The 70584-nt window shown below is 34.7% G+C and overlaps 7 protein-coding genes and 1 pseudogene across 9 annotated transcripts in view; 6 read left to right on the top strand and 2 right to left on the bottom strand.

Moving 5' to 3' along the window:
• The first annotated feature begins 631 nt into the window (after positions 1–631).
• On the top strand, positions 632–3310 carry LOC105123881 (ras-related protein Rab7-like). The gene is made up of 7 exons (XM_011023646.1): positions 632–874; positions 1013–1039; positions 1289–1388; positions 1488–1634; positions 2201–2281; positions 2377–2546; positions 2984–3310. The coding sequence occupies exons 1-7, from the start codon at positions 828–830 to the stop codon at positions 3045–3047; spliced, it is 636 nt and encodes a 211-aa protein (XP_011021948.1). The 5' UTR covers positions 632–827; the 3' UTR covers positions 3048–3310.
• Positions 3311–4989: 1679 nt separating this feature from the next.
• LOC105123882 (iron-sulfur assembly protein IscA, chloroplastic-like) lies at positions 4990–7055 on the top strand. Its single transcript, XM_011023647.1, has 3 exons — positions 4990–5291; positions 5378–5596; positions 6799–7055. The coding sequence occupies exons 1-3, from the start codon at positions 5111–5113 to the stop codon at positions 6933–6935; spliced, it is 537 nt and encodes a 178-aa protein (XP_011021949.1). The 5' UTR covers positions 4990–5110; the 3' UTR covers positions 6936–7055.
• Positions 7056–9911: 2856 nt separating this feature from the next.
• LOC105123883 (probable ATP synthase 24 kDa subunit, mitochondrial) lies at positions 9912–15185 on the top strand. Its single transcript, XM_011023648.1, has 7 exons — positions 9912–10130; positions 10583–10676; positions 11671–11815; positions 12013–12123; positions 12443–12589; positions 13876–13998; positions 14886–15185. Exons 1-7 carry the CDS (start codon positions 10092–10094, stop codon positions 14947–14949), a joined length of 723 nt encoding a protein of 240 aa, XP_011021950.1. The 5' UTR covers positions 9912–10091; the 3' UTR covers positions 14950–15185.
• A 1299-nt stretch (positions 15186–16484) lies between these two features.
• LOC105123884 (UPF0202 protein At1g10490-like) lies at positions 16485–26590 on the bottom strand. The gene is given in 26 exon segments (XM_011023649.1): positions 16485–16891; positions 16995–17060; positions 17433–17558; positions 17824–17952; positions 18843–18996; positions 19066–19138; positions 19227–19335; positions 19430–19609; positions 19969–20062; positions 21248–21285; positions 21377–21553; positions 22165–22217; positions 22295–22394; positions 22477–22564; positions 22652–22775; positions 23269–23366; positions 23573–23709; positions 23844–23942; positions 24490–24583; positions 24692–24825; positions 24909–25019; positions 25233–25406; positions 25680–25802; positions 25889–26060; positions 26140–26231; positions 26313–26590. Coding segments are annotated over 26 exon segments (3087 nt in total). The 5' UTR covers positions 26418–26590; the 3' UTR covers positions 16485–16654.
• Positions 26591–27584: 994 nt separating this feature from the next.
• On the top strand, positions 27585–31297 carry LOC105123885 (uncharacterized; annotated as a pseudogene).
• A 4033-nt stretch (positions 31298–35330) lies between these two features.
• Positions 35331–37935, top strand: LOC105123886 (violaxanthin de-epoxidase, chloroplastic-like). Its single transcript, XM_011023650.1, has 2 exons — positions 35331–35715; positions 36389–37935. The coding sequence occupies exons 1-2, from the start codon at positions 35404–35406 to the stop codon at positions 37694–37696; spliced, it is 1620 nt and encodes a 539-aa protein (XP_011021952.1). The 5' UTR covers positions 35331–35403; the 3' UTR covers positions 37697–37935.
• A 2702-nt stretch (positions 37936–40637) lies between these two features.
• Positions 40638–45695, top strand: SAMC1 (S-adenosylmethionine carrier 1). Its single transcript, XM_011023651.1, has 12 exons — positions 40638–40893; positions 40974–41066; positions 41164–41246; positions 41464–41540; positions 42395–42485; positions 42960–43013; positions 43092–43187; positions 43419–43508; positions 44233–44284; positions 44758–44819; positions 44903–44983; positions 45191–45695. Exons 1-12 carry the CDS (start codon positions 40839–40841, stop codon positions 45320–45322), a joined length of 966 nt encoding a protein of 321 aa, XP_011021953.1. The 5' UTR covers positions 40638–40838; the 3' UTR covers positions 45323–45695.
• A 551-nt stretch (positions 45696–46246) lies between these two features.
• LOC105123888 (spatacsin carboxy-terminus protein) overlaps positions 46247–70584 on the bottom strand; it is a 27498-nt gene continuing 3160 nt past the window's right edge. For 2 of the 3 annotated variants that reach the window (XM_011023655.1, XM_011023652.1), the window contains exons 4-26: positions 67847–67922; positions 65883–66005; positions 64281–64536; positions 63704–64195; positions 63441–63626; positions 63045–63341; positions 61523–62170; positions 58462–58864; positions 58209–58336; positions 57809–57979; positions 56769–56969; positions 54770–55330; positions 54542–54601; positions 54111–54439; positions 53502–53928; positions 52183–52650; positions 50913–51029; positions 50699–50820; positions 49884–50616; positions 49411–49665; positions 48884–49066; positions 48255–48596; positions 46247–47420 (exon numbers count right to left, since the gene is read on the bottom strand). In XM_011023655.1, coding sequence (XP_011021957.1) covers positions 46671–47420; positions 48255–48596; positions 48884–49066; positions 49411–49665; positions 49884–50616; positions 50699–50820; positions 50913–51029; positions 52183–52650; positions 53502–53928; positions 54111–54439; positions 54542–54601; positions 54770–55330; positions 56769–56969; positions 57809–57979; positions 58209–58336; positions 58462–58864; positions 61523–62170; positions 63045–63341; positions 63441–63626; positions 63704–64195; positions 64281–64536; positions 65883–66005; positions 67847–67922 — 7328 coding nt within the window. In that variant the 3' untranslated portion in view covers positions 46247–46670. The remainder of the gene's footprint in view (positions 47421–48254; positions 48597–48883; positions 49067–49410; positions 49666–49883; positions 50617–50698; positions 50821–50912; positions 51030–52182; positions 52651–53501; positions 53929–54110; positions 54440–54541; positions 54602–54769; positions 55331–56768; positions 56970–57808; positions 57980–58208; positions 58337–58461; positions 58865–61522; positions 62171–63044; positions 63342–63440; positions 63627–63703; positions 64196–64280; positions 64537–65882; positions 66006–67846; positions 67923–70584) is intronic. The other variant, XM_011023654.1, reaches the window with a different exon arrangement.

The raw sequence follows: 70584 nt of genomic DNA on the forward strand, positions 1-70584 counted from the left end.
TAAGAATTTGCTTTGCTAGCTATTAGTAATTATCTATCCAATTTTTTAATCTTTTCTTTTTTTGTCTGTAATTGAATCCAAGATCTTAGTATCAAGGTCATAGTAACAGTATGCCAGCTGAGATTATAGGCATGAAATGGAATCACAACAATTAACGGTAAATTTGGCCCATCTCTTTCAATTTCAATCGTTGATGGAAGGGTCAGATCATTACAAAATAGAGATTTCGAGGATTATATTAGACAAAATTGAAAGTTGAGGGACCAAATGCACCATTGAACCAACAGCAATAACTATAGCTACTGATATCCTCAAGATCCAACCCGTGAAAACTAAAAAGAAGAGGCAAGCACGATCGCACAGGTGCATGATAAAATGGTCAACGAGAATAATGAGTATAATTCAATCAAGAATAAATTAGTAAATTCTTAAATAATCTTATTTATCATAACCTGACATGGCCTCTAAGTCTAGTCTTTTAAGGAGCCCTTTAATTTTATTGTTATTATTTATTAGTAGTATTTGAAAAATCAGCTTCGCTGGCGCCTAACCTTTTATGCTTTCACGTTGGCAAGGGCTCACATGGCTCTCACTTGTATCATTCAAAACACAGGAAATTTTTTTTTTAAATAAAATAAAGGCCAAGGTAGATACCCATTAAAAAGAAGAAGAATCAAGAACCACCTTAAAGATGTCTTTTCCCTTTCACTATTGTTAGTGTTTGTGGTGTCTTTCTTTTCCATACTTTCCTGAACTAACTTTCTCTCGTTGAGAAAGGCATTACATAGCTGCTGACATTTTTATAAGAATTCTTGATCGTGATAGACATGTCTCGAAGAGCATTACTGAAGGTTATCGTTCTGGGCGATAGCGGGTATGCAGCTTCTTTGTTTTTTTCCTTGCTGAAGTTAGCTAATGTTCATGTTGATTTGTTATTTATCATTGAATGGTTTTTCTATTCAATTCTGATGAAATTCGTTTTCTTTCCTTTTACTTTCTTGTGACTTTCCAGGGTGGGAAAGACTTCTTTGATGAATCAGTATCCGTTACATGATGATAATTATAATTTTCTTCTCTTTTTTTCAATGATTATGGGAACTTCCATTTAAGCGTCCCTTTTTCATTCTTGTGACCTTTACTTTGGTATGCAATGCCATGTTTTGTCAACTGCCAAGGACAACAGTACTAAAAAATTAAATGTTTCTTCAGTGCAAGTATCTGTGGTGCATTGCATTTGTGTTTTTGCTGCCTTCAGACACCATTTGTTGGGCTGTTAACAGCTTTTCAGATATGTATATAAGAAGTACAGCCAGCAGTATAAAGCTACAATTGGTGCTGATTTTGTCACCAAGGAACTACAGATTGATGACAAACTGGTGACTTTGCAAGTGAGTAAAGAATTATCATTCAATTCTATTTGAAATAGAAAGGAAAATCTTTTGCAAGCTACAATTGCTGATATTATGTATGTTATGTGTTAATGCCAGATATGGGACACGGCGGGGCAGGAGAGGTTTCAGAGTTTAGGAACAGCGTTTTACAGAGGGGCAGATTGCTGTGTTCTTGTATATGATGTAAATATACAGAAATCATTTGAAACACTTAATAATTGGCATGAAGAATTTGTCAAACAGGTATCGAAAAGTGCATTACCTTTCTGTGCTCCGTTTTTTCTTTCACTGTATTGGGCATTCCTGAACAGTTCATTAGTATAGAATTATAGGTTTGCGTCCTTAGCGCAGTACCAGATAATTAAGCAACGGATTTATTATTATGACAACGGCACACTAATTTTAATGTTTTTCCTTACACTTTTTTTATGTTGTGGTTACGTATTAAACGGCATTTACAGCTTATAATTTGATCATGGATATGAAAAGGTTTGCAAATCATCTTCAGTTTCAGGTGTCTAAAGGTATACAATGTTGGAAATTGCAGTGTCCGTAGGGATGGCAATGGAAATGTGATTACTGTACTAAAACAACTTATATAATATTCCTGAAGTTCAACAATTATATTTATAGAAATTAAACCCGATGAGATTTGCTGGGAAACCTCTTGAATTGTTTGAAAATCTGCGGTTTTGTATTTACATCAGTAAAAAAAATGCTTACATGCTGTAACATAATCCTCTCTTCTTCTTTTTTATGCACGGGTGACAATTTTCAGTCCTTTTACCTATTTTGTATCTCAATGGCAGGCAGATCCAGTCGATCCTGAGGCATTCCCTTTTATATTATTTGGGAACAAAATCGACGTAGATGGTGGAAGTAGCCGAGTGGTATAGATGCATGCTAACTGCTAAATTCTGAAGTGCAATATCAGTGTCATCAGTTGAGTTTTTCTTTTCCCCTTAAAAAATCCATTAACGTGCAGGTTTCGGAGAAAAAGGCCAGAGAATGGTGTGCTTCCAGAGGAGATATACCATACTTTGAGACCTCAGCAAAAGAGGGTTACAATGTTCATGAAGCATTTCTTTGTGTTGCAAAAATGGCACTAGAAGGTGAACATGAACAGGAACAGGAACAGGAACATGAACATGACATGTAAGTATACCAGTAGACTTGTTGATTATCTAGATCAATTCTTGCTACCCTTTCTGTTAAATATTAACATCAACTTCATGTCCTGATCAATGCATTAAGCTGGCTATATTTTCAGAGGAGCTTTTGTGCAGACCTTTTTACCAAGACATGTGAATGGTCATAGAGTCCCTTATCATTACCTCATCTTTAAGCAGACTTCCATAAATTTGAGAAATCATCAGCAATTTGCGTTCCAAAACATTCAATCAACTCACGTTTTGTGAGTCCCTGTCACATCTAAAGCTCACGTTCTTGATCCTTTTTTTTTAAAAAAAATATTTGATTGATTGGGCCACACCGAAGCAGATAGATTTTCACCTTCCAGTGCTTAATTTCCCTGATTGCTAAATTTCTGCAAACGATGAAGATTTGCCTCATACCCAAGGAACTTTTTGCAGTTACTTTCAGGGTATATCAGAAACTGTTTCAGAAGTCGAGCAAAGGGGGGGCTGTGCGTGTTGAAGTTGGCTTCCAAAGGATTGGATGTCTGGAAATTCAACCTTCTCATATGTTTCATTCTTTATTATTTATGTATTATGATGCTGTTCATTTGGGATTCAGAGGTGTTTTTATTGTTTGTATTTTATGTGTATCTATAGCTAATTAACTAGCACACTCACCATTAGACTGAGATTATTTATTTTGTAACTCTAATTTACAAAAAGAGACGCTAAACCATTGCCAAAACTTTATTTACTGAATTAATATACCTGCTAATTCATGGATGTCTTAGCTTTGGAAAGAACTGGTAGATCTTTGACGGTGTTGATACACGTGATAGCTCATTTTCATTATTGTTAAAATATTCTTATTTTTTCTTAATTGAATGCATAAAAATACAAATATAAGTAATCTAACTACTTCATTTATCACGGACAAATCATATCTGCATTTAAGGAATAACAAGGATTAAATTATAAATAACTCTTAAATCCGCATTAATTTAAAGAATAACAAGAATTAAATTATTAATAAATTTTGATAAAAGTTTATCACGTTGATCCCTTTTTTTTTTTTTTACTTTAATCATATTCAAAATACTGATACTTTGTTTTAATAGTTTTTTTTTAATATATTTTTGTTTAAAAAGTAATGCTAACAACTTATAAAATATCTTGATATTGAGTTAGTTGTTGATTTTGTGAGTATTTATTAAACTAAATTGAGTTCATGATCTAATTTGTGAGCTTAATGATTTAACTAGAATTTTTAAAATTGATGGGGTCTATGACATTAGTTATAAGTTTGGCGAGTTAATTCAAATTATTTTTAAATTGATTTTTTTTTAATTTTATCAATCAACATTAGGTTGATTAAAAATTAAATTTTATAATTTATTTTAATTTACTTTCAATAAAATTACCACCATCTCAAAAAAAAATCATGGTACTAGGTTAATACTCGATTTTATAAGCGTATTTTTTTGCTACTTCTATCATATAATTAAAATAAAAAATTTTTAATTTTTTTTTATTAAATTAAGTGGAGCCAAGTGCAAGTTTGGAGGATTAAGTCAGGTTAACACAAGTCTATCTAATATCTCATCGTTTTAATATTTAAAAAAATATATATCATTTTTAATTTTATTTTAAAGTCAAAAACATGTTTTTATGTGTTATCTATATTACTTTTAGACTTGTCAAATTAACTAAGTTATATAAAGATAATTTTTACATGATTTAATTTAAAATATGAGTTAAATAAAAAATTAGGCCAAGAATTTTAAGATTGATATACCTAGCAAAATTTAATGATATTATCAAAAAAAAAATCAAGGCATTAATGTTTTTTTTTTTAAAATATCCTATAGTATTTGGCTATCCAATGACATAATTTTTTAAAATTAATATAGATATTTAAACTAACTTGCTTATATCTCAGTTAATTTTACAGGGTTAAAGTTAATAATTATATAATTTTTTAGTAGTTTTAAAATTTATAAAAATTAAATGAAAAACCTGTGGAGTTAAATTATCTTCGATTTCATAATTAATCTCGAAGTGGGTGGTAAATGATATACTTTTACCTTATCATTCACTTTTCAAATTAAAAGAGAAGTCGTGAAAAATACCTCCTCGATGCACCAGCATGTAAATGGATGGTCTGCTTTCCATTGATTAGAAAAGGAATCTAATTCTCAGCACTCTAAAGATAATCTAAGAATAATATCATGATTATCATCACATAAAAGACGAAAAACATCCTATTATTGTACACTCACATATACGACAGGAGAAGTTTTTTTCAATGGCAAACAGCCAAACACACCATGGAAAGAAAATCTTCTTCCACTCGCATAACAGCCTTAAAATTTCCGTCCAAATAAAAATAAAAAGAAAACCCAAAAAATTACATTACCATGTATTTATTATTAAAAACAAAAAAGAATGAAGAAAACGTGAAGTAATATTTGACCACCTAGCCGTTCAACTTACAAAGACCAGTAATCAAATTTTGAACGGCTACGATCTTCTAATCAAACCTTCATCAATCCGTCCCCGTAGCAGGCAAGGAGAAGTCCACAGATGGCGTTTTTCTCTTCGACAGCTGCACCACCGCACTCTCCTCTTCTTCTATCGCCAAATTACACTAGTACAAAAACTCTCCCTTTCTCTTCACCTCCAAATTCTCTCTCTTTCCGATTCTCGAATTCAAATCTCAGCCGTCGAAACCATCCTCTCTCCCTTCGATCAACTTCATCTCCAGGTAATTCATTTTGATTCAATGCAGCTCTCTTGTGAATTATTATAACAGCATGTGACTGTAATTGTTATTATGGTCGATGATTACAGCTGCGCCGCCGTCGGAGGGGGTGGAGCCGGCGATATCCGTGACGGAGAATGCGTTGAAGCATTTGAATAGGATTAAAAATGATAGAGATGAGGATCTGTGCTTAAGAATTGGGGTCAAACAGGGTGGATGCTCTGGCATGTCTTACACCATGGATCTTGAAAATCGAGCCAATGCTAGACCTGATGATTCCATCATTGAATACAATGGATTTGCAATTGGTATGCGTTTCTGTTAGCAGCCTCCTTTTTTTTTTTTTCCTGTTTTTGTAAATGTTGGCGCGTATAGACTGGACTAGACTAGAGGGATCGTGGGACAAGTGTTTGTTCATTTCTAGCTGGGCACCAAATTCTAGTCAAAATTAGGTTGTTCCGCACAGTCACATTTAGCCAGCCACACTCTCGGTATGTTGTTCCTTCACTTGCATAAAAGCGGGAGTCAGCGTGATTGTCAGTGAGTCATTCTTACGTGAGTGGGGTTGGGAGTACCCCATAGTCTCTCTCTCTCTCTCTCTCTCTCTCTTGTTATAGTATTTTGCGAATAGGGTTTGTCGATGGGTGAGAAATTGTGCTTAGGGAGTATTTGAGACATATGATTGGATAAAAATGGGTTTTGTAAGCTAGATGTCACGGAAGATCATGGGTTTTGTAAGTCAGATGGTACTGAAGATCATGCGTTTAACGTAGTGGTTGATTTAGGAGGATTTTGATATAAGGCCGTTAAGTTGATGTGGTGAGTGGTTATTATTCAAGTCAGAATGCATTGATTATAGGGTAATGAAAATATGAATGAGTGTCATGGATATAGATGTATTGGGTGAGTTGGATTGAAGAGGAAAACGTTCATGTAGGATGTAATGGGATTTTCTCTTCCATGAATGATAAGTGTAAGTTGATTCATCTATTCTCTTTGGTGAAACATGATGTCTTTGATCCTATAAATGTAATAAAAAAAATGTTGGTTGGCTGTCCTCTACGGTAAACAAACTATCTCTTTCATTAGTTGTAATAACCTTAACCTTAATAAAAGGCATCATACATGGAATAAAGGCAAGTTCAGTTTCTATCAAAATAACCAGTGTTTCTAGGAGGTTTATCTGCAGGTTCCCTTCCAAGTAAACCCTAACTTGGTTCTGATTGTTTTCTCAAGAAGGCCTCTCTTACTTCCTCGTTCTAGATAGGGAAGGACAACACATGCAGAGCCAAACCTGATCTGACTTCCACGAACAGACTGACTAGGTCCCAATCTGTAGTCAAACCATATAAGGCTGCCTAGCCTTCCAATGTGGTGATGTTTTGATTGAAAATGGGTACCATCTGTTTGCTTGCATACCCTCCTCTGCATATGGGAAACAAGATTATGCCTGTGGAAATTATAGGTTATTTTTTTACAATAAATTTACTTTTTTCTGTTTGTTTTGCAGTTTGTGATCCAAAGAGCCTCCTCTTCCTATTTGGGATGCAATTGGATTATAGCGATGCTCTTATTGGTGGAGGTTTCTCTTTCAAGAACCCAAATGCAACAAAGACATGTGGTTGTGGTAAATCCTTTGCAGCATAGATGTGAAGTGATGTGTACAAAATATTTAACAGAGAACATGCACAACTCTGAAATTGTTACCGACTTTATGTTGAAGATGTGTACATGAGAAAATAATTTATAGTTTATGTAGTCTTATGGAGTGTGGAGGATGGTAATCATAGAGGTTTGGATGAACTTTTCAGCTGCAAAAATACCCACCAACTTTTACCTTGTTGATGAGGGTTGGTTACCCTATAACAATTTGGACAATCAAATTTGCCGTTCATTGATTCAACATTTCAATGTGTATTGGTTTTAAGCCATGCCACCCTCAGCGATACTTATTTTAGAAATCGATCCCATGTTGTTCTTGCTATAATACAAGCAATGGTCAACTCTATTGTATTTCTCAGCTCCAACCCCAGAGGGACTCCCCCCAGGCTTTTTTAGCGTTATGAGCGTCATTGTCTTTCACCTTCCTATTTATTCCTTCCCCCAAAAATAAAAAATCCCTTTCCACGAGGAGAGGTTGCGCTTCTGCTCAACATGATTTTAATTACTATGCCAAGGAAAAACCTTTGATTGATTAATGAAGTATGCTTTAATTATTATTTTTCTCTTGAATTTCTCAGGTTACATCAATTTACTACGAAGGCGGGTCCTTGAAATCGTTTAGAAAGAACAATTAATTTTATTTGGTGCACGAATTAATCAACCAGGAGTACCTCTCTCAACAGAACAAAAATAGAATTTTTATATACCGAGAATGAATGATGAAACTAGGTGGAGTTTGCCTGCACATTTGGAAGCCCAGCTTTGCACTCTTCTAGAGGAACAAACAATTAGCTAGGGAAAACTTTCCCTGCTTCCAGTAATTAGCGGTTACACCAAGATATTTCGAAGGAAGGTTGGCTCTTTTGAAAATGCCCTTCAACTATACGATAACATAGGTTTGATTTTTGGAAAAAAAGATTAAAATTCTTATTTCTTGAAATTTAAATATTTCGGTGCTTAAGTGATATTGAGATTTTGTTATTTAAAAAAAAAATATTTGAACAATTCTGAGCAATTTTTATATTATATATTTATATAATTTAAGAGCAGTTTTAACTTGAAAAAAACATCATTATTCGATTAAAAAAGACCTTGACACAGTATAGCCTATTAAAGAATTAGATCATAATTAAAAAAAAATAAATGGTAATTTCAAAATTATGTCAAAACATTCATTTTTATCCTTTTACTTGTCACATTATAAAATTAATAGATGCCTTGATCTTCTAAAAAATTAATTTTAATTTTAATATTTTAATTTTAATTTTTATTCTTTAATTTAAAAGAAAATAGAAAAAGTAGATAGATTTTAACGTTAGAGAAAGAAAATCATTCTTGTGTTAAAAAAAAAAATCTTGATTAACACCATTTGTAGTTATAAAAAAAATAGATTTTGGTGCTAATAAGTTTCATTTAATGAGAAGACTTTATCCTGGATGTTATTTGTTTTTTTTCTTGAAAAATCATATTTAAACTTGGAAAAGTTTTTGGTTTGAAGTTGATTTTGGGTTTTTAAAATGATTTATTTTTTGTTTTTAAAGATTATATTTGAATTTATTAAGATATTTAGGTGTTTTATATGTATTTTAAGTTAAAAATAAATTTATATACTAAAAAATCTAATCACTTATAGTAAGGATACAAGGAATGCAGACAAAATATTAATTATTTTTTTTTATTTTTTTTGAAAATATCCAAAACTAGCTAAATGCATGGATTTGGTAGGCTAAACAACACATCACTTTTTTTTTATAATTTTGTTTTTCTTGACTTGATTTTTTAATATGTATTTTTTAAAATAATTTTTATGGTTGCATCATTGTAAGGAAAAATTAAAGTTTAATTGCTTCAAAATTATTGACTAAAAAAAATTAAAAAGCACATGTAGCAAAAAGATAAAGAAAATAAATAGCAATTTCAAAATTATGTCAAAACATTCATTTTTATCCTTTTACTTGTAAAATTATAAATTATTAGATGCCTTGATTTTCTAAAAAATCAATTTTAATTTAAAACTTTATTTTTTATTTTTATTCCCTAATTTAAAAAAAAATAGAGAAAGTAGATGGATTTTAATGTCAGAGAAAAAAAATCATTCTTGTGTTAAAAAGAGAAAATCTTGATTAATATCGTTTGTAGTTATAAAAAAATTGATTTTGATGCTAATAAGTTTCATTTAATGATAAGACTTCATCCTGAATGTTATTTGTCTTTTTTCTTGAAATATTATATCTAAACTTGAAAAATTTCTTGGTTTCAAGTTAATTTTAGGTTTTTGAGATGATTTGTTTTTTTTAAAAGGTTATATTTGAATTTATTAAGATATTTAGGTGTTTTATATGTATTTTAAGTTAAAAGTAAGTTTTTATACCAAAAAATCTAGTCACTGTTGTAACAAGGATGCAAGGGATGCAGATAGAATATTAATTATTTTGTTTTATTTTTTAAAAAATATCCAAAACCAGCTAAGTGCATGGATTTGGTAGGCTCAACAACACATCACTTTTTCTTCTTATAATTTTGTTTTTCTTGACTTTATTTTTTAATTTTTAATATGTATTTTTTAAAATAATTTTTATTTATATTTAAATTAATACCTCTTTCTCTTTTATTTCTTAGATTATTTATTTAGCCTTTTCTTTTAAATAGTGATTGTTTTTAATTATTTTATATGTATTTAATATTTTAAAGAAATTATTCTAAATTATCTCTTTTTTAATATTTTATATAAATAAAATTTATTTTAAAAAAATACATATTATTTTTAGATAATATTTTTAATATGTGTAACCTTATATAATATTTTTTTTAATAAATTTTATATTTGTATGTATTTTTATTATCATTTAATTAAATTAAAAATTAATTTTAACAGTCAAATTCTTGGTTAAATGGCTAGTATTATAAGATTAAATATATATCTATCTTTTGTTTTTTTTCAAATACAACCCTCTCAAACTAGATCCAACGGTACGAAAACAAGGGCTGCCCTACTCCTCAAAAACACTCTCTCTCTCCCTCCGTGTCTCTCTTCCGCTCAGGTCGGATTTCATCGGTCATAAAAAACGAAGAGCCAAACAACCCTACTCCTTCGATTTGACAAAAAAAAAAAACAAAAAGGAAGAAGGAGAAGAAGAAATCATGGCTTTCAGTTATCGCCTCTTATCCAGATCCAAACAGGTTTTGCTTTTCTTCTCTCTATTCCAGATCATTTACCTCCTATCCAATCATCCATTATTTTCTTGACGCTGGATTCTGATTCCTCTTTGATGTCCGACATTTTATCGAGCAAAATTTAATCAAATTCTGAATCCATCTACTCTGATTTTTTTTCCATTATTTTTTGCTTTAGTGGACAGGAAGAAATATTAGGGATTTCTTTGGGTCAATGTGATGCCTTTTCTTTTCCTATAATTATTTTTCCGATGAAAATGGAATTATATGTTGGTTGGGATTATTTTTATGGGAAATTCCAAATATCATGTGGGTTTCTTTAGGGATATAATTTTGGAACTATTATCAATTTTTATAAAGAGAGGTGCGGGGGTACTTCGCTCGATTATTGGGATTTTGTATTCATTAATAATGATTTTGTGGTTTATAATTTTTTTGTGAATTTTGGGTTTATGCAGTTGTTTGGAAGTCAAGCCATTTTGAATCAGCAACTTGCTTTTCCAGTTCGTTATTATGCAAAAGAGGCGGCTCCCGACGGGTTTAAGGGAGATGGTCAGTAACCCTGTAAACTTATCTTATTAAATGGGTTTTTGTCACACTTGTGTTCTTTGATGATATTGTGCAAAATGTAGCTTTGTCACTTGCAAAGCACGATGCTTTGGGGAGATAAGTGCTGGACCTAAAAGTTGAATGTTATTGGCTATTATAACTCTTCACATTGTGCTATGAGCTTGAAAAAATATTTTACGAAGCTTGGGAAATATTAAACAATGTCACCGACCTACTCACTAGCAGTGGCTTCTGTTTGTTTATATTTGGATTTTGTAAATTTTAACAGCAAAATAAAGCGTTAACAACATTACTACTTTTCCACTCACATCTTTTGTCAACCAGCCAACCACAACTAGTTTTGGATTGATGCTTTGTTTTTGATGTTGTTGTTAGGTTTTTCTTTTCTTATAGCATGTTTTGAGCATTGCTCTTGGGGAAAAAAAGAATCCTTTGTGTTGTACAATTGATTTTACTTCACTTTGGTTGGTGGTTGCTCACTTTACTATTGATACCTTGGATCTAATAGATTCAATTGCAATATTATGCCTTGCAACAACACTGCTATCACATACATGCTTGTGCATCTGTTTTGTTCACTTGTCTGAATGTGAATCATGTCATCATAACTTGTTTATGTATCATGCCTCTTTTACTGCTGAAACTTGTGGCAAATATAGAAGCAAATTAACAAGTTTGAATTCTGTATGTATTGTGGGGGAACCTTCAGACTTTTGTTTCTTCCACAACACCGAGCTGGATGTCTTATTGTTCCTGTAGATGGTGATCACAATGATTTATGTTGTTGTCCTATATTCTTATTAGGATACTTTTACAGTTCAGTTCAAAGTAAAATATGTGGTAATCATCATTGTTTGTTCCCAAATTGATGATTAATAATAACATTTTTCACTCTAGGTAGAAGCAGTTTCATTTGCAGTGAACACCTTGATGATTTGGTAACTTGATGCAAATTGTGTTGCTTTGAACTAAACAGAGATGTTGAAGGACATCTTTCGGGACCTCAAGAAAAAATTTGATACAGCCATTGGGGTTTTTCGGAAGGAAAAGATCATCATTGATCCCGAGGATCCAGCTGCTGTGTCTCATTATGCGAAGGTCATGAAGACAGCTAGAGAGAAGTAAGCCATTTCTATTCTGATAGTTTCTCAACTTTCTTCAGAGGTGTTTCAGTATTTAGCATTGTTCTTTGTTTTGGGTGAGCATTTGGTTTGATGCTGATGAATCTTTCATCGAGTGGAGTTATATGCATTGTTTGTGCTGAATTTGGTACACTTGCATTTTAATGATCTATGATGTATTTACTGTGTCTTTGCAGGGCTGGCTTGTTATCGGAATCACAAAGGATCCAGTATACTATCGAAGAAGAAACAAAAGACATTCCAGATGCTCGAACATATTTTTTGCAATTGCAGGAAATAAGAATCAAGTATTTGTTCTTTTCTTTTCTTTTCCAAGGTCTTGTTTAAACTGGATATTATTGCTGCAGCAATTGAAGCTTCATGTCATTCATGTCTATGTGTTTATTATGAATTATCATTTTACTAGGATGTAGAAGAAACTGCTATTTTTTCTTCCTCTCCATTGTGCCAAACACTTGTCCCTGTGGACCTGAAATTAAACCTCACATCTGTAGTAACTGACGTGCAATTCATTTTGTTATAATTCCTTAAAATTATATTTCTCAACATCTCTTTGTCGCATTTCTTATTTGTAATGTAATGATGGATGTGGGTTTTCCTCTGTAGGAGAGATCTCCCTGATGAGCTTGGTGTAGAGGCTATGATGATGGATGCGTTGGAAAAGGTTGAAAAGGAAATTAAGAAACCTCTGATGAGGAACGATAAGAAAGGAATGGCACTTCTTATGGCTGAATTTGATAAGATTAATACAAAGTAAGTTTTGTTCTATCAACTGAATCCAAATCCTTAGAGCATGTTTGGTATTGCAGTAGCTGTTATGGTTGTGATATGAAAAAAGTTTTAGAAAAAGTACTTTTAGTTGAAGTTGGGTTGGAAAAATATATATTTGGTGAAAACTGTGGTTGAAATTGATATTGAACAAAAAATAGTTTAATGTGTTTGGTTAAGAATGCTTTTGAAATTAAGGTTATAAAATAATTTTAAAAAATATATATTAATATTTATGGTTTTTAATTTAAATATTGTAGATTTAACTATTGCTATTACATCATGAAATAAATCATACTTTATATAATTTTTTTAATTGTTCCATTAAACTATTTACAGTTCCATTACGTACAAAATTCATCTGACAAGAACTACAAAATTAGATAAAACATTATCAGAAATAAAATTGAGATTACAGTATGAGTAAATTTAATTCACCTTAAACTAATTTTTTTTTTAAAAAAATTGTTGTTCACGTTCATGTTAACAGTGTGAGAGAAATCAATTAACTGTATTGGTTTTTTGAGGAAAAGAACAACTGTTCACATGAATAGTGCGACAGTGGAGCATGGCTCCACTGTTCATAAGAAATCCCCATGAGAGCTGCTTCTCCAAAACCTGCGATACGGCTGCAAAGTTGGTGGGTTCTACCATGGAAAATCTTTTTTTTTTCTTTACCAAACGCTGATATGTGTGGCTGCGGGTGAGGCCATAATACCAAACAGCATCTTAGCTTACCTACTAGAGTGTTGCACTTACTGATGCCCAAGTAGATGTGAAATGTTCTTGATGAAGTTCGTTCTTGTTGCATGATCATTCCATGTCTTTTGAAACCTGAAGAATATGCAGGCCTTGGCTGTCTGATGACTTATGGATGTTTTCTCTTATTCGACAGATGAAACATCTAATGCGTTGGCTTACAAAAGAATGTGTCTATATATTGCCTAGAGGACTTACTTTAAAAAGTTTGTCTATACAGGATTGGAATTGTCAATGTAACTATGTTGATCTAGTATTACAGCAAATAATTTTTGTTAAACTCTTGCTGTTGCAGTTGGTAGCTCTAGTGCTAGTGCTGATGTGGTGAGTTTGATATAGAGAAAATATCCAAGTGTTTCTTTTCTTTTCCTGGTTTATTTACGGTGCTATTGTCTGATAATTTTGTTCATTAGTTGGAATTTGTAATATCACCTGGCATTTAGTTAGCGTTTTAGGATATATTTCAAAAGGGAATTGCAGACCCTTTTTTTAATACATACATATATCTCCAGGCTTGGAGTTCGGAGGGAAGATCTGCCAAAATATGAAGAGGAGTTGGAACTTAAAATCGCTAAAGCTCAATTGGAGGAGCTGAAGAAGGATGCTGTTGAGGCTATGGAAACACACAGGAAGAGGTATTTTGTTGTTTTTATGCTGTCTTTTTTATTATGAACCTCGTGGTTCTAGATATGCAGGCTTCCTACTCTTGTCTTCAGTCGGGCAGTGAATAGATAGGAGGGATGTTGGTTTAGGTCCCATTTTTGTATTTTTCTTGGGATAGTGCTTTTTTCCAGATCTTTGTATTCCTGTTGAATGAACGCTGAATAGGGGTGTAGGTACCTGGACTTCGCACAATTTTAAGCTTGATCAAACTCATTCAGAGCATAATCCAAACTGAGCTTAAACAAAATTTTAAGGTCGTTTTAAAGTTGAGCCGAACATGACCACTGGGTTGCTCAACCCAGTTTGTTCTCGATAATGGGGGCATTCTAGGTGTTTCTGTTAGAGTTTCAACATGACTTGTTTTAGAGCAATAAAATCTGTGCTCTATATCTTTAGGAGATAACAAGAATGAAAATAGGGATTAGATTGAGGACATTCTCAAATTTCATTATTTATTATATTTTCTTCTCTAATTTTGCCTTGAATTGAAGACTATTCCCAAAAAGGCTGCTCCTTGTACTCATTGTTTGGCAAAGAAATTCAACAAGGTATAATATCAGTAGGATTTCATATTCTGAAACCTTGAAGGACAATCTGGCTGGATGAATTTTGACTGTGACTTTAAGTTTGCCCTTAGGTTCATTTTAAGCCACCAAGCCGAATGAACCAAGCTCAATAAAAATCTGTACCTTGAGTTGAGCTTGTGCAGAATACCTTTGAAATGGCTCGACTCCGACCTGAGCTTGATTGGCAATTCAATCTACCCAAGCTGAGTTTGATTAATCTTATATTCAGTTATGTTTCACCCCTATAATTGAATTTCGGTATTGATATTTTATTGATTCTTTTTTTTTTTCAGGGAGGAATTTAAGGATGAGAAAGTGGTCGATGTGAGGTCTTTGGACATCCGGAACTTTCTCTGAATCTTGCATGGCTTGTTAATTGTTTGACTTGAATTTGAACTTTGTTGAGTCGCAAGACCTGGAATGCGGGAAATAACCATCTGTTTTGCTTTGATAAATAAAAAGGTTTTGAATCACAGTTATGGCAACTGAGTAGATATTGTGCCATCTTTTGTTAATTCAACTCAATAGCGAGAAGGGAACTGGTGTTATGTTGTCACATGTCTTGGAATGAATTTGTCTTAGAAACTTGCTTCTCTTTGCCGACAAATTTTCTTCCACGTCCTGCTGTATAGAAACCTCTACAAAAGTACCGGACGGCATGTAGTCTGCTACTCTGAATGGTCTGCGACTCGGTTGAGTTTAATGGCTGTTTAAACGTCCATTTACATTGCAAAATGTTAAGCATGATGAATTGGGTGAAGTTGCTTCTTGTTACATCATTTGAAGATCCAATATTGGATGCTGCATGTGTTTTCTTTCAAAATCATGAGATGGGAATCCAATCAAATGGTAGAAGGTAAATTCAGAATGCTAGGTGACCTTAGTGGTACTAGTATATTTTTTAGAAGTGTTTTTGTTAGAAAATATATTAAAATATAAAAAAATATAAAAAATAATTAATTTCACTGTAAAAAGGGTTTTATCACTCTTCTTATTCTAGATAAAATGCTTTATGTATTGGGTAGGAGTGGTAAATACGGTCCTATTTGGGATGTTTCGATTGATTGATATCAAAAGGAAAGACCGGAACTTGATAACCCCGAGGACTTTACAAGTTGTTTTAGGTTGAGGTGCTACGGTTTGTTCTGTTAGAATGACCCTGGAGTCTTTTCGGAAATTTAAGAGATCGGCCCCCCTGTTTGATACTACTTTAATGCTTTGTTGAGGACTTTGGGTAGAGAAGAGTTCGAGCGATGCGAGGAATACCTGTCATCTGTTGAAGAAGGGTTTTAGGCCCAATTTGCAAACTTTTAACGTCCTTTTGCCGGGGTGCAACTTGCTCTGCTGACTAAGCTGCTGCATGTAGAAGTCAGAAGATGACTTATTTGGCAGAGCCCTGTGTCAGAAGGTTCTATCTTGTCAATTCTAATCATCCCAGAAACAATCTTGCTCTTCAAATCTATCTTCAAGACTGGATGGATTTAGATTCAAGACTTAACTTCAATTGAAGTAAGGCATGAGCAGGAAAACCCAAGCGGATCCTGAGTGGATGAGAGAGGAATTAGACACTACAATACTTCGATAGCGTGAAGCTCTATACATTTGGACCACAGCTCCATCAACTGACCGGACATAGCAAGTTCGGGTGCCAACGCAATTTGATTGCCAGGAGATAACTTGTTACTCTAGCAGCTTCCTGCTATGAAATGATGGTATTCAGAGTTCATTGCTCTCACAAGCTCTCACCCAAATGGAAGGTCGTATGCTCACATTTATGTTGTGCGCGTGGACCATTAGTACCATTGTTTAAAGAGCAGGTTAGACTTGATCAACTGGCAGTGTCAATTGCCTGTCAATCGGTATTTATGGACGTTCACTTCAAAAATTGTGCATGCGCCAACCAAACTGGCCTTTTTCTATAAAAATGACACTAATAATCATGGGCTAATGGCTTTCTCAATCAAAATTGCGTCTCTATATTTTTTTTTTCTGGTCTAATTAACAGTCGCAGAATTAATCAATCATGACATTCATAACTATCAAATAAAAAGGGCTCTAACAATTAAAATTTACCCTTTTTATTTGATTTAGAGCCACCATCCTCTTTGCTTCGCTTTCCCCCACTCCTACCACTCTCTTGCGTTCCACGTTTATCCGGTTTAACTCCTTTGGGTTTTGCACTAACAACACCACCAGGGTTTATCTTTCCACCATGTTCTTGCAAAGCATTCTCCAACTCTTCTTCCCTGCCCACAATTGCATGCTGTTGAAGGAATTCAGGATTCAGTAAACCCTCCATCTTGGATTTCATCCCATCCAACAGTCAGTTTAGCACTCGGAGATAAAAGAACAGATACAGAGATTAAAGAGAGGAAGAAAAAAAAAAAGGAAGAAAAACACACCTCAACTTGCTTTGCTGCTTCCTTTATATCATCATTCACTGATATGCTGTGAGGTCTCAACTCTCTCTGAAAAATTTATTCACGTAAGGAATTAGATTGTTTTGAATGAAAATGTTCATACACTAGCAACAATAGAAGAATCGCACATAAGCAAAAAAGGTGAAACACAGCTGTGTAAAAATTTATTCGGCCTCTTGATGATGACAACTGAATGGAGAAAAAGGATTCATGTGGCCAAGCATAGCTAGCCTCAAAACAAAGCCTGGTTGAGTATATAATGGAGAAAAGGGATAATTTTTCTAGGCGTTGGGATTACAAAATATTTATTGGAATCATATACTCACAATACAACTATGTATTAAACACATCCATGTGCCTCAATGTTTTTCATGTGTTGTGTATTATTATGTATGAAGTACAGGTTTTATATCAACTTACCTCTTTTATCCGGGGTAGGGTTGATTCTATTTCTTTAGATGCAATACCTCGAAGATATTTGTAGATCTTCTTCATAGCCTTCATAAAAAGTGACAAAATTTGTGTTCTTTCCACCTTCATTTGTTCCTGTAATAACAATTCAGCGGTACACTCAGTAGTCATTCCTGATATGCTAGGTAAGCATAAAAAGGAAATAAGAACATCAATAAAACAGATTAGCATGCACTAGAAGTTGTGAGGATCTAACGTTTATACCAAAAGCGACACACATTTTTCTACCCTTTTCCAGATAACTCTCCGTTCACTTTCTTGCACACAGATATGTGCACGTGCATGCATGAGTGCACATGCGTGAAATGAAATAATCTAACTGACAAGTTGAGAATCAAACCTCAATAAAGGTAATATTTCGTTGCTGCAAACCAACACAGAGTAAAATAGATGCCGAAACATATGACAATGTGACAGGAAGCTTTCCTCGAAAATATAGACGAGCCAGGATTGGAACAATGTCTAAAATCTGGAGGAAACAAAAACACAAAATTATTAGAATCACGCAGAATTAAGTACCTGACAAACCTTTGCATATTTTCAAATTACTAATGTTACCAACTTTAGTTATTTCCACAAGACACAAGTGATGAAATGGTCTTCGGCAATCCTGCTGTCTAGAAGTCAAATAAATCTCACCCCATCCCAGGCTTCAGAAGTTCAGCATAAATGGTAAACAAATGGGTTGTGATTAGAGTAGGTCTAATATTCTATGGTGTGAAGAATTAGATCACATCTAATAGACATTTTTCTTCTTTTATTTACAGAAAAAAATTTACAGCTATCTTGCATCTCAAATACATGTCTATCCACAGAACCTCTTACATTCCATACTAGTTCCCAATATCCATTGACATGTGCAAATCTTTGAGCATGCAAAGGAAACATAAAAAAGCCAATGTCCTCTGCTAAAAAAAAAAACTACCCCTCAGATATCAAAAGACCCCTTCCCACACTCCGGTTGTCATTGAATTTAAAAGCAGTTCTGTTATTGGTGTACTGATAAATGGGAAGGGGGTTACTTATTGATCCATCATATACACAAACTATACATTTTTGCATTAGCTTCACCTGGCAGATTTTCTTTTCTTGGCCAGAAAAGAACTGAAACAATGCCATGTTGAGGGAGATATAAATCATTTACACATAATAACCCTTTTGCCTTAGTATAATGATGCCAGGTGTACAAGTTCTAAAAGTCATTCAGCATACTGAAACGGGTTCCATTTCCTCATTGTTTCCAAGCAGAGATGGACCTCAAATTTATATGCATGTGCCATGTATCAGATTATTTGCCATGATATAAATTTTATCCAATAACTTGCAGAGCAAACATGATAGTTTCCAATTGGACCTTACCAGATGAAAATCAGCAAGGTTTCCAGTATAAACTTTCAACCGCTCCAAATCATATGGTGATAGATCATCAGTAGGTGACCTCCAAAATCCATCAGGAGCAGATGATGTGGGTTCTTGCTCCATGTCAGTGTAGTTAATTTTAGGATCCAAGACACTGAAATATCAAGAGTTGCATGAGCATATTAAACAGAAACTCATTTGAAGGTAAAGTTTCAAATCTGACCTCATAGCAAGCTTATATTCCATTGAACGGAAACTATCACCTTCTAGTAGTCGAGCAAACCTTCGCTTGAAATCTGCAGACAGGTAAGAAATAAGCTTTGAATATTCAGAATTATAAAAGAAATCTGAAAAGGTATGTGTTGATCTGAAAATAGGACTAACCTAGGTAAAACGGACCAAAAAAGCCCCATTCATCTGACCCACTAGCTTCACTATCATTGCTGTTAAATGGTTTGAGTACCATACATGAATACTCACCAGTTACCGTGTTCTAATTCAAAAGAAAACAATAAACAAATAAAGTTCACAACTAATTATCATTATATAACAGTGTCTGTATAATAAAACTGAGAATGCATCTTAACTGGAATTTGGCCAACGTAGAAGGGAGCAAATTTACGTCTCTTCCAAAAGCGAAAAAGGTCCAAAGTTAGCCCAAAGGATACACCAAGGTAATGGAGCTTTTCTGGTCGCCGTTCATGAAGATTTACTAGCAAAGGTGGAAGGTCCGTCCTAGGTTTTATATTTTCTTCTAGCAAAGAAACCTACAGGCACAATATGTTACAAAAGCATATGACTCCGTCCATAGTACTGGCCTTTGGCAACATAAATTTTCCATGTGAAAAGTAATGTAACAAGATACTGTTCATATTAATGGATTCACAGATATCATTCTAATTTGAATTTCCAGGGAGAAGAGAAGAAATTATTGGGCAAGTGAGACTGGAATAATTCTTGATTGAAATTAAAAGATTTCATCGCATTGCTTGGATTTGGAATCTATAATATAACAAGATAGTAAAAAAACCCCATATACTACAACACGAACCAAACATGAAAATCATTAAAGGAAATATAACTATGAAAACTTAATATAGAAACAAGAGTTGTTCAGTGAATGGACCTTCTCTGCAGCTTCTGTAACTCTAAGTTGAGGAATTTGCACATCATTTTCATCATCTACTACCGAAATGGGAGTTAATTGTCCTCCGTAGTACCTATAGAGACTAGGATTGTAAATGCCTCCTCTTTCAAAGAAATTTTAACTTGTAAATGCATCATGACATGATTAAGCATGGAATATACTCATCAAGTCACTTTCTCTTATATATTAGAGTGCTTGTTATATTATACTGTTGCATATGCAGCACAGACTTAGGATATCCCATCACAAAACATATCAAAGTAGATGTTCTCATATTGGCAAAATCTCTTACTCTTGATATTAAGGCCACAATGATGATTATGTATCCATATTTCTAGGTTTCACTATGAAGCAAAGTAAGCAAAACTACAAGACTCTTTATGTTTTTGACGGTTGTTTTCCAGAGTCTTTAAGTTTAATTAAAGGAAGATTTTCTTTATACCAATTTTCAATAAAATTTTCCACTTCTTTTGCATTAACTTATATTGTCATTATTCAACTCCAAAATTATGTACTACCAATTTCACAGCTCTAATTCTACCACTTGAACCAACAGTCATTCAACACATGGTTCAATAAACTTATACACAATATTTACAAAGCTCCATCGAAATCTTGATGCAATGTCACCAACAAAACATATGGTAGCTCACATGTATGAATAATTGTCATAAAACTAAATTTTCCTTATCTAGAAAACAAAAGGTACAGTAGTCAAGGTACCAAAAGAGAAGACCTCCAAACTCTCCCTGTAAAATGTGTGTACTACAAAGCTAAAACTACCAAGTCAGCTCATATGGTAGCTCATAAACCATAAAACTATATCATTGGTCTTATCAAGTTTGGACTCTTCTTCAAGTGAAAAATTTGTTCAATCATTCCAGGTACCACACTACTGTGTAGGGACAACTGCTTGGGAGTATGACAATTCATGTATAAGAACATAATGTTTGATAGAAAACACATCAGCAAGAAAGCTAATTCTGTACCAATTCAACTAATCCTTGCTGAAATAGGAGCAGTCCTTGGTCTAAGATCATGACTTGAATCATAATCTGTAGGTCAAGTTTCTTCTTTTTTAACCAAAAATTGTACAGCAAACATCTAAAAATAACCTAAATACAACAAAGAGAAGAAATAAGAAAGGCTGCTTCCATTCTAATTGCAATTACTTTTATTTTTCATAATCTTACCAACTGTAAGCAAGATAAGTGCAAAATCTACTTGAATGATAATGTCAAAATAGGGAGAGACCAACCTGGTTAAGAGTTCCACTGCAGCAGAACCGTATCCACGCTGTGTTGAAACCACATAAAGAAAAGGTATATTACAGTTCATTACATGAATCCAAGACACTCAATTTGGCATGATTGAGATAGAGGCTTACCCTCATTGCACTTGGATGGGTGGCAATGCGTACAATACGAGCACCTGAAAAGCTAGGGAAAACTGTATCACGAAACTGCTCACAGAATTTCCATGGTATTTGGTCCCCAGAGGGTTGATGACCTTCACTTAAGCTTTGGATTGCAGATTTACGAGAAATCTGTCCTTCAAGACAAACCTGTAAATAAAGATGGACCATAACAATGAGGATCATAATAAAATGTTTTGGCAAATTTGCAATGACTACAAAAATTAGGAAGATCCTTCACGTATAATCAAACAATGATATCAAGCACAATACTTATCACAGAACAAAAGTCCCTGTTGAGGTAAGAGAAATGAGATAGAGCCTGTCATTTACATCTAGAATACCTGGATAAAAGCTTATTACAAATAACTGCTAAAAGTTTAAAAAATTTTGGCCTATCCAAAGCTAAATTTTGCTCTGCCCTCCACTCAGATGGCTAGTGTAGGCAATTAAAATTGGATGCCCTGAAAGCATTCTCAATCCTCACAGATTCAAAAGGTAGAATACTTGTGAACAGTGTTTATTGCCTCAATATAGAACAGCAGACACCAAAACAGATAAAGAAGCGATCAATCACATTAATAAAAGAAAATAAGCATTTAGTGTGCAGAAAGCTAATGTGAAAAGCATAATTTAAACATAAATAATCTACAAGGGGACCACTGATGAATTTGGAGACACATTGATAATTTGATTCACCATAGAATTTAATGCTACAGCAGAATAAATAGAAGTGCTTGTGTCTCTCTTAGTTTATTTACCTGAATGACGCATAAGATATCAGGAAGTTGATTTTTTGACTCATCAACAGGGCCTGTGCATACAATATTAGTACAAACCTAATCTCTTGCTGAAAAAATAAAATAAATCAGTTCAAGGAAAAAGTTCTACCGAGAAACACAAACAAATGGTGTGCGGGAGCATCAGCCATTAGTTGTAAGTCATTAGGCGAATTTTTGTAGTGAGATGCAACATATAATGCCATCATTCGCTGCACAAATTAAGATACATAAGCATCGTATCTTGAATACCATTAACTAAATACAAAAATATCAAATCACAATGCATTTTACCTGCAGAAATAACTCACTGTCTTTGTGACAGGAAAAGAGAGTATCCCGATTGATGTAATAGAGATTACATTCACTGCATGGGGGTAATCTAGTTGGGCAAACAAACAAAAGAGTAAATCAATAAAGTTAATTGATATGGTTTCAGATCCCATGTTCTCAGCAACTTAATTCTGACCTTCTGATACCAGGTATTGAATTTGTAACATCCAGACAGAGTAAGGCATTGAGCCAGGATTCTATTGGATCATGAGAAGCATATCTGATAGACTCGCTTAGTTCTATCTTTCTGAAAAGACGACCTGAATAAAAACAAATAATGAAAACAGCAAATCTTTCAAATAAATGACCTAAATTCGAAAAAACTAGAAGTTTCAAAAACCGCAAACCAAAATAACAACAGGATTGTACTGTCCTTGAAACCATACAAGTAGAATCAGAGACTGTTCAAGTTATTGTGCCCCAAGAGATATAGTTGCCCAACAGAAAACAATGGTCACTGTATTCATTCTGGTATATTGTACTTCTTTCATCAAGTTCAGTTAACATATAGTAAGCAACTGACATGTTGTACTTCTTTCATCAATTTCAGTTAACATATAGTGAGCACGCAAGAAGATTAAGCTAAGTTTAAGCATTTTAAATGGATATTGCCCACATCAACATGGATATGCCATGAGAATAGTTAAGACTGGTCCTATAATAAGCAATACAAACATTCCTAGCAGCACAAGATACATTCATAGAAGACGGATTCATTATAAAACTATCAGAGCCATGTGGACAGATATATACCAGAAAGAGAGCCCTCCACATTCTTAGAAGATATCTGGCTTTGTTCTTCCAATTGCTGCAGAAGTTTTAGTGACAAGGATCGGCCAGTACCTTCATAGCTTTATGCAGGAAGACAAGTGTAAAAGTATATAAGAATGCCTTCATAGCTTTATCAGAGGAGTGCATTTGGCTTGGTTAAAAGGCACAAAATATAAAAAGTCACTATTTTTGGAGAAGGAAATGGAAACTTTATTTGGAAATCAATTATCTCTTGAGGAAAAGTAATAGCTTTCAATTGAAATTAAAATAAAACTATCATTCATACCCATTCACAGTTGATGAAAGGAAAACCAGATATGGACCTAGCAGGGACCTCACAACAGGCAATGGAATTGCAGCAGCTTCATCAATAACAAGTAGTTCAACTTGGGAGAGCTTTTCATGTTCATGTGGCTGTATATACTGCAAGGAAATGTAAGAAACCACATACATTAGGTATTTAATTACATGATGTGGCAGATCCTTACAAACCAACAAGAGAAATGGATCAGTTAACTAAGAACATCATTTTACATGGAAGGTCCTTATCTTCTAACCTGAATTGTTTGTCTGTGCTGCTTGAAGATATTAATGCGCACAGTAGCTTTCTTGAACTCAGGATTTGCACTTTTCACCACATCATAATCAATATGTTCCTGGAAATAAAAGGCCAGGTCACAGGCTTAAGAAAAAAAGGTGAATGGACAATACTTGCACATAAACCAGACCGACCATAGAGAGCAAACAGGAGAAACTGTCTTAAGAGAGGTGTGCATGATTACATAGAAGGAAATATACATTCCAAAAAATGGGCTTACGACAACACACAATTCCTTCAGATCCGAACAATGTCCAGATACTCAAGGCATGAGAGAAAAGCAGAAAACAAAATACACAAGAAAATCATTCATGCAACAATAGATGTTGCCGGGAAACAGAACAATGGATACATGGCTAGTTGAACTGCTCTATCAATATGTTATGAATATAAAAGGAGCTGACTGAAAATTTTATTTAACAGTCCATCTTACTTTATTGACCTTGGTACATCAACTAGAAAATGCTGGTTTGCTCTAACTCACATGCTAATAGAAAAGTGCAACCATAAAAACAAATAAAGCACCTTCAGTGTGTATCAATGGCTTATACTGGTATGATCATGAAGCATATCATTCCAAGCAAAGGGAAAAGGGACAACTGTACCTTGTATTCAATTGCATCAAATCCCTTGCATATGAATTCAAACAAAGTTTTTACGTTTTCAGGGCTGGGTGCAGTAATAAATATATTTGAATACCTGTAAATAGCATTGCTTTTTTGTTATTATTATTTGTATGAAAAAGATCATTTAGGGCAAACAAGCACAAGCATCAAAGAAACATGCAGCATTTGATATCCACGTTACCCAGCTGCAATAGCTCCAGCAACGGCTAAACCAAGCGCAGCAGATTTCCCACGACCTCAAGCAGCAAGCAAAGCAACTGTGCTGCGCAGTGTCTTATCCAAAACTGAATCAAGGAATGTGATCACAGCTTTTCCCTATTTGAAATAAAAATTTAAATGTGAAACAATAAAGACAATACAAGGTATCAACCACATTAGTTATCCACTGTGTTCTCTACCTGATCCAGTGTACAACACTTTTTGATCAAAGGACCAACAGGAAAATCCTGATGTAGTTGTTCTTTCAAATTCTTTAGTCCTCGTTCTGCTTCTGAAAGCCCTTCAGAGTCCTTTAATCACCGAACACAAAACAAAAGATAACTTGAGCACTTAGATAAAACTGGAATACTCGATGCTATAGATATGCTGTAATGAAAGAATCACTTGCTAGAAAGGATACATTGAGCCAAATCTTCATTTATTATTTTGTTAAAGAAAAAATAATAATTGCACAGCAAGAAACAATACATAAAAAATTTTTGCAGTCAGTAAAGAAGCCACACCTCTTTAACAGGATTTGGGGTGATTGACCTTATATGAGAAGAAATAGGTAAAATGTTAAGCTCGTCATCCATAACCACACATGCTTTGCATGAAGCAAGTGATAGTAAGAAACGTTCATTAAAGCGGCCAGTTGCCTGGAAATGGGACTCAGTACGAAACCTCTCATGAACATCCTGAAATCAGTAAAATCTTCTACAATAAACCTTTGCTTTTAAGCACAAGGAGAAGCTCAAAGAATAGACTGTTGTTGCCTCGTAAAATTGTCAAGAAACAAGAAACAATATAATTGCATTTTTCTTAACTCAAGTTTAGGGTTCACGTCAAAGTATAAGAGAGTCAAAGCAAAACAAGCATAAACCATCTTCATGCGTCCTTTTTCTTCGTGGTCCTTTGAACAAATCTAGAAACCAAGAAGGCTTAAATACAAAAGGAGATATAAATCATACCATAACCATTGTGTACAAACTGGTCAACGAAGATAAAGAGCGTAGCAGCAACACAATCAACCCGCCACCTTCAACTGTTTCTATAGTTCTAGCCAACAAATTCGGAGTCAATGCCTCAAAATCCTAAAAATAAATAAAACAGAACAATATTCCTTCATAATAACTAATATAGAGACAAATCATTAATTGATTAATTAAAGTTTACTTACCTGTAATATACACATTCCGAAAGTATTACCAAGAATTCTCTCGGAATCCTTGTACAAACAGTAGGTTAAACCTCCAGTTTCAAGAAAGAGCGAAAAAGGATCAACCTTCTCAGGATCCAACAGTCCCCTCTGCATCAACTTTTTCACCTGCTTCGCTCGTTTTTTCTTGTGACTGCATCATACATAAATTCACATAAAAAAATTAAATCCAATATCCAGCTCAAAAAAATAAAATAAAAAGTAACATAAACCTGCTAAGTTCAAGTTTATCCTTGTAGCACCACAAAACGGTTGGTCTAGATTTTACCACTGCCTTGCTTAGCATATAATGAAGATTCACAATCTGTATCCAATGCAGTGCAAGATTATTAATATTACAAGAATAGAAAGAAAACAGAGAATTAAGAGGAGCGTCCAAGCGTGCCTGGTCACGTGACTTGTCGCCGATGATAAGGAAGAGTGACCGGTGGCGTAGTTTGACGCCATTTTCGATGAGTGTTCTGATTCTCTCGTCCACCTTCTTCCTCATTATTGCAAGTTTTTGCCTGCTTATTGAGTGTGTTTAGCTTGCTCCTTTTCCTTTTAGCCGCCTTCGTAGGATTGATGCCGCCGGCGGTTCCGGTGCTTTGCTGTGAGTGTCTCTGTGTCTCACCCTGTTTTGTTTTTGAGAATTGAGGGTTTAAGTCGGGTTTTTGCTAAAAGAGATGAGGCTATGGTGACTGTTAAAAACTTGGGTGGAATTGAACCGGGTTCAACACTATAAGGAAAACTTCGTATTTGGTACTCAACTTTTTATTATTCTTATATTTGAATGCTTCATTTTTAATTTTATATATTTGAGTTAATGACTATTTTTTCCTCCGTTTGAATGAATGTTTTTAATTCAGTTATCTAGCAAAAAGAGAGTCAAGATAAAAAAAAATATGAAAATTATAATTGAAATTGAAAAATAAAGGGGAAAAAAGCAAAAATGAAAACATGCATTTAAAATTTTCAACACAAAAATAAAACCTAAATTAATATACTAAATCTACCTAGCAATATACACTATTATAATTTCACATTTATGAAACTTAGAAAAAAAACTATTATCATCAAAAACTAGAAAAAAACAATAATTTTATTTATTCAATTCAAACTCAATACAGCAAATAATTTTATAAAATTTTAAATTTTTATTTTAATTAAATTTATATATATATATATATATGTATGTATGTATATATGTATATATATAAAAAGTATTTTAGATGAGTTTACACATATCACACTAAGTTTCTATAACTTGAGCTAGCATTCCAAAACAAAGCTTGTATTTTGTTATCTATGATCGCAGGAGTATTTATTATTAAAAATATTCAAACTTGAAATCTAGAACAGGATAAATTATAATATTTTAATTGATCTTCATTGCATAAAATTTATTTTCCTAATCATAAGTGTCATCAATCAAATTAACATTAACATTTTTTTTCAAAATTATATTTTAAAAAATGTACAAGTCACATAAAAATAACATTAATACTTAAAATAGAAAAAATAATAAAAGATTAGTAATTGACATAGTTAAAATTAAATAAGAGATAATTGTTTAAAGGAAAGTAATTCAGGGGCTGTAGACTACTAAGATGTATAGTATAAGGACTGGTTTGTAGTTACACTCACAGACACGGATTTTAATCCTTCAGGCATCATCATTTGTCTGTGACTCTGTGCAATGAAGTTGAAACACAGTTGGTTTAAAACAGTAAAACTCGAGCCAGTGCCTGGGTTTTGATTTGAATGGGCAAATCTTCTTGATTGATTCATCCTAAAAAATGGGTTCAATTAAAACATTCTCTGCTTACGCCCCATCATCACAATTTCAGAATTTGAAATTGTCAAAAGATTGCTTCTTCTTCAATCCACTAAAGCCCCCACCATGTTCCTTCAATCCACTCAACATCCACAACAGGCACAGACTACGCATATCCTCAAAACACTCTTGTATGTCACCCTTTCCTCAAATACTCACTTCTAGTCTCTCCAAGACAAACTACAAATTCACCAATTTTTTGTCCGAGAAGATTTTGGTTTCCCTTGTTGGGGCATTCATTTTTATTGGTTCTTTTGGTTTAAATACTAGGCAAAGTTTGGCGCTTCCTGCTCAAACAACTGGTCCTAGTGTGAATTTAGAGGAGAAGAGAGATGCCCATATGGAGAAAAGTGAGGATGAGGAGATGTTTGAGAAGGTTTTGGAGATGGAGCCAAGGAATTTGGAGGCATTGAAGGTCGTTGTGCATGGGAAAATGAGGAGAGGACAGACTAAAGAGGCTGTGAAGTATGTACAGAGGTTGATTGTTATTGAGCCTGAGCAAGTTGAATGGAGGCTTTTGGAGGCACTTTGTTATGAGATGATGGGGCAGTTGAGTAAGGCTAAAACGTTGTTCAAGGAAATCTTGATAGAGAGACCTCTTCTGCTTAGAGCTTTGCACGTATGATTCTTGATCCGGTATTCCTGTCTTCTGAATATATTTTTTTTCCTGCAAAATAGTAGCTGTGTGTGCAGAAAAATAACCTTGGGTGTGTGTGCTTTTGCTTTTTCATTAAATGCCTACATGTACGAGTGCTGAGATGATCACAGAGTTGCACAAAAGCATTTGCTCTAGCTATCTGTTTTGAAAGTTATGGAGGCTGACTACTAACGGAGTTCAAAAATGGGTGAATAAATAATCTGGTCAGAAAGAATTGCTTCCTAGAGGGATAGGTGATTAGTTTGAAAAGTAACAAGTAGATATATAGCCGTTTCTGTAATTGACCTCATAAAGCTTTTTCTTAATTTTACCAAAGATTACCCTTTGTTCATTATGTGAGCAGAGACGCTACTGATTGATGGATGCAAAGGCTTGAGCATAGAACCGTGGAGCCATTCCAATCTGTGTTACTTTGTGAAGTCTTTGTGGTAGTATTATTTTATACATAGATTGGTGGATGCAAAGGCTTGAGCATAGAACCGTGGAGCCATTCCAATCTGTGTTACTTTCTGAAGTCTTTGTGGTAGTATTATTTTATACATAGTTTCTTCTCATGTATTTGTTTAGAAGTCATCTCCTCAAACAGTCAAACATGTTCTTCTCAATACAATTGGCTGTGACCTAGATTTCTTTCTTGAGTTCCAATTTCGTTATTCAAGTTAGAAAGGTGGCTAGGGGAGAAATCTTTAGGAAGGATGGATGTGTTTGGAAGCAATTCAATAAAACTGGAGCATTACAGACCACTGAAGTGATATCTGTTGAAAATCACTTTTTTGATAATATAATTTAAATATTACTATATTAGATTTTTACAGTAACATCGTTTAATGACAAGTGATCAAATTTCATTTTTCTTGTTGCCAGTTATAGTTCCTTGGTTTGAATTTAATCCCACAGTTTGTCGAAACTCATCTCCTAGTTAAACCAGCACGCCTACTTTGTGCCTGTGGCAGACGATTATGAACTTGGTACTTTCTGATTTCTTGACCATTGGTATTCTTATCACTGTTTCATTTCTATTTGGTTATAGTACAATGGGCAAACTGCAAATAAGGATTTGGATTGGGAATGAGTTTTCAGTAATTCCAGGAGTAATCAAATTTCATTCCTATTGCTCCTGCTATCAAGGGATTCAACTAATAATTAGTTTCTTATTGGCAATTAGAATGGAAATTCATTCCTCAAACAACTATAAGATAATCCTTCTCGTTCTTTTTTTTTTTTTTTTAATCAAGGGTTCCATAGTCCCTTATGTTGCTATTAATTATGTTAATGTGTCATCTTCATCAGATTTCACTTTACTAGTTGATGGAAAGCCATGAACAACTCGACAAGACCTCAATTTTTATCAAAATACTCTTAATGAGTAGCTCCATTCCTAACCACTGAGATTGAATCATGAATTGCATGGTGGGATAGGATTTCTTAGAGAACCATTGTCTATATAACTAGCACGTCAATATGCCATCACATTTATATGTTGATACCAACATATGTGACAAAATATGTGACTTTTTAGTGTTCTTTCTCGTCACTGGCAATTAGAAGTAGTATCTGACTCTCTGTTTGGTGCAGGGTCTGGCATTGGTGATGCACAAAAGTCTTGAAGGTCCAGCTGTCTTTGAGATGCTGAATAAAGCTCTGGAAGTTGCCCGTCGTGAAAAAAGAGTCACTGAGGAGAGAAACATTAGAATTCTAATTGCACAAATGCTTGTTGTAAAGGTGAGTCCCATCAGCTAGTTCTTTCTTTTCAAAGGTCAAGTGGGATATGAGGAGTGTTAGGCCTCGTAAAAATTGTTCCACACTATACTTTGTGCAAATGCATGTTTGAAAATAGGGCATTAATACGTGCCATTGAACTGGAAAAGGGGAAAGATATGGATTGGTAGATAATGGATCAAGTCAACGAATTGATTTTCCCACTTTTAATGTGTTAAAACTTGCATACTTTGCAGGGGGAATTGGAGGAAGCTTTGAAGCAATTTCAAGGTCTGGTTAGTGACAACCCACGAGATTTCCGGCCTTATCTTTGCCAGGTAAGCTTGTTTCAATTGGGTGTTCCTGCTTGCAAATGGGTAACATAAATTGATTCTTTCAGTTTTCTTAAACTTAAAGTTTGAGGCACTACACCATCTTTTAAAGATTTCAAATCTGCTCAAAATTTTCTTACATTTATCTTGAAGCACGTTGCCTTTAATTTATATCAAATTTCAGGTGTCCATAATTTGTTGCTTATGACAGCATGGTTGTCTATATTCTGTTGAGAGTTCTGAAAGAGACACTGTACCCTTAAATCTTACTTCTTACTGAGCACCAGTCAAGTTTCATTCTAAGTTGGAAACAACCTTGTATATAACTAGTAGCAGCAAGCATGTTTACTGATACTCTGATGAAATACAGTATTTTTGGCTCTTCCTGAGTTGTTATGTGTTCCCCAAAGTTTGGAGAAGAACATTTTTTGTGTAAATCCTCAATCTCCCATGGAAAATATTGATTACTAATTGTGCAAGGAATGCAATTAACAGAATGGAGTTGTAGCATAAAGAATTAAATATTACAGTTTTACTTTGATCAATAACCAATAATGGGAATTTGTGGCAGGGAATAATATACAGTCTGATGGGTAGAAAAGAAGCAGCTGCGGAACATTTTGAAACGTATCGGTGTCTTGTGCCAGACGAATTTCCACAAAGGATGTTTCTTGATGATGTTGTATTGGAAGCGAAAACCAAGTCCCGGAATGGTTTCAGGAGTGTCAAGCTGAATTCTCATACGAGAAATAAAGCACCAGCTCAGCTTTGAGTGTATTGTACCGTGATAAAATACTCTTAGAAAATTTAAGCTAGAAAGTAAATTTTGACAGCAATATATAGAGTAGTTACAGTCCAATGATCAACTTAAATGCTGCAACTTGGGAAGGCAATGGATCATGCGGATACTGCATTTGTCTAGGAGTCGAATAACTAGTTCACCATTTGGATAAAATTCCATTAATAACTAGTTCACCATTTGGATAAAATTAGTGGTTGTTCCACTGGCAGTGTTTGTGTTTTTGCAGTTTTACTGCTAGAAGGAATTCCCTGGCTCCGTTTTTGTTGTCATACTGAACTAAACAATTTTTATAACTTATCTATAATGCTTATGATTTGCATGACATGCAGTCATGGTGAGACATCTAGGTGGTACAGTGATTTTCTCAGTAAAAAAAACAGAGGCGTCTGTTTACTCATATCATATTTATTCTCATTTTGTTCTTTCACTAGTCTGTGCCATTTGAGTTCCACATGTTTTAGTCTGGGCATCAATGCTAAAGAAGAAGATTTTTCAAAATATTTCGTAGGGTGAGCTTCCAAGGGGCAATATAGCTATACATACGACTAGGATAGCTTTTACATGAATTAGGTGTTTGGAAGTGATTTTTTTTTTCTCTGGTAAACCTGTTTATTTTTAAAAAATAATAATAATTTTTTAATATTTTTAAATTGTTTTGAGGTGTTAATATAAAAAATATTTTTTTATAAATAAAAAAATTACTTTTATATATTTTTAAATAAAAAATATTAAAATAATAATAACCATATTTGCATAGCTGGATGTGATTTGAAATCGGATCTTTCAAATTTTTAAGGGGAAAAAAATAAAAACATGGCACCAGGCGGCATAAAGGACCTCCCCGTCTACTATGTATGATCAAAACATATTTTGAAAAATATGATTTAAAACGAAATATTCCAATATCGAGTAATGGCGAGTACATTTATTATTTTTGCTTGATCGTTTTTGTCCCCCTAAAATCCGATGTATAGTTATTATATATATACACGAAAGTTTTATTCTTATCTTGTAAGTATTTAATTAAAAAGGAATGGAAGGGAAATAGACCGAAGAGTCAGAACAGAGATTAAACATGGTTTAAATGTTTTAAAGAATGATTAGTTTAATTAAAAACATGGTTTAAGTTGTCCTCACGTGAGAGGCAGGACTAAAAACAAGGAACATGAATAATCTTTTTTAAAATATGATATATTTATTTTATACTAGTTATTTTTATCATCATAGTCACCTTTGTGTTATTTTTCTTTTTTAAAAAAAACTCATCTTTATTACATCACTAATATATAACCACATCTCATCATCACCACCATTATTCTATCACCATTTTTTTGGTAGTTGTATTGTTTTTTAAAAATATATTATTATTACAATACAATGATTATCTCACCATCTAGTTATCTTTCTTTTCCTCGTCATTATTGATAAAAATTATTTTTTAATTATTATTTATTATCATTTTAAATTTGATGTTAAAAAAGTAAATATTTTTCCTATACATTTTTGCTATTCCAAATATATTATTGAAATTAAAATATCACTGTGCTCTTCCATTCTCATCCTAATTTCAAATATTTATTCTTGATAATCAAATAACATTGTAGAATGTTATATTTATAGATGAAATTGATAAAATAAATCTATATCCTATTGGAAAAAACATCTATGTTGTTACAAGTAAAACTAGTTAGATAAAATTAGATTATTAACTTCTGCTATACTATGAATCAGACTAATATATATATATATATATAAAAGTCACGGCATTGCCAATGTGTTTTCCAAGGAGGGAAAAAAATTTAGCCATGAAGACAAAATTTAATGTTAATGTTTTATATAATAGTATGAGAATGGGCAAATAAATATGAAAATAGATTTTAACATCAATTAAAAATTAAGACATAAAGTTCGCAGACATATATGGATAAAGATATCAAATTTAAGATAAATTAAATAATTGCTAAAAATTTGATTTTGATGTATAACAAAATTTAAAAACTCTATGTATTTTTTAATAATAAAATAATAGCATCTCAGACTGATATAGTTCAACTCAGATTAATATTGGATATAGTCATAGTTGAGTTTAATAATTATTTTTAATAATTATTTTTTATTTAATTATATAATAATAAAAATAAATTATCACAATAAAACAATAAGATGAAATATAAAATTAACGATTATAATGTGCTGCACAAAACAAGTGCTTGCTAATATTACAAAATAATCTCTACAATTTTATTTTAAAACACAAAAAAAATAAATAATATTAAATAAAAAATTATCTAGTTAAATGACTCGGATTTTATCATTAGTTAAATAAATAGTCTTTTAACATAAAAAAAATTAATGTATTGGCATTTCTAATGTGCTTTTATATAAAAAACATATTGAAAAACTAATCCATATAATTAATTAATTAAAAATATGTATCAATAAATATAAAAAAAGTTGTTAATATCAACTAAAAACTAAATTAAAAAATAGATATAAATCATAATATATATATCTGACATGATAATTTATGAACCTGTTTGGGTTCAATAATTTTGTCTTATGAAACGACGAAACCACTAAATGTTAATAAAAATAAATAATTATAGGAAGTGAATAGTGAAATTTAAGGGAAAAAACACTATATAGATTTGCATAAAAAGAACGGTAACTAACATGAAAAAATTACAATCTTGTATGAAAATTAAGTAAAAAATAAATAATATTTTATTACAAAAATATAACAAAAACATCTATAATTAACGTATTTTAATTAATTTCAACTAAAATTGAATCCCTGCGGCATGCCACACTTAATTAAACCATATATATATATATATATATGAAGTTAAAAATGGGTTGGATACCTGAGCCTAGTCCAAGTCCAATAAAAAGTCACGCTAAAGCCTGCCCTTTAATATTTTTTTACTTGACATAAGAGCAGACAACCTTTGCTCGTCTTTTATTTATCTACTTATTTTAAATCTGCTTATCTAAATTTTAACTAGCACATTGTTGATCGGGGGTTGCTATGAGCGTATTTGAAAATGTTATTATAATTATTTTTTAAATAGTTTTTATATTAAAATATATAAGAATAATTTTTTTTTATTTTTAAAATATTATTTTTAATAATAGCATATCAAAATAATTTAAAAATATTAAAAATATATTAATTTAAAATTAATAAATAAATAAATAAATTCAATTTTTTTTAAAAATACTTTTTAAACACAAAAACAGCTTTATTTACTTAAATTCTATTTTTTAACTTGTTTTAACCTATAAATATATAAAAAAAACCTTATATTTAAAAAACCAATCTCCCAATCCAAAAAAAAAACCTTCATCAATTCTAATTTTTTTTTTTAGCAACATGAAACTCAAAAAACACCCCAATTGCATTTCTCGTGTTGGGGGAAATATTTTCACACTAAATTTAATTATTTTTTAATTGAAATCCAATCAACCGAACTCTTTGTCTCTTCTATATTATTTTCTAGCAATTTTTTAAAAATAAAATTTTGTATCAAAACATATAATAATAAAACTAAAAAAATCTTAAAATTATTTTTAAACAGTTTTTAAAGCTAGAAGGCATTGAAGCTATTTATTTTTTAAAAAAGAATTGTCATTCTTTTTTTTCAATTTTGATCCTCAACTCTAAATTTCTTACAAATAACAATTTTTTTTAAAATTAAGTATTAAAGTTGTGATTTTTTTTTCAGATCGTGATATCACTATAAATCAAATGAAAATACAAAATTCGATTCCAAAAAAGAAATTTAAAAGAAATAAGTTGAAAAAAATTTAAAAAAGAAAAAGAAAAAGGCAATTTATGGCGCGAATCCATAATAATAAATTGAGGAAAATTGCTTTCAAGAGGAGAATAAATATCTTTTTAGCAGTGTTTTAAAAGGGCAAATACTTTTCCTTGTCATTTAATTTTAATAACTTAATAATAATTAATTAATAATATGCATGGTCTAAAATCAATAAGGAAACTCAAATATGAAACTCGCTGGCAGCTTAAATTTAAACATTCCAAACCCAAATGAAACAATTTTTTATATTGTTGGATACGTTATTTTATTCCGTCTATTTATATTTTATAGGACATAAAGTCCTCTTCAGACAGACAGCGGTCCACAACCGCAAGCACCGTCTCTAAACATGTCTCTAGAAACAACCCCTCTCTTCCATTTAAAAACTGGTCTCCAACCTAGCCGCCGGTTCATTCCCTCCATTCCCGGTCTATCATCGGCTCACCACCACCGGATTCCACTTCATTTCCAGGTTTCTCAGTCTTTTCGCGCCAAAAAAACAATTAAGCCCAAAGAAACTAAAATCCCCGCGGTTTTGGAGCACGGAACTGCGGTGACTGAGAAGCAACCTGACCCGCCAGTGAGAATAGTCACCATTGTTGGCGCAGGGAGCATCAGCCCTTTAAAACGCGCTCCTTGGGAAGAGGTCATGCTCCATACTGTAAGTATCAGTGCTAAAAATACTTTTAGCTAGCTACTAGGTAGCATATCCACACCTGTTTACTCTCATTCATGGACCTCACTGTGCGGTCAGGGTACCTTCAGATGTTACTGCATGTGTTTGTATAATGGAAATTAATGGTAGAATTTTTGGATAATTCGTTTTTTTATGAGAGATTGTTAATATTTTCCTGATAATTACATGACCCTTTTGCATCAATTATATGATAATACAAAATGGATGGGTTGTCATGCTTTCTCTGATATGGGAATTGCTGGAATTGTGTGGTTCTAAATGTTTTCGTTTAACGGTCAAGTCCGATCTTGGATTAGTTAGTTTGCATTGGACAAAGTCTGCATCCCACGATTAGTTAAGCAAATGTCATCAATGCTTGGGCTAGAGGATTCTGGAGGAAAATCCTACTGGCTGTAGCCCTCCGAAACTTGAATGGATGACCTTAAGGTAGCAAACCTTGGACCCGATCACTAGAGCTTATCCCTTGGGTTATTTTGTGGTTTTTATTTTTTTGTAGTAATGAAATACTGAAGAATGTTATCTCCAAAAACGCATGGTATTTTTTTTTTCTTCTTGTTGGTTTTATAGTGAAATACCATGTCTTGTATATTTTGCAAGGTCGCATTCTCTTTTGGTAACTCTTTCTTTTCGTTACTAGGCACAAAGATTGAAGTGGGTTGATGAAGGATATGATATGCTGGTGTTTACTGATGACTTGTATCAATCCAAGGATCAAACCGAGATTCTACTAAAGGCATTGAGCTGTGCAGATATATTGTTGATAGTGGCCGTTACTGATCAAGAATCAGTCAAGTGGATTGAAACCGAAAGCAAAAATGTTCCAAATATTGTATGCTTTGACTCATCTCCGAATCTAGTGAGCAAATTAGGAGGATCTTATGTTCAGAATGAGACCAGTGGGACCTTATTTGCAAAAACATTTGGAATTTCACTGTCGAAGAAAGCCAGTGATTCTATGGATGTAGTGCAGACTGTATCAGAAGCATGGAAGCGACATAATTCGGATGACATTAGGTTCTGCTTGTTGATAATAATCAATGCTTATATAAGACCTGTACCAATCCTAAAGAACCTGAGATCAAAAGGGTTTTCCACCTTGAACTGCATGGTCAAGAATTGTGGGCCTCAGATATTAAATTGTCTATTGGATCCTGACTGCAGGAAAGCTCTTCAATGCTTGAACAAATGCAGCCCGGTCGATCAGGTGTGTAATTACAGATGTATTGCTTCTTACGAAAGTCCAAACCTGGAAGCATTTTCTCTCTGTGTGCTGCAGAAGAACAATTGTCTTGAATTGGATGCGAAGATCCCTGAAAAACCTTTTGTGCCTCCTATGGCTAGGTTTCGAGGGGAGGACTTAAGTCATGAAACTGCAGAGGATCTTTTTGTGGGTTGGCTGGGGAGTCTGGACTGGAGTTGGCGGGTAATTGCAGGACAGAACCCAGCTTATGATCAATTTCCATGCCAGTACCAGTTGTTCTACAGAGGAAAGGTGAAAGGTTCATTTTGGTACGAGCCAGTTTTCCAAGTTAAAACTCTAGAGGGGAAGGTAGTTTGGAGGAGAAGGAAGTATCGTGTCAAAAGAGGCAAAATTCCTGGAACATTTTACTTCAGTGTATTGGACAATGGTGTTGTTTCCAATGAGTTTTGGACGATTGTGGACGTCTCTGATGATTTTAGCTGGGGTCTGTTTCATTACAATGGGGCTGCTCGAGTTGCAGGACAGGCATATACAGGAGCAGTGCTTGTTAGTCCAGATGGAGCCTACCCAGATGAAAAGGAGAGCAAGAGACTTGCTTCTGCCTTGGAAAAATGTGGAATAAAAGAATGGGAGCTATTTACAGTTGACAATTGTTCATGCCAAGATCCTCCGCTAGGACTTCCAGAGGGCTCAAGTTTGCATTCTGCAATTGATGTTAAAGACCAGAAATGGACCTCCACATAGTTATGCCTGGAAGTTTTGATTTCAACCTTTGATTCAACGGCAATTGGACTTCGATGGGTCATGAACTTATAAGTGCAGCACCATTAGGTAGATGAGGTAACTTATCTGCAGATTGGTGAGTATAGTGTAGTTGTGAAGATGGAATTTGCAATTGAAAGATCACATAAGAACTGGTGATAGCGTATAATATGGTGCAAAAATAAATAAAAGCAAGTCTAATTGCAATATTCTTTCATAAGCAATCAATGGTCATTATATATATATATATATATATTTCATAAAACATCTTATACACGCACGTAATCAGATTTTAATCAGAAATAACATCAAACTCTTGCATATTAGTTTAATATACAAAACTCAAAAATGTAAATTAAAAGTTTCAAAAGCAAATTTTAAATCTATCACTCAGAGAAATGCAGACCAGTGATAACAGTAAAATCAAATGCTAAATACAAATCTATCACCAAAAGAGATGCAGATAGTTGGTACTGGTAAAACTAACTTCATTACTAAAGAAATCTCTTTCTACTGTTTCAACCTGAGATTAGAGACCGAACAGTTGGTGCTGGTAAAAACTACATTGCTAAAGAAACCTCTTTCTACTGTTTTAGCCAGAGATGAGATATCGAATTCCACTCATGCTCCGAGTTGGAGTAATGATAAAAGATTAGAAGAATTATCTCATCATATATAGCCAATGAAAAGTATTAATAATAAATAAATGGATCAATAAGAAAAAAGTACAATACCAATGCTGTAAATTGGTTATTGTATTATTACATCAGGGTGAAAATGCCAACATCAATCCAGAAATGATGCTTATTTCATATGCCAATTTGAGTCTCTCTCCAGCACCTACAAGCTGCAATGGGAAATGGAAATCTCCTCGACAGGCATTTGTTTTAACCATCATTGCTAATCCATTGAATCACATGCCCCTTCATCTAGATCATGCACTTGGAAGTACATATTAAAAGCTTAAGAAACATTGCCATCAAAGTCTAGTTTTTTGCATGATGATCCATAATCCAATCTTCTGCAATCAGCCAAAGAGCAGGGCATAGCTGATTTCAACTATATCATGGTCAAGTTCTTATTTTCCTCATTAAGCACACACCATTGAGATGGCATGTACTGGACTCCATATGCTGTTATTAGCATCTTTTCAACACCTTTTCCAGATAAATCTATGGAAATTTTGGCTGTTCATCATAGCAAAAAGAGTCCCCAATATCTCTCGAAATATTCTGGTGCAATGCTATTCTATTTCTTTGATTAGGCCAAAGAGATACGTATCCAATCAACTTGGTCGGATAGGGATTCCCTTTTTTAAGAAGACCGTCATGGAACGTTTGAGCTCATTTGGGGTTGGCATTAATATTACCATCTGTAGGCCAGCCAACTTCTCCCATTATGATCTTCAAATTGTCAACAATGTTCTTCTTAAATGTCCAAACGAGAGTACCATAATTTGCATCGAAAGAGATTACTATATGAAACATTTTTATCAGAAATTGTTACGCCATTACCATCAAAGAAGGCATATTCAAACGGGAAGCCTTGGTTTAGATAAAGATTAAGGAATGGATATATAATTAACAACAAAGGGAGTTTTATTTTACGTTGTTACGGGAATTACCATCGGATGTTTTGTTGGAAGATGATTCATGAACATCATCATTAAGAGCTGCTGTAGCTTTGATTTTGTCTCTTTGTCCAAAGCCTTTTAAACGTCTTGCAATGCTGGAAACGTAAAATTAACATTGTCGTAAGTGCAATTAGAACTTGGCAAGAAAGGCTTGTTCTCTAAAGCCGAAGAGGGGTTATTGGAAGATGGTTCGTAAACATCAGTATGGAGGAGTATTAAGGGTTACATCTTGTCTCCGACTTCAACATTGTCTTTTGCCAAGATTGGCAATTAGCTGGCGTTTTTATTATTAAAATTCTTAAATAGTTTGTGTAAGAAGGTTATTGTAAATTATATTTTTTTCATTAAAATTCTTTTGTAAAAAAAAAAAATTATTTATTGGGTTAAATTAATAGTAAAAATATCCGTAAATAAGCTTTCATGTACCGAGATTAAATCTCACTTCAATCAAATCTTAAATATAAAGTTCACAAACCTGTGAGTGTATATGAGTGAATTGTCATCCTGCCTTTATGGATGGCGCCGATGAATACAACATGTTTTTGTGCCTCTAACCAAATATGCTAATGATATTTCATATTTGGGCTTTAGCGCAAGGATTCATTTTGAGTTTGTAGTTAATTTTAAATGTTTTTTTATAGAAAAATATTAAAAAAATAATTTTTATTTTCAATGTTAGAGTATTAAAATGATAAAAAATATATAAAAAATATTAATTTTAAATTTTTTTAAAAATATTTTTAAAACACAAAAACAAAAACTTTATTGTGACTTAATTACTATATTGCAATCAAACTAATTAATTTGATTTTATATCATTAAAAATAATACAATATTTACTTTATTAGAGATGACAACATATCAGTTTTTTTTTTAAATGCCTTTTTTCTAATAAAAAATCTTTTTCTTACCTATTTATCTTCTTTTTTTTTAAAAAAAATACAAAATATAAACAAACATAAAACAAGAGGATTGAGAGCTAATGTAGTAAAAATTATTTTTAAAAGTATTTTTTATTTAAAAATATATTAAAATAATATATTTTTTATTTTTTAAAATTTAGTTTCAGTATTATGACATGATTTAAAAACTCTAAAAATATTAATTTAAAGTTAAAAATAATTTTAAAAGCGTGGTCAAAACACAATGCAGACGGAGTCTATGACTGTGTGATTAATTATTATAAATATAGGGCTTAAATATATAATTTATGACCTAAGGACTGGTATTTTGTTTTTCTAAACTTTAGGGACGGAGTTATATCATATAAGTTTATATTTGCCACCCGTAACAAATGCTTCCCTCAATCTCTAGCTGTCTCATGGTTTTCAACCAGACAAGACCAGCGCCACTGCTCCTTCATAACTTCTTCCCTTCTCTTTAGTTTCTCCTCCTCTCTCTGTCACATGTATCGATAATCAATTGATTTCATAGTCTTTTGTTTGTGGAGAGTGAAGTGAGGTCCTAGTTTCTTTTTAGTAAACAAAAAAAATGGGTCCTTTGACTTTAGCTGTTGACACAAAAACCTCTTCAAAACCCCATTTAGGTACCTACTTTTCCCCCCCTTTTTCTATTACACTTATTTGTTGAATTGATTTGAAAGCTTTGTTCTTTTTGGTTTTGCAGATGCACCCATTTTGAAAATGCAAAAAACAAAGCCTTTTGCATCAATCAATGCACAAGAAGATAGCCCATTTGATTTCTTGCGTATTTTATTCGGTATGTTTCTTTAATTCTGCGCCATCATATCTTCTTCTTTTTCCTTTTTTTTTCATATAAAATATATGTGTGTGTGTATTCTTTAAATTTTTGGCAGAGGGAGTTATAGCAGGAGGTACAGCTGGTGTTGTTGTTGAAACTGCATTGTATCCTATTGATACCATAAAGACAAGACTTCAGGCAGGGCCTCTCTTTGTTTAATGTTTGTTTTGGATATTATTGTCCTTTGTCTTTCTTAATACAATGTTTTTTCTATCTCATTTCTAGTTTCTTAAATTCTTACCTTGCCTTATGGTTTGATAAATTCTCTTGGGCGCTTAATTTTGACAATTTGTTATGTATTTTTTCCATCTGCACTGAATAAGAACAAGAATGCTTTCGAATTTACTATTGATAGGCGGCTCGTGGTGGTGGAAAAATAATGTTGAAGGGTCTTTATTCTGGATTGGCTGGAAATCTAGCTGGTGTCTTACCGTAAGTACTTTTTGCAGATGAAAGTTCCCTAATTCATTGTTCCAATATACGCGCATACATGAGCATGCTAGCCATCTCCCACTGTGTTAAGTATTCTTGTACTGATCATGCACATTGGAGAATTAGTGCTCCAGCACTCTAGCAGGCTTTCAAGTTCAAAAGCTTGACATGTTCCTGGCTGATTTTGTGATTATTCATGATTCATTAAAAAAACTAATTCCACCAGTTCAGTAGGAAAGTTGATGAAATCTGAAATACCTGTGTGGTGGGGTGGGTGTGACTCTGTGCACATGCTGTCTCCCTCTATCCATGACTGCCCCTGGTAGTGTCGTTGTTTAGTATTTACAATTGAAAATTCGAAAAAGCTCGCATTCTAATTTTTGTTATGGTTAAAAACTGCTAATCAAAATGAATGAATAAGCTTATAGTCTCATGCTTCAATTTTCTGATGAACTCAAAAAGTTTTAGGGTGCAGGAAGTAGTAAACTCTTCCACGCTGAGTGTTCATTTTCCAAATGGAGTAGTATTTTTCTTCTTTACGGGCAGGTTAAGGAATTGAGTTTAGACACTACTCTTGTTAAATTTTGATAATTAAACTTTGAATTTCTCGCTACCAAATCTTAGCAATGGCAGACAAGAAGTGGAAAACATAATTATAAGAGGTTCTCAACTGTTATTGTCTTGTTAAGGATCAACAAAATAACTCTGGATGAAGTTACATGACCCGATCAATTAAAATTTAATATCTGGTTACTATGAAGTTCTTTTCTTCTCTGTATCCGTGCCTGCCTTTGGTTCCCAGTTAGTTGGTAATGTTTCTCTTTCTGCTTTTTATTTTCTTTTCTGTTCTTCAGAGCTTCTGCGTTATTTGTTGGAGTATATGAGCCTACCAAGCAGAAATTGTTGAAGACGTTTCCTGAAAATCTTAGTGCTGTAGCTCATCTGGTAAGATTCTGTTTTCAATTTTGAGTATTTTCTGTCATGGTATGAATATTGGCTTGGGTGCATGCTCAATGCAGAATGTCAAATAGGCCTTCCGATTTGTAGGTCTGTTTACACAGCTCAGTCACACTGCAAAGCTTGCATCTGTCATCGAAGTGTTAATTAATTAATTTGGTGGAAGCTCTAGATACAATATGGTGCACTGTTCCTTCGTTCTCTCCTCATTTCCTCACAGGATTAGAATTGCATGATGTCTTATATTCTTTATTATTCCATCATGGAATATAATTTACATCATCTATCACACCAGCCACCCAGATAGTGTCAACTGTTAGGATCATTATCTACCAGTGCACCGCAACTTTCCTAAATTTTTAATTTTTAAGCTAAGGTTGTCTACAGGGAAGTTTTTTTTTTTTCCCTTTTTATGAATACTCTTTTCTTGCAGTAGCTATAAGATTGTTGACTTTTATGTAGACTGCGGGTGCTGTGGGAGGGATTGCTGCTTCTCTCATTCGTGTTCCAACAGAGGTATATATTGTTAACTTGTGCATCCATATGAATATATATATATATAGGCCATTATCACTCAAATTAAATAATCCTCAGGTCATTAAGCAAAGGATGCAGACTGGCCAATTCACCTCAGCCCCCGACGCTGTCCGTCTTATTGTCTCTAAGGAAGGTTTTAAGGGTTTTTATGCGGTATGTTATGTCTCCCTATAAAAACCCTGAGATACTTGTGTTTGTTTGCTAGATTAGATCTCTTGATTTCTCTGAATTAGCAAATTTAAAGTTTTCATTTGCTTTGTTTATGATAAATTTAGGAAGGTTCTTTTTCAGACTAAAGATTTCTGGCTGTTTATTATGCCTTTACCATCATACTTCATAAATACTTATGCATTTCTGACTTCCAACTTCTTTTTGAGAGTGCAGGGATATGGATCATTTTTACTGCGTGATTTGCCATTTGATGCAATTCAATTCTGCATCTACGAGCAGCTACGGATTGGTTATAGAGTGGCCGTATGCTTTCACTAAGCATTAGTTTTTTGTGCAATCCTTCAATTACTTTGTGCTATTTTACTCAGATGCTTCTTTGTTTTTAATACATGATGAAATCCGTACTATTTGTGTGCTCTGTTCCTGGATATTGTTGCCCGTCACCAATTCATATCTATGTAACATAGATAATTGGAGAAGTGAGAGAGTGGTATGTATTTGTTTTAACCCAATTAAACAATGATTTTTTGACATGATATCAGAGTCTTGATGATCAAATTGAATCTCACCACCCTCATTCTCTCCTCTAATTAAAATTAATTAATAGCACAAGATAGTACAAGTCCATGCAAAGCTTAAGCTATAGGGTTGAATTGATTCTTTGACAAGATTTTTGAGAGTTTAAGAGTGATTTGACTTAACATAATGCGTTAAAATAAATTAGATTCTTGCATTGATTTGTGTGACTTTGTCCTATGCCTTGTTTCCTTGAAACATTGACTGTCGGTGGGTGGTAAACTAGTTTCTTTTCTTGAGAGATGAAGATTGAAAAGATGATATGTTTGGAATAATCAATTACTAATAAATATTATAAATTTAAACTATACTATAGTTTCTGCTACCTATAAGAAATAACCATGTGAATATTAAATTAAATGTGCACAACATGTGGCCATAGAAGTAGTGTACATGAATATGTATACACCCAAGTATTTAAATTTATATGTACACTTTCTTCTCTTGGCAGGCACAAAGAGATTTGAATGATCCTGAGAATGCTGCGATTGGTGCTTTTGCTGGTAATATTGAAGTCCAGATATGTGAATTGCCTTCATTTCCTCCATATGATACTCATCTTCTCATTGAATTTGGGTATCTTATCAAAGGCTTGGTTGAGGAAATTTATACCGACTACATAAAATTTAATGATTAGATAAAAAATACGAGAGTTTAAGAAGGAAAAGGGGCAAAACAATGTACTAGTTGTACATGTGTAATGTGATAGCTGTATATGTCATAGAGCTCCTGACTGGCATGAGTTGGAGTGGAAAACTGCTTGTGAACAGTTGAGATGGAATAAATGTATTTGTTCCCAATTTCTTTTATATCCTCAAGAACAGTTTGTCAATATGAATCCCATTTCATGCTCCCCATACCCTTCTCTATTTCTTTGCTATGTTCTCTATTAAACTTTTTAAACTGCACTCTGTAGCAAAACAATGAATAAATTTTAATTTAATAACTCCGTATTTTGAATAATAATGTTTTGCAGGTGCACTAACTGGAGCCATAACCACCCCCCTCGATGTGATCAAGACAAGGTTAATGGTTCAGGTATGCCTAAAACTCATGCATGTTGTCCTTCACATCATTGAGCCATTTTATGAGCTGCCTTTTGGTGTTATTATTCTTTGTAGGGATCAGCTAACCAGTACAAAGGCATCGTTGACTGTGTCTCAACCGTTGTTAGGGAAGAAGGACCTACTGCTCTTCTAAAGGTGCGAATCTTCAATGTTTCTTTTGCCCATGCAAACTGAGTTTGAACGTGATGTGCACTCAAAAAAGAAGAGAGAAGAAATAGTGGCTCTATTAAATTAGAAGGGATATGTAGTGACTGCTGTGAGAATGAATTTTTACCATTTCAGGTTAAAAATCTTGACATCTTGAGAGGAGAATAATTTTTCTTGCTTTGCACTGTATGTCAGGGTATAGGGCCGAGAGTGCTGTGGATAGGCATCGGTGGCTCCATCTTCTTCGGTGTCCTGGAACGCACAAAGCGGTTACTTGCTCAGAGGCGTGCTGTATCTGATCAACAGCCAAACCCAAAGCAGGATTGAAGTTAACCAGAGTGGCTTGGAACCCGTGGCAGCTTTGTCATGTTGACTTTCGGGTTCAATGACAATCCATGCACCTGGAAATAGCGTGGGAGTATTGCCCTTGACACGAGCTTCATCAAAATCACTGAAAGGAGATTTAATCAGGGATTATCAACCCCTGGGCAAGCTTGACCATCAGTATTACAAAGGAAAGTTATTTATCCGCATTCTTGAAAAAAATAAATAAATCAAAAACAAAAGAAAGCTGTTCATCTTCATCCTATTTGCATACCAGAACTCGGGATATGCAAGTGAGGTTTAAAATGTAGTTATTTATCCTCGTGTCTTTTAGGAGGGGATGCTCTTCGTGGAAAGCAAAGCACTTGATCAAAAATCGTGTTTTGAAAGTAATTTTAAAAAAATTTAAAAAAATTTAAAAAATAAAAGTAATTTTTTTAAAAAATTTTAAAAATTTTATTATATTTTTTTAATGTTTTTAGATGATATTAAAAATAACTTTTTAGAAATAAAAAAAATTGTTATTTTAATATATTTCTTAATAAAAAACATTTTGAAAAACCGTGATAATTATATCCCCAACGGCTATAAAAGTCTTATTTTTTCTCTGGTGCCATTTTTGGGGATTGGTGGAGCAGATTTGTGATTTATGGTGGAGAATTTCCTAGAAGAATTGCTTTCACTGATATTTGGCGGAATTTGATGGTGCTGCCTTTCTTTTCATCTTGTCCAACGGACCTTAGATAACACGGCTATTCTCCATCTATAAATTCGACCCAAACTTGTCAGGGTCTGAGCCTGATATAGCGGAAATCTTGACTACAGGGCCGTCTCTTGGGGACTCTCGCCTTTTCCTTCACCATCATGGCTAATTCTCCAACATGGTTTTGTGTAAATGTTCACCTGTAGGAGCACGAGAGATTGTCAAAAAAACAAAAAAACAATGCAATTTTATATTGAACCAGGTATACTGAAATTGTACATTTGTTACAAAAATGACTTGGCCTCGCTCATGGCATCAAAAGGGAAATAAAAACTAAACATGTCCCCAATAGCACACCACCAAACCGCAAAAAGAACCAAACCAATTTACACTGCTTCAGTTGTATAAACTAATTGAGCTGATCTACGTATATTCTTTACTTCTTCAAGCCACCATTCTGAATCACCTAGCCTGTTCAATCTAAGTTGGAAAAGTAAAGTACCCTTTCAAACTCTTTCGCTAAGCTAATTTACAACTGTGTCAATTTCACGTCCTTCACAAGATATTACAAGGATATAGCATCCTGCTGCTATCACCAATATTTCCCACCACCGGCCATCATAATCAAGTTCAGTGTTGCTTCCATTTTCACATCAAGGGGAGGTAGGCACCGCCATGCCCTTTCCTGAGGACTAGTGGTGCAGCATTGTCAGGAACCTTATCCAATGCATTCATACATGTATCAATGATGTCAGTGAAACCAGTTGCAATGGTGGCCAACTGCAACCTTAACCTCAAATCCCGTGTCCTCTTTAACAAGCATCTGAACGATCTCCCCAGATATTTAGCCCATTCTGCAGGTAAGCCACCTCCAGTCAGCCAAACTGAGAATTGGGATTGGTCACCTCTGGCTGCTACCTCAGCTCTGTAGAATCTAGCCAATTCAACAAGCATTGAAGGCTGAAGTGGAAGCACAGCCACAAATTCAGCAACAAACTCTTCAGTTAGTTCTGGTTTTAACATCTGATTCCAAAGTACCAGTGCCCACTCACTTGGCTGGTTAAGACCATAGGCTTCAGCAACAATTAAGGCCTCCTGGAAATAGGATTGCTCAACCAACAATCTCCTGGCATTGGTTTCAGACAAGTTCAGCCACTTGCAATCTGGCATTCGAATTTGCAGGGAAACAAGGGATGCGTGAGCACAAGCTCCGCGAGTTTTATTGCCAGCATCAATGGAAGAGTGAACTTCAGCCGCTTCAATGAAATATCGCATGGACTCAAGGAGATCTTCATTTTGGTCCTTGTCATAACGGTGAAACCACTGCTCAGAAGACTGCCATGCTCGTGACTCTAAAAGAGCAGCAGTTTCATGCTTCATGTCAAAGTGGTTATAGACCTGAACAAGAGACGAGCGATGTTTATCCAAATGAAGAAACAGATAAATCACCAGATTTTACAGTTTAAAATGGATCTTATTGAAATCTCACTCAAAGCACCAAGCCATGCCACTTAGCATGCAAAAGATAATAAGTCAAACAACGTGTCTATCCTGCCAAAGCACGTTGCCACTCAAACCTGCATGCTCGCAGTGGCAACCTGAGACACATTCACTTGCACTCAGAAAATGGTCCTTGTCAAAAAAATAAAAAATGTGGATTCTGTGTCCCCATTGTAGTGCATGAAAAAAATGAGCTGAGACCAAATAAGCCAAGAAAAGCTGAAAGAAACAGATTTGCATAATAGGGTGACATTGCAAGCCGTGTATTTTTATATGATATATCTTCATATTGCATCCAAGAGAGTTCATTTCCTAAATGTAGGAGTCCTACACTAGATTTTAAAAGGAACAAGTTATCATGAACACACATGAACAACAGACTAATATGAAACCTATCCCCAAGGAATCTAATAATACAGCATATGCATCCCACAATCATATACTCCACTAAATAAGGGCTAAATGCCTTAATCAGAAAAAAAATTAGTCAGCCATAACAATTCTCTTCTCACAATTACTCTGTTTAAAATCATATACTCTATAAGATGCTTATAAACTGAATTCTTTTTTACTACAACCTAACCCATTTTAGGCTGACCTTGTATGGTTTCCATCCTTTCCACTTGAATTACAATATTTTCTTTTAAGTATCTTACCAACTAGTATAATACTTTTTCACAACCCATATTTAATGTTCACTTCACAAAATAGAGAAATGAAGACCATACGGACCATAGCAAATGCATCATGATCTTCAGGGTTGAAATGCTTCAGTGATGTAAGAACAGCCATTCGAAATCCTCTGACAGCCTCAGCAGTTTCCACATTTGTCTCTGCAGCAGCTGAATATTTCTGAAGAAGAAGATCCAGCTGACCGTTTTCTATGAGAATGCCAAGAATGAAATTAAGAGCATGGAAATTTCCTACTCCAGTTATCAGGCGAGCCAAACATGGAAAATCACCCTCAGACACATAAGCTTCCACCCTGGTTGCAGCAAGGGCTACAAGAACATCAACTCCATCAAGGCATGCTGATGATTTGTAGAAGTGGTGTGACAGGATAAGAAGCTCAACCTAAAACAATAAATTCCCAGTAAAACAAAAGTTTATGATTATCAATAACAGGATTGAACAAAATCCAGATTCGCCTTTTTTATCATCCATTTTCTTCTTCAGCAGGAAGTGCTATCAAGTTGTCCCTTCTAATAGACTGAATGACCGTTAACAAAGTCATAACGGTTGTTGAAAATGATTGCCATTTGGGCACATAGAAATACTATCAGTGCTCATAACAGTTGTTGAAAATGATTGTCATTTAGGCACATAGAAATACTATCAATGCTCACTTATAATGACAATACCTCACAGGCATGTGGTATTTCCTGTCCAGTAATCACCAAACGCATCAACGAGTGACCAATTTCAGGTTCAGAAGGGCAAAGCTCCGCCCACTTTAAGAAGTCAGAAAATCTCCATAATAGAGGAGCAGGTCCTTCCTCCTTCTGAGAATCCATATATCCCCCACGATGCGCAGCCAGTAGACCCTGTAATATGTCAGCAATGCAAATAATTTACATCATCGATAACAAGTACTAGATTGCATAGGACTTGGTTCACTTCATGAAAAAATGGGCAAGGAATATGATATGCAGTCTCCAGGTACGTTGCCATTTACACACGAAAAAAAAGAAAAGTTCCAAAACTATTTATTATACCAAGTTCATCAAACAGTCTACAAAACCAACTTGGATCAAACCAGAAACATCATATTTAGTCTACTGATCAAGAAACATCGCACCCTATTTCAAAAGATGGAATCCTATGACATGAATTTAAGAATAAAATATGCCAAAGAAAAAAGATACACAAGGGAAAAGAGACACCAGACCTTGAGAAAGGATTCTGCAAGAATTCGAGCAATACTAGCAGCTGGCATGGAATGAGTTTGCACTATGAGAGATGCTTCTTCAAATGATTCTTGTGCTTTAAGAGCAAGCAGCCGAAGCAATTCGATTGGCTGCTTATCAAATGCCTCCAAGAAAGAAAGACCCAAGACATTTGCAGCTTTTACAACTGCTATAATTCTCTTACACAGTCCACGTCCACTTCCTTCAGTAAAAATTGTTGCTAAGCTCTCCAAGACCTTCATTGGCATAGTCAAAAATTCCAATCCATGCGTCCATTATGCAACAAGACATCACATAAGGACATGGTTAGCAACGACAATGGACTGCAAAAATAGGACTTAGAAAGGGAAAAATCAAAGCAAATTAAATTTTCATATTAATAAACAAGCATATTTGTATAGAATAAGATGCCAAATTTGAGAAAAGAAGAAACATCGGATATTTGGAAAGTAACCTGCAGTGGATCAAGCAGATGCTTCTCAGTTAATATATTATATGACTTGACAACAGAACGTGTTTCCTCATCAAGCATTGATGTGGATATTTTGCTACCAGGGGTTGTTATTGCTCCAAGCTTTAGAGCAACATCAACAAGTTTAAATTCAGGAGGGGTGTGTGCTGGAGACAGCTTATGTTGAAGTTGCTTGGAAGCTGTTATTTGTCCAAACTCCAGTAAAGAAAGAACAGCTCTTTCCAGCTCTGCAGGTCCAACCCTTTCCTCCCACTTCGAGAAAGACATTTCTATCTTTAAGTTTTCATCTAGCAATGGCAAGTCAATTCTAGAAATGAAGTTAGTGGAACAATCTTCAGGCTCAGTACTTTTATCTATGGGGTCCATTAATGGTCGTCGTGACAGCACATTGCCTTTGGCCCTCCGTTTAGTCTTTGTACTACCCCCAGCTGTCTGAGTGATGGAATCCAATACTTGGTTTTTGTGCTGTGCCAAGTTATTTTCCCTTGCATCTTGTTTTTCTACAGTTCTGCTTCTCATTGTATTGATATGATTGTCCATCTTTGTTATTAAACTTGCTGTCTTGTCAATGATATTGGAAGCATTTCCAATAGCAGGATCACCACTGGAAGTTGTTGTAGTAAAGTCTCTATCACTCTTTGCCTGAGCTTCTGATTCTACTGCCAAGAGCCATACTCTAGTCTCAATTTCTCGCAGAAGGTGCAATGGATAAACTCTGATAAAATCACCACATATGTCAGAAACAATCTTCCTAAAAATAGGAGAAATGGAAATTTAATTTGTGATTCAACACTTACGGATTGGACAAAGTTATCATCCCACTTAACCACTGAAGAGAAAGCAGCAGCAATTCATGAAGCTCTCTCGCTGGAAGATCTTTCTCAACAGCTTCAGCATGTTTAAGGAAAAATAACCCAGCCTGCAAATCATGTGCAAGCACACGAGCTCAAGGCATTAGTAGCAAGTTGCAAAACATGATTCTCAATGATGACAGCTGCTAATAAAATACACCTGTAAAGGAGGGAAGGAATATCTGATGAACAGTGTCTGACAGTGGCCCCATAAAGCAACTCTTTCTTCTGGGACATCCCAAAGGAACTCTTTCCACTCAGCTACCATGGATTCAGCCTGAAATTTGAGGGGACCAAGAAAAGTTGGGACATCAAGAGTATACCACAAACACTTGGACTTCTGATTATGAACATGAAAAGTGTGTCATGCTTGCTAATAGCATCCATCCCATCAATGCATAATATATTTCGAATTTTTAACATTGTAACCAAAGGAATCAAACAGAAGTTGATTCAAGGAAACTGCCCAGTTGCTTTAAAGCCTTCCAAAGACAAACTTAGTCGAAGACATGGAAAGGCATTCTAGTGCAATAATATTCTTACTGAGTAACATTTATGGGTAAAAACAACAAAGCATGAGGGCATGTACCCATCCATTGATTTATCAATTCACACATAAACAATTCATTAAAACAAATAATGTCTAAAGAAAACCTCCAATTTCAAATGAAGACTAACTTAAACAATTACCAAGTAATCCTAAATAAAATACTTAACAGTGTAAAAATTACCTTTAGCAATCAAAATCACCACAAAGTAATTGCATGGACGAAACACTTATGATTCTTTTGAACACTTGGTATCCAATGCTTCAACTCATTCTCAGGGAAACTTTAGTTGAGTAGAGACCATTTAACAATTTTACAACCTTGTGTGTGCGTGGGCGTGTTTAATTGTATGTTAAGTTGCCTTGAGAATAGTCAATTGTTGTAATTTATACTGGTTAATTATTGCATCTCTCTTCATATTTAAGAGTTCTCAATCAGATATATAAATCAGTCTCCATTTATCTCCATCTCAATAAACTTGTACCTATCTAATCTATAAAAATCTAATTTATATCCTTCAAAATACTAATTTTCTCCTCTCCTAATAACCTGTTCAATCCAAAATAAGAAATGAATATTGGCCCAAATAATGAATAATATAAGAGTGAGAAGCTATCATCTCTCTCATGTTTTTGCAAGTAATGATGGCGATTTAAATGCACTTTCAATCAACTTTATTTTGTGACTATTAGTATACGAATGGAATTTTTTAATCAAGATAAAATATATGATCCATAACTTGTAAGAGTCCGATTATGAAGAGAAGTTGTTTTGATTCAAGTTGCTTTCATGGGAGGATGTATTACAAATTACTCATGTAATACTTGTTTATGAGAAAAAATATTAAAATTTAGTCACATTCACAGAAAACCCTGAGTATACCTGAATTTCAGTAACATGGTGAACAGCAGATTTCCAAGGTCCACCACTGGCATCCAATTGCCTGGCCCAGTTACGTGCTTGCTCCCAATGCCCATTCTTTTCCAGTGCTTCTAAAAGTGAAGCATCATCTAGAGCCTGATTTCCAAGATGTAAAGCATCATCCTTCCGCAGTGAAGGCTCCGCTAAATTGATTTTCCAGTAAAGTCGTCGATAGTATGTTGCGGTAGATCCGCCATCACCGAAGTCCGTAGCAGCAAGAAGTTGTAATAAACATCTTTTTTCATAAGGAGATGGACAAGTTAAAAGCATGGCATTGGCAGCTTTTACAGCAGCCGAGCTTATCCATGAAGTTCTGACCTGCCCTTCAATTACTATGTTTGCCTGCATACTGGTTTGTTCGTCCTTTATCCTGACAGAAAAGGAACCCAGATGGGCTGAAGCTTCAGACAGGCGCATTTGAGAAAATGCCTGAAAGGGAAGAAATAGGTTAAGTTTCTGTCAGAACATGATGATCCCAATGATCTCATTGTTTCCACAACTCAAGCCAAAACAAGCAAAATTTGTCTCAAAATAAAAATATTACCAAAAAGGAAAAGGAAAAAGAAAATAATCATACAAGATATGGTTGGCCAGCAAAGTTACTCCACACAAAAAAAATAAAAATAAAGAACATTGTTTTTAATTGTGTTTCAAAAGTTCCATCCATCCCATCCTGTTTAGTTCAAGGTGCTTTACAATGGTCCTCAGTTTACTCCATGCCCATGCAAACAAGACATACAACAAAACATAATGAACATAATCTGATGACAAAAGTCAAGCTTAGGATTCTGGTTCTCTGAAAATTGAACTTCCATTGGCTAAGTATGCATTTGAGACAAGTAGATGAGAACAGATAGTAAACAAAGATCACAAGAACAACAGGCAAGAATTTCCTTCATGCTTTAATACAAATGCAAGTTGTTTCCAGAAGCCCTTTGGAGAACAATATGAAAAGTTCAGATTTCAGTTTGTAAGATTCTCTTTTGCATGTGTTAGACGGCCTTCACTTAGTATTCTCTTAGTATCTAAATTTGGTGATGCATTGGACCTCAAGTGAATGCCTTAATTGTGGTGGTAGGAAACTAGGAAATAAACCTTTAGCCTGCCTCTGTGGAATCAGGCCTTATGTCCCTTTTGTTGGACAAATGGCAAAAGGGGGAAAGAAAGAAAGGTCAACCTCTATATTCACAGCATTCAATATCTATTACTAAGATAATAAATTTTTCTACACATCAACAAATAACAAGAATGAGAAAAGCGGGCTGTAAGTTTATTCAGACCTGAAGAGCACGGATGAAAGGTAGAAAAGAACATGAAGGAAGAAACATTTCAAAAGCTCTCAGCAAAGGTAGAAACAACCGTTGTTCACAAAGCACTGCCACCATCTTAGAGAGAGACACAGGTCCTTCGTCAGAATCACTTGAAACATTTTTTTCACCAAAATCTACTTTTCTTTCCTCTTCAGCAACCGCGCCTTGGGAAGCAGGCCTTGTTGCACCACCATAAGTAGTTGAAACATCATCGATGGCAACCAATGAATCCACATACATTGGCTCCATAAGCCGCCTACGTTTTGCATTCTGCCGATTGTAATGAACTGTTAAGACCCTGCTACCTGCTGGCAGGGAATTCGTAGCTTGCACAGCAGCTTCAACATTATCTGCAATCTGGGATGCAATGTCATTCACCTTGATGGATGAAGTTTCCCTGTAAATATAATTCAACAATAAAATGAATTCACAAGGAAGCACAGAACTCATGAAGAACATACCAAATATGAAACAAAATACAAAAAGTGACTACAACACAATGCTTGAGCATCTAAAAGCTTGAAAAGGTGTAAGAATATAGAACTGCAAAGCACTATTTCATTTAGATCATGGGATAACCTTGCTGCAGTGATTTCCAGCCAAACTGTTAGGCAGGACAAGGGAGACGCATCAGGAAAGCACGATGCAATCATTGCCAAAATTGACCAGGACATCTCCTTTGCTTTCTTCAAGAGAGACTCTCCAGGATTTTTCTGCTTCTCACAGTCTGCTAAAATTCTAAAGAGCTCAGCAGGAATAAGCATGTCTTCTTGGAAACAGTGAGTTTCACTCCCACTTTTCCCTGTATATGTATATGCTGGAGAACCAGATTTCTTTCTCGACTGCATGCCTTTTAAGACAGTTAATATATGAATTTTGAGACGTGGATCACTGAACTCCTTGGTTGCCTGCAAAATAATATCATAACACCATAAATAGGGAAAATTCCATCAGAATCTTTTGTAGCATAACCTGGATTCAAAGAATAATTAGAGGCAAATGATATGTACTACTTGGACAACTGAATCAAAAGGGTATCCTCCAATCTGAGCTTCAGACAGAAATCCAACCTTGTAGAAGACAAAGGGAACATAAGATTAGGAGCTGGAGTTTATTAAAATCAAAATGAAGAAAGCATGCCATAACAAATCAAACGAAGGACATGATACAGGCAAATCCAAACATTATTTTTCTTTTTTCTTTTTGTTGCCTCTATGAAGTTGAGAAAAGATAATTACCCAATCATTGTCTCTCGCTAAAACAGTAAGATACTTTGTGCTTAAGGGAAGTTGATGCATCTGACAGAAGAGTGTAACTAAATTCCAGTGTTGGCTTGCTACTTTTTGTTGATCTCTTAATTCAGTTCCATCACCAATACCAGTCAGCAGCCAAGATCCACAAGTCTTTCCATCCATCATTAGTGGAAGACTAGCTTTCTCCAAATGCTGCAGGACTAGCATGAGAGCTCTTGAAGATTGTTTACCAGCGAATGAATTTGAAGTCCCCTTTAACTTAGAGTTAGTTACACGATCCTTGTGTAGATATTCATCGGCAAGTGATCGTGCTAGAGACTCTACCACATTACCTCCATGTGATATCGATTGAAATGCAGAACCTTGGGGTGAAATTTGGCTATATTTCTCATTGTTCTCACTTAATTTGTAAAATGAAGATATCCGCCTCAAGGCAGAGACATCCACGTGAAGCATGCTGGCAGATAAACCACAAAGCTCCAGGAGAAAAGCGCATGATGAAACCAACACAGAATCCATAAAATGAGCAATAGCAAGTGGAATGACCTGAAAATTCAAGTCCCAAAAGATATTTTACATGGCATCACTTAGGTCAGATAAACAAAAAGTACTGTTAACAGAACGCTTTCTGCATGCACAAGTCTGCAACCGCAAATGAAAATCAATTGAATTGGCCTCCATTACAAAAGAACTGGCTCCATCATTGGAAGGCATAAATTATTTTAGCATGTAAATCATTTACACTCAAATAACCATCAGAAAATGAAGCACCAATTTGTGTGACTTCTCTTATATTTCTGTAAACCACCATCCCCTGCTTTGCCCTAGTATCTTACGCAGATAGGGCTTTCGCTTCTAGGCATGAAAGAGAAATATAAGGATGTTGAAACAGGTAGAGGGCATGGGATATCAATTGTCCAACCAAAAACAAGGCATCCTTACACCTCATTGGGAAACAATGGACAGAGAGGTTGTCCAATTTTCCAACATTTGAAGGCAACAATGAGGCATGAGTGGAAGCCTTTGAGAGGTTTAGATATTGATAAGATAGGCAAGATTATTTCACTTCCAATTCTTTCAAGGGAAGACAAACACAAAGTATTTGAGAAGGCCCCTGGAATTTTGATAAGCAGTTTTAAAGAAGCCTTGGCAGATTGCTTTGTTCAAGAACCTTCTCGGGGTCAGGCCTTGTGGTATGCTTTAAACAGTTATAGACAGGCTATAATATTGAACTTCCAGCAAAGAAGGTTGGCCTCTTTATGGAAATGGAGTGTAATGATATGAGGTGGCACAAATATGTTATTTTTCAAACTCAACCTGAAAAACTCCACCTTTTCAGGGATCTATGGTCTAGTGTAAAATGGCAAACTGTGCTGGATTTTGTTTAATTACAAATGGTTGCCCAGCCTGTGTCATTACTGGGGCTAACCAGGCCATACTGCCTATAGCTGTCAGACCGTTGTTATTGTTGATGAATGTTGATGATTCATCAACAATAACAACGGTCTGACAGCTATAGGCAGTATGGCCTGGGGAGCCCCAGTAATGACACAGGCTGGGCAACCATTTGTAATTAAACAAGGTTTGAGGTACATTAGAGACATAGATTGGGGGGCACAAATGGAAGAAGAAAATCAAGGCAAGAATTGAGTCGATCAGGTAGTGAAAGCCACAAGGAAGTTTGGATCCACTCCAACAGTAGTGAAATATCAGTCTTGGTTGAAAAAGAAAGCCTATGCTTTCAGCTAAAGGATATCAGTATAACAAGGGAAATGCGCTGCCAAAAGCCAGGAAGATTATCACTGGAAAATCCTCCCTTAGCTCAAAGCATCACTACAACTTAATCATTAGTATAACCATGATTTAAAATCATGTGGACACATACACTTACAGTTGCAAGTCCAAGATTTCTATTATTGCACCAAATAATAGCCCCAAAAATAGCTAATTTGAAAAAATACAATTCTACTCAGTTAATCCTTACCGATGAAAGAGCAGCCTCTTCACTTTGTGTCAAAGGTGCAAGAAGGGCCTGAACATCTGACTGAACATTTCGTTGTCCATGTGATGAAGCACCAGATTGGCCTTCTAATTTCAACTTTTGAGCTCTAACACCAAGGATATGGTTAAATGCTGCAAGTGCACGCCCACGATGTAAATGGTGCTCAAGCCCAAGTTTAGTTTCCTGAATTTAATGCAACACAATCAGATAATGAAGAAGACATGAATGGAGGTGTCAATGAAAAGGAAGATTCTCTCTTTCTTTTTTTCCCAGGAACCAAAAAGAAAGGTGGAAAGAAAAGCTGAAGCATAACCAAAAAAAAGTTTGACCCATTACAACAGCTCTTTGAAACAACTAGTCAACACCAGCACGCGAGACTGCGTAAACAAAACTCACAAACAATTGATGTTCATGTCTCGTTTCCCATTGGCTCATATTTAGGATTTGAAAATGCTAAAATTAGGAGCTACAATGAGTAAGTGGCCAAAATGAGAAGAACACAGAAGGGTGGGAATCATCATAGCATAACATGCATGGTCAAGTCAGTGTATGTGAGTGCATGCAAAAGACAAAAGTTGTAGACTGTAAGCCAAATGCCTAATGCTATTCTAACAAGCTAAAAATAAAATATCTCCACTTTCTTACCATTAGCATAGTTGTTGTACCAAACAAAGCATTCCCAAAAGAAAACTTCTATGAATTTCATTCCACTATACAGAAGCCTGTTTTAGGGAAAAGAAGTACATAGCAACTAATAAACATTATATAGAAAATAGGATTTCTAAAAAGAAAATGGTTTCCCTCCTTTTTTGCAAATTCGCCTACATACAGATTAAGTGAAAGATTCCATTTAAAGTTCCATAAAAAATTGCAACTGAAATTTCAAGATACAATGCCTATGATAAAGTTGAATTCTCTAGAAAAATTTCACAAAGATTAATTTTATGGACTTAAAATCAATATACATATATGGTACACATGCGTGCACGAGCGAGCATGCACGCGCGCGCGCATATATATACCTCAAGTGAAGAATTGTAGAGTTCCTCTTGAACATGCTTTTGGATAGTTGCCTCCCAGTAGACACCATTTATCTCTGTATGTTCCTCAGCATGCATGAAAAAATCAAAGTCTCTGCACAACAAAGTTTCTCCAGCAGGCAGACCTGACACTGACTGCCAACCAAGAGGACCCTGCATGTCATGCAAAAATCAAGATATATGTAAGTATTTCCAACAAAGCAAAAGAACAATATTGTAAGTCATCAGAAGACCTAGGATACCTCTTAGGAAACCAGCATGGCATAAAGTTTAGTGAGATACCTATTTATATACTCATTTATGACAAGAAAGCTGAAATCAATCACAAAAAAGTAAGAAATAAGACGCAGATTTCAGAGACATGATGGAGCTCAAAAGCAACCTGAATATGAAGCTGAATCAATCTCCGCACAGCCTTAGGAAACCAGCACGGCAGCATTTGTAGAAGTGAAGTATCACGTGTAGTGGAGAAGAAGATATTGTCATGCCAGTTTAGATAGTTTGCTAGAGCTGAATTTCCAGATACATAAACAGCAAGCAATTAAAAGAATCAGCAACAGGAAACCAAAAACATTCAGCTGATTTTCCTCTCCCCATGGATTAACAAATCAAAGAAATATAATTGGTTGGCCTACCATTTGTATTTCCCTTAGGACCCAAGAAATTAGAAGCTGTGTCATGACCAAAACTTGCTGCAACAAGAGTGCGCCACAGAGTAGGAAATTGCTGCAAAGTGGGCCTGAGGTTTTCCAAAGTGCACTGAGCTGAGGAGCTACCGTGCCTTTTCACACTACCACTACTCAAGCAATTTTGTATTGGGTCAGTGGCATACATTAGAGTTGCTAAAGCTGCCATTTCACCCCCACCTTCCGCTATATCATCAACAGTATGAATTATTTCATCGATCTCCAGAGCATTGAGGTTGCTATCAGGAACTAAATTAGGTGACATTATTGTTCGAGCATTGCAGAATGATGCATCATATTCATGCCCCTTAATCATAGATAAAAGCAACCATTTTGCCCATTGACAATCACCCTGAACAAGAAGCATCAGATAAAGAAAATGAAGCAGATCAGTGTATGTGTAAATTGTTAAAGAATAAAGATAAAGTAACAATATCAGAAAGATCCAGAATGATAACCAATACAATAAAGAGAAAGAATATAAATATTTGTCACAATTAAGTTATAATTGGATAAATTAACTCTTGCAGTCCACCATTGAAGTATGTTATTCAAAACTAAACAATAGCTTCACCAAAATAACCCATTTTGGAGTAAAATTGAATTTGGAAGTTGAAAGATAGTAAATCACATCATATCCCCCTCTGGATAGGAAAGGCTCAATTTTGTGAAGAAAACATTTTGGGGAAATTTAAAAGATCACGGAAAAGGAAAGAGTTACAGTCTTGTAGGCATAAATGCAGCCTGCTAAGCTGTTAAATTCTTGTATGGAGAGGCAAAAACACGTGCACACAAATGCAGACATTCACTCTATTACGTAAAGACCATGGATGAAGCAGAGAGATTCCACTAGAAAATTATAAATCATACAAGTTAAGCAATGATTTCACAACTTTGCCAGCACACGATCGATTGAAGACAGACAGCTTCTTTTTTATCAATTCTGTGCAAGAGATCTTTTCCAATGTAAGCCATGCATTTTGGTTGGGCACTACTCCACTCAGTAGTCACCTAGAAGGATTGATTTCAAAACCACCACAGCTGAGAACCACTGAATGGAAAGACACTATTCGTAATTTTCCTAGTAAAAACTATCCCAGGCAAAACAATGATGTCTCTACTCTTTGGCTTTCTCAACATGCCTTAACATTATTCACTCACTCATCATCCTGTTTCCTTTTTTCTCTACATCCACACCATGCTCTCCATATCGTAATTCCTCCTACTTACAAATCCCAATCTGGAAAGTCCATGCTAAATATGGTACGGATACAAGCCTGGAGTGTGCTTTCAACTCGGGTATACAAAAGGAGTAAACCAGCATGCCATATGATATTGAATATAAACATAAGCTTTGAAATGGATGTCAGATACAGATAAATTCCAAGTGTGACTCGTTAAGTTCAAATTTGAAGGCAAGGATAGATCTGAAAATTGGATGCATAGAAATCCATTTGGAAAACAACAAAAGCATGTAGAAGATATGTCAAAGGGAGAGAGGGGGAGAGAGAGAGATTTGGCATAATAACATATGGCAAAGGGCCCGATGCAATGGTAGAAGTGCCCGACTTATAATTCAAAAGATAAAAGCAGCCAATTCATACAAAATGCTGACATAATAAAATTATATGACAAAGGGCTTGATGCAATAAAGTGCTGGAATTAAAACACTAGAAGATATCAAAACTTGAAAGCAGCTGCTTCAAAAAAATGCAGAAGGATAAGACTGTCTCCAAACTCTCCCTTCAATTCTATGACTCTTGTTAGACTATAAGTAACGGCTTTTTTGGCTGCCATGTGAGAAGTAGCTCAGAGCAGATATGCTAGTTACTATATGATAAAAAGAAGCCCATTAGCCCAAGGCAGGTTTCTCTTAATCACTCTTCTTCCATATCAACTTACCCATCCCCACCCACTCGCAGTGATCTGTGTCAAAAAAGATTTTTCCTTCTTATTTCTCCATTCTATCCTTTTCATTTAGCTAAGTACATAGAAAGACTTGGATTCCGAAATGAACAAAAAAAAAAGGTAACGTTTGGATATTGCAGAGAGAGATTGGGCTGGGATCTGAAGAGTTTGGCATAATATAGCAGATAGTCAAGGGAATCGCAAATCACTAAAACATAAGAAGCCCTAGTACTGTCGCTAGCAAAGAGGAACACAAGCTCTGAGCTTCATGAACCCAAAGCCTGTATGAGAGAGAAAGATTTATTTTTTTTTCTGGCAAAGCAGATAATCTGAAACAGCCAGAGATGCACAAACTTGTTCAGGATTCTATAAATTACAGGGTCTATTAAAAGGTCCCTCTGAAGAAGATCACCTCCAAGTTCTATCTTTTACCGTCATTAACATTTCTGTACTCCTTAATCAGGCCTCAAGATGGTTTTTTTAAAAGCATTATTTGTCAAAAACAAAGTAGTTTGCTACAACAACTAAACAAGTTATATATTTGGACCTGCAGTGTGACAGATGATTAAATTTCCCAGGAAAGAAATGGTGATGCCTTCCTGAATTGGAGACTGAAGTGCACAGGACATACATAAACACTCAAAATGACATACTTGTCTAACTCTCAAACTGAAATACTTGTCCAACTAGCGTAGCAAAAATTTAAGAAGGTACTAGCTGCCAGGGTGTCATTTGCAATAAATGCAGGATATGAAAGATGAATAAGATGTTACTACTTGGGAATATTACTGGATAATAGCCTTCTCTATTTTAAAAATGAGTACGCATAAACAAATATATGTAGAGGGAGAGGGAGAAATTAACTGCTTTTACAGAAAACACCTAGATGCTGTCTGAATTAAACCATTAACCTATCAGATAGGTGAAAATATAATAATACGTCATAACTAGAGCTGCTAGATACAGCAGTTCACGAACCTATAAGCAGAAGAGAGTAGAAAGTGCATAATACCAATATGAATGCACAGCTGTACATAAGCAAAGATTCAGAGAAAATACCACATCAAGAATAGTTAGACTCAGTGGGCATGAGGAAACTTACAGCAGCTTCTTGCAATGAACCAAGCGAATCATTATCTAGAACCAATTTGTGATGGTCATGGTAAAGGTCCAAAAGGTTTGGCAAGTTATATTGAACACAGTAATGTACGAGTAATTTATGCAAAGCTTCCTTGCAAACAACATGAAACCTTCCATCATTTGTGATATTGAGATCAGATGAAACCTCAGCAGAATAATCCTCCATTGTCATTTTATCAGACCTGCTAGTTATGAGGCCTGAACGAGCTAGCAGAGCTACAATCTCACCAGTGCCTTCCCAGTATTCATTCAAAAATATAAATTTCTTTGCAAGCTCCTGCTCCATGAAATTCCTTAACCACATGGAGCAAAATGCATTGGCAGGAAACCTGAAAATCTTGACCCCTGGAATATCAATGCACACAGAATCCAATTCTTCAATGGAGCATATGTAACTGTTGTACTCAGGAAATTCACAATTGGATCCAACCTCTGTAGCACGCTGTAAGTTGTCCAAAGTGATCTGGAGGTTTCCATCCGATAAAACAGATGTGGGTATGAAGTCCAAAAGTTTGGAAACTTCCTCACAGTCATTGTGGCATAGATAGTACTCTAGTTGAGATTCCCACAATACATGAACACCCATAATGAAAGGTTGGTCCAAAACTATCTGTATAAAAGCAAAAAATTATGGAGAGGATTAAAACCCATCGTCAAATTAAAGCCTTATAGAAACTATAAATGAAAACGATGTGAGCACAAGTAACAGAAAAGAGAATCTTAAAGTTCAATATATATAGATTCTATTTCATAATTTACAAGTTTAGATGTTTTAATTAACCCTCTAACAGCTGCAATTTGAGCTGAGTAACAAATAAAACATCCAGCACAGATAATTAGAAAGCATAAAGTGAAAATGGGGAAAGATTATTAAAGAGCTAACAAAGTACGACAAACATCAACTGAATTTGCCATGGCAGCTGAAAAGATACACCATTGAATTCCCTTTAATTGTTCAAGTGCCAATGCCTCAACATTCTAAATTTTTGTCAAGTGAAGCATTGTTGTGATGGGAAAGAGGCAAACATCATAAGAGAGTATGAGAAAAGAACTGCAGCACTTGCCCATTCCACATTGCATGTCTTGCAAAAAAATAACAGTAATAAATAAAACATGTAGCTTCTAAATGACATCCTTCTATTTCCAAAAGTTCAATCTTCACTTCTTCTGGATTAGACAAGTGCTAAATTTGGCATCTTTACCGCAGAATCAATTGAAATAAATTAGCGACCTGCATCCTTGTATGTTTTACTTGACCATCCAAAGGAGTAAGTTGATAAATCAGTAACTATTGTGGTCACATGCTGTAGAAATTCAGTAAAGAAACAAAAACTGCCACATCATAGACATCACTCTCAAACTTTTAGCATGGACCAGGTCCCATCTTAGCACAGGATTTCATATTCCTTCATTCTGGCTTCAGATGGCATGCCACACTCCAAAGATCCATAGTACAAGAAAAGAAAAGGAACTAAAGTACTTACACGATCAATGGTTCTCTGGTCCCAGGCACTAGACCACACTGCAGCAGCAGCCCAATATCCAGCATGAGCAGTATCTTCGTCAACCACAGGATCAGGAGAGTTCCCATTTATGCTTGTCCATGAGCCTAAAACTACTCCATCAATTTCACCACACTCAATTGTAAGATTGCTAAACATATGTGATGGCAATAGCTGCAGCTTAATTTGTGCTGGTGAATTTAAAGTTGACGTAGCTTTCTTTAGTGCCTCCTGCTGACCAACAAAAGTTCTCCAGAAACTACTGCTAGGGTACATCCTCTTTCCAGTAAAAAAAGAAGAAGAAATTCTCATCAGAGTTGAAATCCAAAATTAAACCACGACTCTAAAATGGAATGGATGATGACAAATTTCAGGTACCTCAATGAGTAATATCTTCTCAAATGTTTCCCTTTCATATGCTCCCAGGTAACCATATCTTCTCATATCCTCTGCAACTTGAAGTCGAAGAGATCTCCTGACCGTGCCAAAAAATAGCTGCTTGAGGCAGGTTTCAACATCCTCTCCAAGCCTTTGCAACGTTGCAACAGCAGGTTCAGTTTCCCCCTGTTTATCATGAATGATTAATGCATAATATAAATCACTGCACCTTTGGCTTTGTCTAATAAACATAATTAAGCTACCTTTAAAAATAGGTCATAAGCAATGGCTCTTCCAATGTCACGAACTTCACTGAAAGTATCAGGCATTTCTTTACTGGTTTCTGAATCTTTAGAACGATGAAGATGCAATTGTAGAACTGCCAAAGGGAGACGACCAGATAGTAGTGCATCTTTAACCACAGTATTTAGGTCTAAATTATCCAATTTCCATCGTGCAATCATCTCTTTAGGATTTTCAAATGGAAAAACCTTCTTTCCCAAATTACCACCCTGTGGCACAAGAACAGATACTCCATTTGAATCTTCTATATCCAAGTGAGTTCTGAAATCCAAGGAATCCTGATACATCAAAACAAGCTTCTCATTAGTAGAACCGACAGAAAACATAGAGGCCAAAAGTTCTTGTTGGTTTGGTGTCTCTGATAATGCAGCATCTGCTGAAAGAATAGAAAGCTGAGATTCATCCTGTGATAAATTTGCCTCCACCAAGCTTAATTCCTCCCTACCATCCACCTATAGCATTCAAAAATATAACGTGGTTAGCAGCAGATAAGAAGCAAACAATTCAAAAGTGTGTTGTAAGCACGCAGAAGCATACCAATCCCAGGCCAGTCTTCTTGAATTTTGAGCTCAGTCGATATTGAAGATTCCGAATAATCTCTAAAAGGTGAGCCATATCATGAAGACTTCTTGAGGCCCCCATTTTGTTCTGTACTTTATGTGGTAGAACTGGTGGAAGAGAAAGTAAACGGGTCCTCCTAAAACCCGGTAATACATATGCATCTTTCTTATGCTGGAGCGACCCACATTTCCGGATCATTTTGGTTGTAAAGTGGCTGGCTAATGCAAGGAGCCTGTGATGCAGATTTGAGGAATTAAAAGGAAAAAAAAAACAAGCTATTCAAAAGCTAAACAGTAGACAGCATGGTGTACAGCAAAGAGGGATCCAGGAATAAATAACAGAAATCCACTAGGGGTTCCATCCGTTCCGAGTTAAGTAGAGCATGGCTGATCTAGCAGATAAATTATTGGCCCATGGGCAATCTAAACTGTGGCTTAGATCGTTAAGTAAACAACAGCACTCAATCTCCTTATTTTTATTTTTTATTATGAGATGATGAAGAAGCAAAATCCATTCTTTTATTTGCGGAAAAAATGCTACTGGAAACTCAAAAAGGCTCCTAGATACCATAATAATCCAGTTAATGATCTATTGTCAAGAATCAAGTTTAAGAATACACTTAATCAAACCCAACAAGCCAGGAACTCAATCCCATCATTGAAGATATCATGAAAGAGCAAGTTATACAAGTTGATCAATTGTGGAGAAAAGCTTCGTGCTACCATCACTATTTCCTCCCATAACAAAAGGCATTGCTATCAAGTCCAAGAATGTGATTGCAAGCCTTAGGTTGACATATCAAACTTTGGGTTTTTAATCGAACATTTTAAAACTCGAAGTCGAGTTTTTCCAACCAAGGAAGATGATGCAATATAGAAGAATGATTTTCAATTTATTTTATAATATTAGGAATTATTATCTAGGATAGGTTTCATTAGTTAAGAACTTGTTATCAATTAATATTATTTAGTATTTTATTCTAGTAGGGATTTTACTTCCTTATTTTAACTAGAACTCTTTTAGGGCTTTTTATGAGCCTATGCAAAAATGTCCATTATACTGTGGGGAGAATGTTTATAATTAATTAAGATTAATTGAGCATTGTTTCATTTTATGTTCTTCCAACCCCCTTTCTATAAAGTCATTGTCTTCTTCTTCCTCTTCCTCATTTTTTTTTTTTTTTGGTTGCAGTCTTTAGCCCTTTCAAGTTCGAGTTAACCAAACAATTCTAAGAACAAAAGGAACTAAATATAGAAAGATAAAGAACCAAATATGTAAAATATCAGGTGTATACAGGAAACAAGATCAAAATCAGAAAAACTTTAATGTATGCCGAAGAATTGTAATCTATAATGATATGATTGTCAATTCTGTACAATCAACAATCTTTAACATTGTCAAACAAATGCATAGATATCAAGATCCAGATAAGTTGATGAACTCTAGAAAGGAGCAAAATTTGCACAAACCTAAAATTTGACATGCATTAGTATCTTTCTAGCAATTTCTTTCATTAATCATGAAAAAACTGTAACCTCATTTACGAATATGAATAACAATCAGAACAAAAACGTTTACCTTGATGCAGCAGAGACCTCATTATCATTGCTATTTCTATGAGACATCAGATAAATTGCAGCAAAAAGCAATCTCAAAATGCCTTCTTCTGCTAGATTGATGCCTACAAGCATTTCCAGAGATCTGTTGAACCATAAAAAATTAGTAATAAATAAAATTGAATAACTCTTAATCAACCTACTATATTACTACTGCCAACAGAACAACCATATTTTGGTCCTTTTTTGTGATTAAATAATTGATCCACACAATATGAGATCAAGGATCAGTTGATTTATGTAAAAAAAAAAAAAAATTCCTCCAATATGGAATGGACAATGGAGTAGTGCGCTCTTTAGAAACCGTATATCCTACTTGGAGGTGCAAGGCATTTGACTCAAAAATTCAGCCCAAACCCCGCAGTCCTCTATAAGGGAACGGTTTTTGGAATTACCCTTTCAAGATCAAAAGATTCTAGGTGATTGAATACAAAGGACACGTTTTCCAATAGAAGTTAGACTACAGAATCAATAAAAAAAATGTATCAATGAAACACAGGATAATTCATAGTCAAGAGGACCCCACCCCCTTAAAAAAACAAGAAAAAGAAAGGAAGAATACAAAAAATTTAAAATCTGCTTACAGAAATTAACTATGTCATTTCCTAACAGCCTTATAATTTAGACTAACTGGTTTTCCATCATTTGTATACATATGCATGTGTTAAGACTTATGATAATTATTTTTAGTAAGAAGAAATTTAATCTAAATAAGAGAAGAGTTTAAAAAAGAGATAAATTAATTGCACCCTCTCCGTTGGATTAAACATTTAGCTACTTCTTCATTATGCCAGTTGATAAGGGACAAAAGAGATTTAAAGCGAAAGAAGAGTGAAAGAAGAAGCTAAGAAGAAAAGGCCAAAGAAAGAGAAGAAAAGCTGAAGAGAAGGATGGGGGCTGGAAAAGTCTGCAATTTTGCAATTTTTATTCAATTCATCAAAAATTGTCTAACATTTAGAAAAATAGAATGTAAATACTAAAACCCTAACTAGAACAAATAATTGAGGTTATAGCCCACTAAATAAAATATCCAACAATAACTAAATTAAGATCAATAAATAAACCTAAATAAAATCCAATAACACATGGGTTGGGTTGTCCTTCATGATCGATCAAACAAACGTGTGAACAATGTCTTGGGCCTAATGTCCCCGTCACCGGTTTAAGTGAAGTAGCTTTGAGAGCATATCATTTGGCGAAAATGATCCCAGAAAACCAATGTCCAGCTACATTCACCCGACAGTGATGCACCTTGGTAATTATGACCATGATGGTGTTCCCAGTGAAATAAAAATGGCACTTGATCTAGAAACTTTAAGCAGCTCCCAGCCCCAATAGACAAGTGTGCATATGTGCACAGATACAATAAAAACCTTCTTAAGAATTTACTTGTGACCCTGTTTGTTATGAGCTTTTTTCACATCCATTTGAGCTTTTTTCTGCAAAGCATCTATTTCAGCTTTTTTCACAAGTGTTGGATGTTTTACAGAAAAAGCTTGTAGTTTCTGCTATTTGAGGATTTTACATACCGCCACCACAATGCCAAATAACACTGAGTTCATACATGCATGTGCCTGTGAGGGTTAATATGGATATCTCTACAGACTATGTATATACTGTGACGGATCCAAGGACAGGGATCACCAGGAACAGAACATTCCCCTCAAACCCTTTTGGACTCAGAAATAATTCCTACATATACATGCAATGGCACCACTAAAACATAAAGGTTAATTGTCCATGTGAGTGTGTTTTCATGCATGCAAGTTCATGAAGACACATACACAAACTTCTACCATGAACCAATATATAAACCATAAGATCATAACCTTATAAACAACAGTTTCACACAATACAGAGCATAAAATTTTCACTTTTAAACAAGACAAGAAATTAAAAAAAAAAATTGGATGTATAGAATCTTACTGCTCAATTTCATCATATTTCAGGTATTCCAATGCCATCTGTAGCCGCCGCAACCTAGAGATTTTCAACTCCCACCCTGACATGGCAGTGATTAAAATGATTAATAAAATGTTTTAAGTCCATTCAAACTTCAAAAAAGAAGCATGTCTGACACTACCCAATCACCTTTATATTGTAAATCAGAAACCAAAAACTGACTACAAGACAAGAAGCAAAGCTGCACCATAAACAATTTCGAGAAACTGGAGAACAATTCATACAGATAAGAAAGGTCCTAAAATATAGCAAATAAGAAAAAAAAATTCCACATGGCTATGCCCTGACAGTAAACCAACTGTTGAACCCACATATGTATTGTAATTCTTGCATTGGTGGGACCCTAAAGTGATCATTAGCTCAACAATGCATACACTCATCAGGTACAGCAAGTTCAATTATCGGTGACCTTATATCTTGGAAAACCATGTCGTCCACATAACATGAACGGTCATCCTTTCCAACTTTGGAAAGAAACAGTATACAAATAAAAAAGTAATGGTTAGATCCACATGCAGCAATTCAGGCCCTGTGTAATGAACAGATACTATTTGTACTCCATGAGCAGACTCACAATGCAAAAGGCAGTTACTAGCATCTGAATACATGCTTCTTGACTATTCTAATTTTATACATGAAATCTAAATTTTACTCGGGCACGAGTAATATTGAAGAAAACAATGAGGAGACAGAGCTTTCAATTGGATGATTAGCAGCAAACTAGAATTCAAAAACTTAATTTTTGACCTTAACATTTATGGTTTAGGACAACATTAATTAATTGTCTTTTTTGTTGGTTTATGATGCCTTTGCCTCTTCTGCATATATGTCAAGACGCAACACAAATAAAACATATCCACATGAAGCACAAGGTACCCAACTGCCAGCTACCCAGTCATGGCCTCAGGAGTTGAGGTCCAAAAAGCAACTTGCTCAAGTAAAGAAAGGCGCCTTAATAATGCATAACAAAACTTATATTTGACAAGTGAATACAATAGGAACTTATCCGCTATCATAATTCCATACCATCTCTCCCTTAGGTAACTAATTACATGCCAAAAACACAGTAACAAATCTTTTTAGCAGTATTTTTTTTAATTTTGAATGGACTTAATTGAGGAAGAGAAGAAAATTGCAGTGCATCATTGGAGGACAAGACATCCTCTCAAAAACAGAAAACAAAGAAATTAGCTTAAATCACTCTCCATTCTCCAGAAATTCACTCAACAAAACTTCCAAAAACTCCTAATATAAGAACTGTAAAGAAGCTAATAAAATTATTATCCCAGGTACATCGAAATCAACTATTTTTAGGAAGTGTTCCATCTAAATCTACTAGCACCATATCATTTACAAATCACCTCTCCTAAAACATTAGTCTCTCTTTATCCTCCCAGGATCCAAAACTCATATCAAAATAAACTCCTCCAAGTTAATTCCACACACCCCTGCTCTCAAAAAAATTAGAGAAAACCTGTTCCCAAATAAACTGGGCAATGAAAAAGTAGATAACTTGAAGTTTTGCTGCTAAAACATAAACACAAACATCCAGAAACAATGCCTTAGGATGCCTCACACATGCAACAAGTCATTAGTATTAACCTAGTCAAGAACTACAGAGCAAACGAGCATCTTAAACTTGGAAGCTACCTTAGCCTTAAAATATAAATAGACAAAAGGTGTGTGAGCTAGGAAAAGCTTGCTGAGATAAGAGACAGAAGGTGTCCAAAAAACTCTTCTTCAAGAAATACAAACTGCACCATGAATCTGTAGCAAGGAAGCCAAAATCCACCTTCTCCGTATATTAAGATTTCTCAAAAACCAAAAGGTCCGAAAAAAACATTTCCCCTTTTAGGTACAAAAGTTAGAGATAGGAGACAAGCAATTCAAATAGCATCAATGTCTATCACCCACAAATCTTCCCAAAATGTACACAAGATCCATCCCCTATTTACAAGGAACTAAAAGACACGAATAAAGAAAGCTCATTTGAGATAAATTGGTACTAATTTTAGCATTCCAAACATTCAATTGAGAAGCTGAAGGACATGCTCTATCTTTGGCACAATAGAATTGGACTACTGAAATCCCAGGAACATTCTAATAAAAAAAACACACAAACTTTGCACCCCTTCTAACTTGGGCCTACCAAAAAAAAATCTAAGCTTACCAAGTGATCCTGCTTGGTGACACCTCTACCTGATCACAGAAACTCCCACATTAATTTTATTTCTGTTAGGCGCCCATATAAAGATTGATGATATAGAAGGATACACATTTGTCCAGCTAAGAACTGATTAACCAACTTACAAAATGATCCCAATGAATCTCACCTCCATTTAATTAGAGAAAATTCTGCATCATTATTCGATTCTATTATCCACCCTAACAAAGGTTGATTACAAGGATTAAGGGCAAGCATGCTTTGTCTAGTAAATACCAGTCATCTATTTGTACCTATAGTACCATTAATTTCATTTGATCGGACATGGAACAAAATGAAGCAGAAATAGCACACAGCAAGCATCGAACAAAAAAAATAATGTGCACGCATGCATGCGAGCGATGGAGGGGGAGAGGAAGGAATCAAAAGGTAGACAATAAACGTTAATAAAAAATAAAATAAAAATTTCTTTGTATTGGAAAGGAAACCAAGCATAATCTTCAAATGATATAACATGCATATATCTGTAGATGCCATA

The sequence above is a fragment of the Populus euphratica genome, unplaced genomic scaffold, assembly GCF_000495115.2.
Source record: "Populus euphratica unplaced genomic scaffold, PopEup_1.0 scaffold12.1, whole genome shotgun sequence".
NCBI lineage: Eukaryota > Viridiplantae > Streptophyta > Magnoliopsida > Malpighiales > Salicaceae > Populus > Populus euphratica.

Bases quoted from the DNA above. Each gene is read 5' to 3' on its own strand.
- SAMC1 (XM_011023651.1), top strand. From the start codon at position 40,839: ATGGGTCCTTTGACTTTAGCTGTTGACACAAAAACCTCTTCAAAACCC. The intron at 41,067-41,163 runs GTATGTTTCTTT...AATTTTTGGCAG, and splicing joins TTTCTTGCGTATTTTATTCG to AGGGAGTTATAGCAGGAGGT. The intron at 43,188-43,418 runs GTATGTTATGTC...TTGAGAGTGCAG, and splicing joins GTTTTAAGGGTTTTTATGCG to GGATATGGATCATTTTTACT.
- LOC105123881 (XM_011023646.1), top strand. From the start codon at position 828: ATGTCTCGAAGAGCATTACTGAAGGTTATCGTTCTGGGCGATAGCGG. The intron at 1,040-1,288 runs GTATCCGTTACA...ACAGCTTTTCAG, and splicing joins AAGACTTCTTTGATGAATCA to ATATGTATATAAGAAGTACA. The intron at 2,282-2,376 runs GTATAGATGCAT...ATTAACGTGCAG, and splicing joins ATGGTGGAAGTAGCCGAGTG to GTTTCGGAGAAAAAGGCCAG.
- LOC105123886 (XM_011023650.1), top strand. From the start codon at position 35,404: ATGTCTCTAGAAACAACCCCTCTCTTCCATTTAAAAACTGGTCTCCAA. The intron at 35,716-36,388 runs GTAAGTATCAGT...TTTCGTTACTAG, and splicing joins AAGAGGTCATGCTCCATACT to GCACAAAGATTGAAGTGGGT.
- LOC105123882 (XM_011023647.1), top strand. From the start codon at position 5,111: ATGGCGTTTTTCTCTTCGACAGCTGCACCACCGCACTCTCCTCTTCTT. The intron at 5,292-5,377 runs GTAATTCATTTT...CGATGATTACAG, and splicing joins TCGATCAACTTCATCTCCAG to CTGCGCCGCCGTCGGAGGGG. The intron at 5,597-6,798 runs GTATGCGTTTCT...TTTGTTTTGCAG, and splicing joins ATACAATGGATTTGCAATTG to TTTGTGATCCAAAGAGCCTC.
- LOC105123883 (XM_011023648.1), top strand. From the start codon at position 10,092: ATGGCTTTCAGTTATCGCCTCTTATCCAGATCCAAACAG. The intron at 11,816-12,012 runs GTAAGCCATTTC...GTGTCTTTGCAG, and splicing joins ATGAAGACAGCTAGAGAGAA to GGCTGGCTTGTTATCGGAAT. The intron at 12,124-12,442 runs GTATTTGTTCTT...TTTCCTCTGTAG, and splicing joins TTGCAGGAAATAAGAATCAA to GAGAGATCTCCCTGATGAGC.